The sequence below is a fragment of the Spermophilus citellus genome (assembly GCF_964194105.1).
Source record: "Spermophilus citellus genome assembly, chromosome: 1".
In the NCBI taxonomy this organism is placed as follows: Eukaryota; Metazoa; Chordata; class Mammalia; order Rodentia; family Sciuridae; genus Spermophilus; species Spermophilus citellus.
In genome coordinates, this window is record NC_138182.1 from 157,908,027 (window position 1) to 157,967,878 (window position 59,852).

General features: G+C 50.9%; 2 protein-coding genes across 2 annotated transcripts; one reads left to right on the forward strand and one right to left on the reverse strand.

Moving 5' to 3' along the window:
• Positions 1 to 9,783: 9,783 nt before the first annotated feature.
• CDHR2 (cadherin related family member 2) lies at positions 9,784 to 38,072 on the forward strand (the record flags this gene model as incomplete). The annotated part of the gene is made up of 31 exons (XM_081299430.1): positions 9,784 to 9,841; positions 10,100 to 10,171; positions 14,827 to 14,966; positions 15,107 to 15,157; positions 17,599 to 17,688; positions 19,502 to 19,591; positions 20,227 to 20,352; positions 20,429 to 20,575; positions 20,668 to 20,743; positions 20,851 to 20,969; positions 21,071 to 21,304; positions 22,270 to 22,425; positions 22,507 to 22,668; positions 22,855 to 22,916; positions 23,518 to 23,761; positions 26,238 to 26,477; positions 28,279 to 28,348; positions 28,698 to 29,303; positions 30,467 to 30,538; positions 30,895 to 30,944; positions 32,458 to 32,609; positions 32,761 to 32,869; positions 32,953 to 33,041; positions 33,485 to 33,553; positions 33,658 to 33,735; positions 33,829 to 33,889; positions 33,971 to 34,095; positions 34,593 to 34,706; positions 34,787 to 34,867; positions 35,132 to 35,189; positions 37,935 to 38,072. The coding sequence occupies exons 1-31, from the start codon at positions 9,790 to 9,792 to the stop codon at positions 38,070 to 38,072; spliced, it is 3,933 nt and encodes a 1,310-aa protein (XP_081155556.1). The 5' UTR covers positions 9,784 to 9,789.
• Positions 38,073 to 38,226: 154 nt separating this feature from the next.
• On the reverse strand, positions 38,227 to 51,494 carry GPRIN1 (G protein regulated inducer of neurite outgrowth 1). Its single transcript, XM_081302785.1, has 2 exons — positions 50,964 to 51,494; positions 38,227 to 42,236 (listed from the first exon to the last, which is right to left on the reverse strand). Exon 2 carries the CDS (start codon positions 42,192 to 42,194, stop codon positions 39,189 to 39,191), a length of 3,006 nt encoding a protein of 1,001 aa, XP_081158911.1. The 5' UTR covers positions 42,195 to 42,236; positions 50,964 to 51,494; the 3' UTR covers positions 38,227 to 39,188.
• Between the last annotated feature and the right edge of the window lie 8,358 nt (positions 51,495 to 59,852).

Here is a 59,852-nt window from a genome sequence, read left to right on the forward strand (position 1 = left end):
CATCTCCACCCACCACCATCATCTCCATCCCACAACTATTGCCTCCAAGAACTCTATCTGTACCTCCATTTCCAGTCCACCACCATCTCCACCCCGAAATCACCACCTCTACCAGCTCCATCTGGATCTCCCTCCTAACCATCATACACATTATCAGGGCACCATTGTCACTTCCATCCCCACTGCCATCCCTTCCGCCACGTGAACACTGCCTTATCTCTTTCAATCCCTCCAGGATCAGCTCCAGCAGCATCCCGGTCCCTGCCCTTGGCCCTAACTCCATCACACCCACACTCTGACAGCATGGTGTATGCACAGCATTCTCACCATCTCACTGAGGGCTGAGCATGGCTCAGCACTGCCAAGGATTGTGAGGACCGTGGATGATTATTAATTCCTCCTGAGCGGCTGGGTTCGTCTGCATTTCCCAACACAACTGAGCATGTGTTATGATCAAATGAGTATGTTTATGAAAAGTGGCCGTGACATTGACAAAGAGCTTTCCTTTGGATCATCCCTACACCCTGCTCACCCTCATAGGGTTTCCATTCCTGTTCTACAGAGGAGGAAACAGGCTTGGAGAAGAACACGTGTATCACCCAGAGGGATCTTTATTTCTCTGAACTTTAGTTAAAGTGGGTATAATAGTACCTACCTTAAAAGGTTTTTGTGGCTCTTAAATAGTGCCCATCTCAGTGTCTGGCACACAGTAGGTGTTCATTGTGTGGCAGCTATTGCTGCTCATCACCAGAGTGTTTAATGGCTGCCAAACATTCCACCCAGTACTTGGTCTCCTCTTCTTTACCCACTCCCTGTGAGCCATGTTTAGGTTACTTCCAACTGGCCAGGGTTGGAATCTTCACTTGTGATGGACAACATTCTGAAAAAAGAGCTTCCTTGTTTTAGGTTAGTTGGATGACTGGTTCCAAAAGGATAAACATTTGGAGGTTTGGGATCCACATTAAACTGTGCTTTTTTTTTTTTCTTTCCTGTTGGGTCCAAGGGAAAGGCCAGGGCTGTACCCTTCCTTCTGTGTCAAGCACAGAACAGGGTCTTGGGCTTGAGAAACTGGGAGTGAATCCCACTCACTTCCAATTCATTCATTCAGCACATCACTTAGTGCCTCAGTTTCCTCATCTGTAACAGGTTGCTGTTAAAAAAATTCTGTGAATTCTAAACATTCTGCTTCCAAACTACAGCTTTACTTTTGCCTCTTCTCTCCAACTCTACTGCCACAGTTCAGTTTGCCAACACACAAGAGCTAGAAAGGTCTTTTAGAAGAGCAAAATGCCTGCTACTCAAAATCCCTGCTTAAGACTCTAAAGTCTTATTCAATTTTTCTTAGAATAAAAAGCCATCTTTATTGTGCTTGTGGGCCCTTGCATGATCTGGCCCCTGCTTTGCCAGTCAACTTTCCACTACTATAACACATACCTGAGATAATCAACATAAAAAGAGAAAAGGTTTATTTTGGCCCATAATTTGGAGATTTCAGCCCATGATCAGTTGGCCCTGTTGCTTTTGGGCCTGTGGCAGGGCAGCAGCACATTGTGGAAGGAGCACTTGAGGGGTGGAGCAAAGCTATTCCCTCATGGCTGGGAAGTGGTGGGGGGAAAGGAGGAGAAGATTCCGAAGTTCCATAACCTCCTTTGAAGGCCCATAATCTCCTTCAGAGGCACCTTGTCAATGACCTAGGACCTCCTGCTCCTTAGACATTAAAGATTCCACCATCTCTCAACAGTGCCACGGGCTAGGACCAAGCCTTTAACTCCTGGGCCTTTGTGGATGCTCTAGATCCCAACTATAGCACTTGCCTACTCCCCCTCCCTCCCCTTTCACCCTTCTCCCCTTCTCCCCGTGTTCCAGCCACACAGACCCTCTTTCAATTCCTGGAATACACTGGGTTCTTACCTGACCCAAGGTCATCTCTTACAGTGTCCATGATATCTGAGAAACCCCTCATCCACATAACAATGCTCATCTGATCAAAGCCATGTGGGTATTTAACTTAAACCACTTTCTGCTTTAGTCTTTTTAGCTGTTTCTTCCATTTGTCAGCATGTTTCTAACTATGTTTATATGGTCATTTCTGAATTTTTTTTTCCCTTAGACATTTTCTGTTTCTTTCCTAAAGTGAAAGTTGAGGATTTTACTCTCTCCCCACTCTTCACTCCATCCCCCTCCCTCTCTCTCCTCATTATTATTATTTTCTTTAAGGTACTGAGAATTGAACCCAAGGGCCCCATGTGTGCAAGCACTTCACCACTGAGCTACAGGTCCAGCTGGAGGATTTTATTCTTTTGTACCTCAGTGCACTCCCCTAATGCTCACAATAAGTTTACAGCCCATTGACTATGGAAACATTCACATCCAAGCCCCTCAGTGTATTATGTTCCTTTGCCCTTTCCAGAAAAGATTTCCCACCCACCTCCTTTGCTGTTTTTGCTTAGTTTCCTGTGTAAGATCACTCTTCACTCTAGCCAGAGGTGTATCTGTTTCCATTTTCTTAGAGACAGTCCTCTGGAGACCCATTGCTCTCTCAGCTCCCTTTCTGTGTTGGCACCCTCTATTTCCTGGATTCCTTCCTTTCCTTTTTCTAACTTACTCCCTTGATAAATATAATGGATTATGTTCCTGACTAGCTTCCCCAGGGAAAAAAAAATGTATAAGAGGTAAACTTTTGGACTTTGTGTGTCTAAGAATGTTTTTATTTTGTTTGCACATGAAATTGATAGTTTTGGTAGGTATAAAATTCTAGGTTGAAAAGTAATTTGTCTTCAGCATTTTGCAGGCATAGCATTCGGTTATTTACTTCTACATAACAAAATACCACCAAACTCAGTTGCTTAAACAATGATTTGTTAGTATAATTTATGATTCTGTAGGTCATGAATTTGGATAGGGCATATAAGGAATTGCTTAATTCTGCTCCATAATATCTGGGATTTTAGAAGGGATTTTGTGAAAGGCTGAGGGCCAGAGCAGTGCGTGTTGCCTGGTATCCTGCTCTCTTTAGCCACACAGGTCTCTCAATGTGGTTAGCTTGAGCTTCCTTATAACATGGCTTCCTGATAGTAGAGTAGTTGGACTTCTCATAAGGCACCTTGGAGTTCCAAGAGCAAATGTCTCATGAGGCCTAGGTGTAAGTTGAAAACCTTCTTCCGAAGTCCCAGAATGTACTTCTGCCATACTCTGTTGGTAAAGAAAGTCATGAAGTCCAGCTCAGATTCAAGAGCATGGGATTAAATTTCACCTCTTTTTTTTTTCTTTTTTAATGTGGTGCTGGGGGTGGGGGAATCAAACCCAGTGCCTCACATGTATAAGGCAAGCACTGTACCATTGAGCCACAACCGCAGCCCAGATTTCACCTCTTGATGAAGACACCACTAATTAACTGCTTATTGTTCCATTGTCTTTTACTTCCTAGGATTGTTCTTGAAAAGTTCCATGGTCTTCTGATTCTATAACTTGTATTTTCTTTTCAAATTTCATGGTCTTTTGATCCCTAGTATTCCAAAAATCCTTTGTTATAGCCCCCTGCATTTTGTTGGGAAGCCTTTCAATTTGGAAATTTGTTATTCATTTATGAGAAACTATTTTTATACTTCTCTGATAGATTCCATTTTCTGACTTCTCTTTCAAGAACTTCAGTTAATCTGACATAGGACCCACTGGGTCCTCTAATTTTTTATGTTTTTTTTTCACATATTTTACATTTTCAACTTTATATTTTTATCTGTCTATTAAAATTTTATTCCTGTTATTATTTCTTAAATTTATGCCAGGCATGGTGGCACACACCTGTAATTCTAGCTTATTGGGACATGAAGGCAGGAGGATGGATGCAGAAGGATCACAAGTTTGAGGCTAGCCTGGGAAACTTGTGAGACCCTCTCACAAAGTTAAAATTAAAGAGCTTGGGATGTATTTTAGTGGTGGAGTGCTTGCTTAGCATATGTGAGGTCTTGAGCTCCATCCCCAGTACTAGAAATTTTTCTTTTTCTTTTTTTGTAACACTGGTTCTCCATGAGGGATGAATTTAGCCCCCAGAGTCTACCATTTTTGACTATCCTAACTTGGGAGTTACTAATGGCATTTAGTAGGTAGAAGCCAGAGTTCTTACATCTTACAATGCATACGGTAGCCTCCACAACAAAGAATTAACTGGCCTAAAATGTCAATAGTGCTAAGGTTGAGAAATCTTGATTTATAAGAACTCTTTTTGTTCTTTGTATTTAAAAATATCTATATTATCTTCCCTATTCGTGTTAATGAATCCAGTATTTTCTCTTATGGCTCTGAGAATTCTAATTATGATTTTCTTCAGTTTCTTCCATTGTCTTGTTCCTTCTGAAGTGCTTTTGAGTTGGTTTGGATTTCTCAGTGTCTATCCATTGGTGTGCAGGTTCATGGATGAGAGAAAAAATCCTCATTGTTTTTTCTTTCTTTCTTTCTTTCTTTCTTTTTTTTTTCTTTTTTTTTTTTTTTTTTGTGTGTGTGTGTGTTTGTGATGATGCTGGAGCCCAGGGCCTCATGCATACAGACAAGTGCTCTATCATTGACCATGGAGCCACATCCCCAGTCCCTGTGTTTGCCCAATTTCTCTAGTGTAAATACTTCCACTGTGGCTGATCTTGAGCTATCTACATGACGATATCAACCAGCATGCAGAATTCCTGAAAATTTGGCAAATGTGAGGAGCATCTGCAGCATCTATTTTCTCCACCTTACCTTCAATTTCCTGTCTGTGTGTTCATAAAAAATGAGGTTCTAGACCTGGGCATGTAGCTAGTGGTAGGGCACTTGTTTAGCAAGTGAGTCCCTGGGTTTAATTTCCAGCTATGGGGGAAGCAGAGACAGAGATGGATGCTCTAAAAACTGATTGTGGAGTTGTGGGTGGGACTTACCTCCTGGAGGCTTCTCCTTAAATGATCCAATGGAGGACACCCCACTACACACATTCCAAAAGCTGTTTTTGGGTTTTTTTTTTTTTTTTTAGACAGATTCATTTTCTTAATTTTTTATTTCTGGTTGTTGATGTTGTATCATCTGGCAGCCAATTCTCTTGGAATTAAGTGGGGAAGGGGGTTAAGAAGGGCACCATTTAGTGTGCAGTCTTTCACTTAATCCATTTGTTATGGTATTCCCATCTCCTCTATGCTAGTGTTCCCAAGTCCAGAGCTCTCTGATTCAACTTCCCCTGGAAATAATCTCTCCGTTCTCTGGTGCAGAGGGTGGGGTGGGGCAGCCACCTCATTGCATGTGAGGAAATGGTATCTGGATGTCTAATTGCTTCTCTTAGAAACTTCCAACCAGTTTGCCTTCTCTCAGGCCACCTCACATCTCTGCTTTCAGAAGGTTCTAGAACCTTTAATCCTTCAGTCTACCCGGGGCTTGGGGTCTGCTTCCTGTGTGTATACCCTACTCAATTATCATTAGCTTGGTAAGCTGTTAATCTCTCATTAGTTCTTTCCAGCTTCCTTACCATCATTTTAGTGGGGTTTCAAGAGGGAGGAGGTGAAGTTCAACATAGAATCATCCATGCATAATAGGAGGCTTCCTTCTCCACTCACGAGTTTCTCTTCTTATTCTTCAGATCTCTGCTGAAACTTTGCCTCCTCAGAGACCCCATCCTATCTATTCCTGTTATCAACTGCTGCATGAAAAACTACCCCCAGACTTACTGGCAAATAATTTCTGCCATCATTTATTATCTTTAGAAATCTACAATTTGGGCAATGCTCAGCATGGATGGTTCATCTGGAGGTAGAGGATTCATCTCAGGGTGATTTTCTCACATGAATGGCAAGTAGGTTTTGACTATCAAATAAAAGCTTGACTGGGCCAGGGCCTTGGTTCCTTTCCACATGAACCCCTTCAAGGGCCTGCTTGGGATTCCTTGCAGCATGGCTGCTGAGTTCCAAGGGTGAGTATTCCAAGAGACAGAAAGGGGAAGCTGCCAGTATCTGTGGCCTGGGCCCAGAAAGCCTCTCTGGTGCCATGTTCTATCAGTCAGTCACAGAGTTTTGCCAGATATGTTCATTGTACCCACAGGATGTTAAGTTCACAGAGGTCACTGAGTAACAACACAGAGGAGCTGATGGTATTGAAAGGAAATTGGAATACTCAAAGTCCCAAGTAGAGGGGACATGCTGTACTATACAGGACTATTTAGGGAAAGCCCAGAGTAGGTCAGGAGGCAGAAGGAGGGAGGAGGAAGCATGAGTCAGAGTCTTTATGGTGTATTCATGGGAAGGAAGGTAGGAAGGAACAGTTAAGCAGCTGAACAGGATTAGGATTGGCTGGATTCTCAATGGGCTCTGGGTTACAGTAGGTTACAGTCCCTGAGTTGTCCAGTACTTAGCCCTGGGGTGGGGAAATATTGATTGGGTGTGTGGGACCTAGATAAAGGGAGTGGTTGAGAATGTGGGCTTTGGGTTGGTTGGTTTATATATGAATGGCATCTCTGAAGGCAAGTGGTTAACCATCTCTAGGAATTAGCTAGCCCTGGAGGGATGGCCTTTCCCCAGACAGCAAGGCCCCAAAGATGTCAAAGCTTTATAAAACACAGAACATTTTTTTAAAGCATGATTAATACACCAGATTCAGGGGAGTGGACATAGTGCCCATCCTTTGCATGGAGAGATGGAAAAACAGTTGTAAACTTTTTTTTTTTTTGTCTTCTATACCACCAAAATAGTTTCTCTTTATACTCTTGTAATAACGTCTCTTCCTTCATAGCACTAATGCAGCTGACTATTATTTGTTGCTTTATTTACTTGTTTAGAGTCTGCTTGTCCCTTAAGTCATGTGCTCAGTGAGGGCAGCACCCAGACTGTTTTGCTCACAGTTGTATCTCCAGCTCTGGGAACAAGGGCTGGAGCACAGTGAATCATGGAGACCCATAGATATTTATTAAGGGAATGAATTAACAATCAGGGTACTCAGCACATAGTAGGCACTTGGGAAATATCAGCAGATATTTAAAATTACCAGTCCTCGTAATTCCCAAATGTTTCCAATAAGGCACGATAAATGTGAATTAAAAGTAAGAAGAAGCCTTTTTCTGGGCTTTGTGGCAGATGGGGCAACCTAGGATGTAGAAGGTCCGATAGAACCAAGGTCTGTCTGAGTGTCTAGGGGACACTGAGAGGGAGTCTGTGAAATGACCAAAGCTGGCCACAGCAGAATTTGGGGAAAAGAGAGACCAGGAATGAGACCCCAACAATGAGAAGGATGAGAGGTGGACCTTTCTTTTCCCATAATGGTAGTTGTTAACATGTAATATATACTCTCTGTGAGGTAGGCATTGCTAGAGCCTCACCATAAATCCCATGATTCTACTTTCCATTTTACAGTTGAGGAAACTGAGGGCCAGAGGAGTAAAATTACTTGCCCAAGATTACACTGGATTTGCACGCAGGGTTTCTTGTCCACATACTTAGTCATACTCTCTGGTCCACTCCCAGGTGTTCCATGTCAGCCCACTGGGGTGACAGTGATCCACTGACTCATTCATTCATCCATTTCAGAAATGATGGGGATTTCAGAAAGGATTGAAGGAGAAATAGGTTCCACCCATGGGCACGTTGATGGGGTATCTAGACAGAAGGAGATCCTGGAACGAGGATTTTAACATGAACAGGAGCGTATCGGGCAGCAAGGCAGGGAAGGACATTCCAGAAAAAGAGAACTTCGTGGGCAAAGGGTCAGCAGTGAGGAAAAAGCAGAGTGGTGTGGAGGAGAGAATCAGGGACTGGCTAGAGATGAATCTGGAGAGGGACATCACAGTCAGGTCACAGAGGGTCTTTGGAAAGCCCTTTTATAGACTTTGGACTCTGGCAATGGGGAGCCATTGAGGGTTTGAGCAAGGGAGGGAGGTCATGGGATTGGGTGAAGAAGGGTTTCTGTGGTGGAATGGAGGGCTAGAGAGGTTGGGGGAGGAGCCTTCCAGGAAGCTTGGTAACACAGAGCTGGGGAGAGGGGAAGGGGGCCCCTGGGTCCGCGGGAGGTGCAGACAGATTGGAGCAGAATGGAGAGGGACTCACACATGTGTGCATTCTGGAAAAGGGGCGTTAAGAATGACTTTGACAAATGGATGGATCTTTGAGGTGGAAACTCAGGAGGAGGGTTAGGTGGCTTGAAGGAGAGGAGTTCTGGTGTTTCAAGGTCAAGGTTCCCTTGGTCAAGGTTTTAACTCTGGAAGCCCCTCTACATCCCTCTCCTCTCTCTCCCACTGGCCTCCCTCTTGAAAGGTACTGAGTGCAGAAGCGCTGGGCAGGAGGGAGAGTGGATGGGGAGGTGCCCAGGATCAGGTGAGGGTGCTTGGCACAACTGTTCTTTTATTTGCTTTAAAGCTTTGATTTAATTTATATTTGGAAAAGTTAATTCATTCACTTAGCACAAAAAGCATACAGGCTAAGGTGCTATCTGATAGAATAATTACAGAGCAGCAGCATACAAAAAGTCTCTCTCTCTCTTTTTTTTTTTTTTTTTTTTTGATAATGGGAATTGAAATTGAATCCAGGTCACTTAAGCACTGAGCCACATTCTCAGACCCCCTTTTTTTTAAAAAAAAAAAAAAAGAAAGAAAAAAACATTTTCATTAGTTATTGATGGACATTTATTTACTTGTTTGTTTATATGTGGTGCTAAGACTCGAACCCAGTGCCTCACACATGCTAGGCAAGTGCTCTACCACTGAGCCACAACCTCAGCACCCCCCAGACCTTTTTGATATTTATTTAGAGATAGGGTCTTGCTGAATTGCTTAGGGCCTTGTTTAGTTGCTGAGGCTGGCTTTGAACTCAAGATCCTCCTGCCTCAGCCTCCTGAGCTGCTGGGATTCTAGGTGTGCACCATCACACTTGGCTCAAAAATTTTTTTTTTACAGAAAACAAAACATTTAAGGATTCTGTCCTGCTCGCTCCTTCTTTAGTGTAATAAGCCAATTTGTCCTTTGGCATGAAGGAGACTTGGAGTTTTAGATCTTTGAATAACAGGAAAACAATGTTCTCCTTTTCCTGGTTAAAGGACGGCTTGTAAATTCAGATGACCAAGAAGATTGAGTTTTCCAAGGGTGCTTGTGTAGCTGTCAATCAATAAGAGGAGTGCATATACACCCTTTACCAAAATGATGTGACTTGGGAACCCTTCTACTGCAAAGAATCTTACAGGGTTGGCTTCCACGGAATACACTTTGAGAAAAGCTGACAAGGCAGCTATTAAATGTATCAGCAAGTGGGACAAAGGACCCTGCCTACCCATAATGTTGCTGATGGGCTTGAACAATCAAGGCCCCTGAGTTTGAAGGATGCTATTAATGTGAACAAACAGGCAGGGTAGCATAGTGGTTAAGGTGTGCATTGTACCATCCAAAAGGCCTGTCTGTGTTCAGCGCATGGTCTTATCATTGACCCTCTGTGTGCCTTCAGGCTAACCCTTCTTCCCTCAGCCTTAAGTTCTTAACTGCCAAAGAATAATGTAATTTTCCACCTCAGATGCTTGGAGCAAAGTCTGGGATAGAGTGGGTGCTGACCTCTGGGGTCAAGTTCAGGTTCAGCCATCCTGCCCTGGCTGTCTGGCTCTCCCTGTGCTTACCCCCAACCTGGAGCATCTGGAAAGTAGACGGAGGGTGAGAGGTCCCTGAAGGAGAACCACTGAGTGAAGGTGGTGGGTGGGCTCAGGGTCAGAGCCAGGCAGATGGGCTTTGCTGGAGGGAGGGAGGGAGGGAGGGAGGCCTGGGTTGAGATGCCGTTCCCTGACACCTTTCCTCCTAGGTCCCTCGTGATGGCCCAGCCTTGGCTGCCCTGCTTCCTGCTTTCTGCCCTGACGGTGTCTGGTGGGTGCCTCCTTTCTCCAACAAGAACAGCAATAAGCGGGGGCCTTCAGCAGGACCTGTCGCAGTAGAGGGGCTATCCCTCATTAGCGAACCCCCAGGTCCCGTTGCCTGGCACTGTGCATGGCTGGCTGCCTGGGGAGCCTGGGGAGGAGGCCAGCCCTCTCTGGATGAATTGGGCTGGAGGTTGGCCATAGGACAGGGTGGGGGGTCAGGATCTTCAGGGGTGTCCAGGTGACCCAGTGCTCTGTGTCCCTCCAGTGGCAGCCAACTTGCCCCCAAAGTTTGGAGACAACATGACGCTTGTACAACTGCCTGAGGACTTGCCATTGGGTGAGTAACGGTCCCAAGCCTTTACCCACCAAAGTCCTAGGGGTGCAGGAGACCTGAAGGGAGTTTGTTTGATTTTAGAAGTTTGTTTTCTCTGCAGCTTTTGAGTGGAGAACAGTGTCCCCTTGGGTGTGATCTGCTCCTCCAGGGACCCTCACATGATGCCAGATAAACAGAACTCATTTCCATTTCCCATCTCTTTCAATCTTTCTGATCACTCCAAGGAGATGACTTCAGGCTCAGGGACTTTCCTAGACATGTTGTGCTGGAAGTCAATCAGTTTGCTTTGCTTTTATTGTCTTTCTTTGTAGAGTTACACTCTCTCTATGGCAAGAAGGGGGGAGGTTCCATTTATGGCAGTGATCTAAAGTTTGCTTTCAAAATACATGTATTTATATGAAATAGCAAGTTAGTGAAAAGGTTAATAAAGGTGGTGTGGTGGTGGCTGCAGTCCCAGCTACTCAGGAGGCTGAGGTGAGAGGATCATTTGAGCCCAGGAGTTTGAGAACAGCTTGGGGAACATAGTGAGACCCCATCTTAAAAAAACAAAAGAAGAAGTAGAAGAATTATAACTAATGATCCATGGATATGGAGAAGGTCATGGCAGTGAAACAGGAAGGAATAAGGGTTGGGAGACATCATTTTGTAAGAAGCCACGGGTGCCGCAGTCTGGCTGGGCACAATTCAGGAGCCACTTGTCAAAAGAAACTAACTTTATTTTTAGAACTACAAACGCCAAACAAAACAGCTCCTCAGGAAAAAACCCTCAGAGCCCAACTGCCACCACTGGCTTTCCCAAGCCTCTCACCCCCACACAAACCTCACCACCTCCCACAATCCTCCTGCTCTTGAGGCTGATTGGCTGGGTCGCGTGGGCGGAGCCAAAGAAGTCCCCTAATGAGCAGCTCCGTGGAGGAGCCAATCAGCTAGATGTTGCTGGGGCCCCTTTGGCTGTGGCTCTCAACACACGGGTACTGGACCAAATTCCCAGAAGGCAGGATGTGGATCAGGGAGGCAGACACAATAGTTGAGGGCATTCATTGGGACCCGGATGTATCATCAAGGTGGGGGCTTATTGTCTTCTCCCTTGGCCAGCCAGAGCTGTTGAGGAGGCCACTCCTTTGTCCTGTCTCTCCCTTCTGCCTCAATGCTCTGCCTTCCCTGGGGGTGGCCTCCCCCCATGTGGGAGAGATGGCTCATGCAATACCCCGTTCCAGCCAGTGGGAGGAGCAGGGGCCAAGAGGGCTTGTCCCTGACTCCTGGGGAATGGGTATTAGAGGGGGGAGGGGGAAAAATTAACAGTCTTTGTCATAGTGTCAGAATTGAGATCTAAAAATATCAGAAGTTACCAGATGATGCAAGAGACTACATCAAAGATAGTGAAAACCACAGTCAGCCCTGGGATTCCGAAACCTGTGTCTAAGTACAGGACAAAAGGATGGGGATGGGCTTTGCAGCCACAAAGGCCTTATCCATTTGGATATGATTGCTGGGACAGTTAGAATCTTATGGGTCATACCGGCAAAGGTTTAAGGCCCAGGATGAGGGAGGCGATAGTTACATCACATTCTGGGGTGGCCCACCCTTCCTTAGAGGACTGGGTAGAGACCATCTGAGATATCTCTGACAGTTCTTTGTAGAACAGAGAAATATTGTATACATAATAATGATATTTACATAGATGTTCATAACTGGTCTAGGAGAAAAATAAACACACACACATGCACGTTTCCAAACAAATGTCACAAATATGTGTAATGCACATGCTCTCAAGATCCCCATGGTTCTGGGCAGCCCTTTAATATCTAATAAGTCAACATGAGTCTCTGCCCTGGTATCCCAGGCTCTGCCTGTGTATGCTTTTGAGGGTTGTGGCTTTCCTCTTGCTCCTGTCTCCCGCTCTCTGGCCAGTCCCCAGTCCCCTGCAGCCAGCTCCTGCCTGCTCCGGAGGCTGTTGCTCCTTCCCACTTTGCTTTCTCCAGGCGTGGACCCAGGCTGCATCTCCCACTGCATGTCACAGTCTTTACTGAAGGTTTGGGAGTCAGGGGGAGAGGACAGCACTTGACAGCACTTGCTGCTGTTGTCCCCTGGCTTGTCTTTCTGAGTCTGGCTTATTTCACTTAACACAGTGCCCTCCAGTTCCATCCATTTCCTTGCAAATGACAATTTTTTTCTTCTTTAAGGCTGAATAATATTCCACTGTGTATATTTCTCATATTTTCTTTATCCATTCATCTGTGGATGGGCAGCTAGGATGATTCCGCATCTTAGCTATTGTGCACATTGGGGTGCAGGTGTCTGACTTCATTTCCTCCAGCTGTACACCCAGCAGTGGGATAGCTGGGTGGTTTGGTAGTTCTACTTTCACTGTTTTGAGGGACCTCTTTATTGTTTTCCATGGTGGCTATACTAATTTACATTCCCAACAATGGGTGCAAGGGTTCTTTTTCTCTTTGGGGGAGGGGAGTCCTGGGGATTGAACCCAGGGCCCCACATACGTTAGGCAAGTGCTCTAACATGGTTATATCACCAACCCCTTTTATTTAATTTTGAGACAGGGTCTTGCTAAGTTGCTCAGGCTGGCTTCAAACTTGTGATCCTCCTGCTTCGGCCTCTGGAGTCACTGGGATCATAGGCCGCACCACCACGCTCGGCCAAGGGTTTCTTTCCTGAGAACATTTTTTTTAGCAAAACACTGTCTTGAAGGTCCTCCCAGGGAGGGAGCCCTGGTGGGGAAAGACTGATGGATCTTCCAAGCTGGACATGTGGAGACTGTTTCACCAGAGAACAGCAGACTCGACTCCAGGGCATGTGACTATGACCATCCCTGAGGGGCTGATGGTTCTGTGAGACGCTCAGATGGGCGTTGGACCACATGGGGCATGAAGCTATCATGAGCAGTTTTGCTTTTATGGGACCCTTCAGAACAATATATTCAAATTATACATACATAGAGACGTTTGTTTATTTTTTTGTGGTACTGGAGACCAATCCCAGGAGCTTGAGCATGCTAAGCAGGTGAGCTACCACCTGGGTACATCTCCAGCTCTTTTTCTATTTTTTTTTATTTTGAGGCAGGGTCTCACTAAATTGCCCAGATTGGCCTTGAACTTGTGATCCTCCTGCCTCAGCCTCCCAAGTGGCTGGGATTACAGGAGTACACTATGGTGCCTGGTTATAAATTTTTAATTGACACATAAAATCGGGCATGTTTATGGAGCACAGCGCAGCCCTTCAATGAATGCATATACTGTGTGAAGATCAAATTAGTGTAATTAGCATATCTGTCACCTGCGTTTGTCATTTCTTTGTGTTGGGAACTTTCAAAATCCTCTCTATTAACTATTTTGAGATATGTAATTAATTATTGTCAACCATAGTTACCCTATTGTGCTAAAGGGCATTTGAAGTTATTCCTTCTGTCCAACTGTACCCCTGTACCCATTAACCATCTCTCTCCATCTGTCCCCCCGCCTCAAATTATATTTTATGGTTGCATTGGCATAAGGAAAAATATGCAAACTATATTAAAAATAATATTTTCTTTCTTTTTGGTACCAGGGATTGAGCCCAGAGGTGCTTAACCACTGAGCCACATCCCCAGCCCTTTTTTGTATTTTATTTAGAGAGAGGTTCTCGCTGAATTACTTAGGGCCCCACTAAGTTGCTGAGGCTGGCTTTGAACTCTCGATCCTCCTGCCTCCGCCTCCTGAGCTGCTGGGATTACAGGGGTGCCCCCTTGTGCCTAGCTCCTTCTCACTTTAAAAGACATTAAGTATCACTGTGTGCCCCTGAAAGTATCGTGGTTCCCAGGCTCCAAGCCTCCTGTGCCAATGGATGGGGCTTCCGAGGACCCATGGATGGCAGCTCTAGGGGGACACACGCTGATAAAATGGGAAAAGCCCTTGCTAATGAGCAGCTGTCCAGTGACAGGAGGGGAGGACTGAGGGGAGATGAGTTCCAGGCACCGAGGGTGGCCCAGCAGAGGCTGAACGTAGTCGACAGTCCACTGGGTGAGGCTGGGGGGACCAGGGGTCGGTCTGAAGAATCTGCAAAAAGTCCCTTCCAGGCTGAAGGGTCTCCGACCTCGGGGTTTTCCTGCTCCCATCTTCCCAGCCCCTGCTCTGCCCTGGGAGACAGTGAGAGAGGCGGGTTCTTGGGAGGCCAGCAGCAGATGCAGCTTTGGCTAACTGGAGCAGAAACAGTGTCCTGAAAAGCTCCAGGGAAACTCTCTAGATAAAGGGAGAGCTTAGAAGAGGCCAGGCCCAGGCACCTCCGGGTCATCAGCAGCCCCCACCCTAGCATGCACCCAGCTGCTGCAACTGGGACACGGTGACCTCCACAGGCTCGGCCATGGGAGAGGAAGGCACCTGGGTAATGCCTGCCCTGCTTCTTCCCATCCCGTGCACTTAGAGGAAACTGCCCCAGAAGAAATCAAGAAGCAGTTCTTGAGAGGCCTTTGAATGGGGGCTCAGTAACAACCACGTCTGATGTCCATGACCACAGGGCCGGATCCTGGGGCCTGGGGACATCCCAGAACTAAGGTGGAGCCTGTGTGCAGAGCAGCCAGACCCCCAGCCCAGCCTCATGGGCAGCTCAGCCAGACTAGTACTGAAAGAGGTGGGCACAGAGCCTGGGCAGCCCCGTTCCATCTCCAGGTGCCGTGGCCTTCTGGATGGTAGCAGAAGACACGGATGATGCCCGTCTGATTTATGGGATCAGTGGCCCCAATGCCTACTTCTTCAATGTCACCAGAGACACGGGGGAAGTGAGGCTGGCCTACCCTCTGGACTTTGAGGTAACAGGGCAGCAGCATGGGAAGGGTCCGGGAGGGGGAGGGAGGGGGGAGGCCTCTCCCAGGTGATGTCCAGGTGGCGCACACTGGACTATGTACCCACACTGAGCTCACCTGGGGTCCCTTCTCCCTGCCCACCACAGACGCTCCCGGTCTTCAGCGTCACCATCTCTGTGAGCGACGGTCTCAACACAGTGAGTTGGAAGGTGGACAGGGTGGAGAGTGACCCAGGGAGGGAAGAGCAGGGTTCCAGGGGCCCACTCTATTTTTTTCTTTTTATGGTGCTGGGGATTGAACCCAGGGCCTTGTGCACGTGAGGAAGCACTCTACCAACTGAGCTCTGTCCCCAGCCCCCAGGTGCCCACTCTAGACTGTGTTGTCCACCTCAAGCAAGTAGAGCACCCTAGTTAATACCAAATTTAATGTTTATTCTTATCATGACCAGAGTTGATATGTGTTATTAACTCAATTACATCATCAAATTTTGTTTATATGAAAGTATAACATTAATTAAATGTAATATTGATTAAAAATCAAGTGTCAAACACCTCTCGTAGATGGGCACAGTGGCACATGCCTGTAATCCCAGCAGCTTGGGAGGCTGAGGCAGGAGGATCGTGAGTTCAAAGCCGGCCTCCGCAACAGCGAGGCGCTAAGCAACTCAGTGAGACCCTACCTCTAAACAAAATATGAAAAAGGGGAAGGGGATGTGCCTTAGTGGTTAAGTGCCCCTAGGTTCAATCCCTGGTACCAAAACCAAAACAAAATACCTCCCTACCCGCGCAGGTGGGAGATCTCAGCTACTTTGTCTGAATGTGTTGGCATCTACATTCACATCTCTAAAATATGCTACTGTCTCTTGTATGGAAGTGGAGAGTTGGTCTCACATTTTATTAGTCCATTTTCCATGACTATAACAAAGTGCCTGAGGCTTGGCATAAAGAGGTTTGTTTAGCTCACAGTTCTGGAGGTTCAAGAGCACGGTGCTGGCATCGACCAGGCTCTGGCGAGGACCTCATGGCAGATGGCTCCACAGTGATGGGCATACATGCAAGAGGGAGATATCATATCACCAGACAGGAAGCTGTGGAGCCTAGGGAATGGCCCGACCTGCTCTTCTATAACAATCCCCTTGTGAGAACTAACCAGGAGCCACAGGGAAATTATCGTAATCCCTTCCAAGGGAGGCAACCCCAGGGACCTCCCACTCTGAAAGATTCCACGACCTCCACATTGACCCACTGTGGACGAAGCCTCCAACGCAGGAATCCTTGGGAGAAAACCCACATCCAAACCATAGCACCCACCCCTTAAAAAGATCACTTGAATTCTCATTAATAAATTCTCTATGTAAACATTTTAAAATTTGCAAAGAAAGCTAAATTCTCCTTAAAGAGCCCCCTGAGGCCACCCCCACTGAAATGTCTTCCCGAGCGCATGCTTACATCCCTGTATCCTTGGAGGAAAGGCTGCCTCTGTTGGTGTGTTTTCTTTTCTTTAAATATTTATTTTTTTAGCTTTAGGTGGACACAATATCTTTTTTTTTAATTATCAATTTTATGTGGTGCTGAGGATCGAACCCAGGGCCTCATGCATGCCAGGCAAGTGCGCTACCACTTAAGCCATATCCCCAGCCCCTGTTGGTATGTTTCCTGAAACCCACATGATGGCACCCTGCTGTACGTACTGTCTTGAAGCTGCCTCGTCTACTTGGTAGTTGAGCTTGAAGCTCTTTTTGCATTTGTGAACATAAACCCTTTCTTTCTTTTCCTTGTTTGAAAGTTCTTAAGGAAAGAGGTTTATTTGGGCTCACAGTTCTGGTCCAGTGTTGAGGGGCTCCACCTGGCGATGGACTTCTTGCTGGCGGAGTACCAGGGCTGTGCAGGGCAGCACGTGGAGAGAAACGGGGCGCTCCCCTGTTTCTTGTAATGTCTGTCTTCCATGTGGGAATATGTCATGGGGCTTTAGTTAGTCCTCTATGATGGGCCCTCAGGTTGTTCACAGCTTTAAACTGTGGCAAACAAAGCTTAGTTGCATGTTCCTGTTATAGGACAGGCACATTTTAAATTTAAAGAATACCTAAAGATATCTGCAATTTCACTTTCAAATGGTTCAGAAAATCTAGGGAGAGTAAGGGAAACTAAACGATGGGTTGATCCAGAAGAAAGGTATCAGGGTTCTGTGTGCTATCTTCACAAGTTTTCCTGGCATTTTATTTATATACTTTTTGGTACCAGAGATTGAACCCACAGGTGCATGACCACAGAGACACATCCCTAGCCTGTTTTTTTTTTTTAATATTTATTTTTTTTAGTTTTAGGTGGACACAATATCTTTATTTTATTTTTAGGTAGTGCTGAGTATTGAACCCAGTGCCTCGTGCATGCCAGGAGAGTGCGATACCACTTAAGCCACATCCCCAGCCCCCAGTCTGTTTTTATATTTTATTTAGAGACAGGGTCTCACTGAATTGCTTAGGGCCTCGCTAAGTTGCTGAGGCTGGCTTTGAACTTGCCACCCTCCTGCCTCAGCCTTTTGAGTCCCTGCGATTACAGGCATGCACCACTGTGCTTGGCCTTTTCTGGCGTTTTAAACCATATTTTCTGGGCTCACCTGGGCTTTCTTAAACCTGCAGGTGCAAAAAGAAATGCCCGTGATTGTGGAAGACAGAAATGACAATACCCCTGTTTTCCAGAACACTGGATTCTCCACCAGTATCAACGAGGTAACATCTCTCTTAATGGGGCAGAGCATGGGGAAGGGTATATCCCAAAGCGCTTCTCAGAGTGGGAAGGACCAAAGGCAGCCCCTGGGTAACCAGGATCAGGAAAAGTCTCTCCGAAAAGGACAGCTACCCTAACCAAATCCAGGGAGAGGCAACCCCACAAACAATACTTAGAGCAACATTTTTCAAGCAACTAGATTGGATTGGAATTTGTTCAGGGAAGGGAGTTGATTTTTTTTTTTTTTTTATGTATCCAAAAAATTTAGAGATACCACTGACTTCAGCCTTGGCTAGATCCAGGTACTCAAATTGTGTCCTCAGCAATTGTCTCTCTCCACCTCTTGGCCCTTCTTCTCTTGCTCTCTTCATCATGAGGCACAGGAAGCAGTTCCAAAATTAAAGTGGCAAGAAAAATGTCCCCCAGCAGCTCCAGGTTAGCATCCTAGCAGCTTTGCAGCTTCAACAGGAGAGCTCTCTCTTCCTTCCGATTCTGGGCTAAACCCACGACTGACTTTCACAGGCTCACTTGGGGTCATTGTTAACCTTGAACTAATGTAAACTCACAAGTGCTCTGATTGGCTAAGTCTGCCACATGGGCCTTCCCTCAATAAAAGGGCACAGTCCAGTTGAACTACTGAGTGGGGAAGAGGTTCCCCGATGGCTGTTGGGTAGCAAACACACCATCACTTGGGAATGTTCATGACCACTTGGGTGCAAAGACCTGTGTTGGGGGAGAAGGCGTGCTAGGCCCAACACAGGCTGGATAGTCATGGGACAGGCTCTGATGGAGCGCTATGTGCTAGGCGCTGTTTTAGGGGCCAGAGTTACTGGGTGAATGATGCTTCCCTGGTTGTCACCTACAGGGGCTCCTGGTCTAGTGAAGGGCATAGATGATAATCTACAAAAGTGGGGCTGAGGTATATGAAGACCACAAAACAGGGCAAGTGAAAGAAAGTGACTGGGAAGGGAGCTGCTTTGGGTGGAGTGGTCAGGGAAGGCCAGAAGGAGCCTGTCAGAGGGTGCTCTGGGGAGAGCATGTTCCAGGCAGGGGAACAGCAGCGCAAAGGCCCTGCAGTGGGAATGAGCTGGATTAGAGTGGCTGGAGAGTCGAGGGTGAGAGAGGGGTGAGATCACAGAGTGGGGCAGCAGCCTGACCTCAGAAGGCCCCAGAAGCTGTCTGGACCATGTTCTGGGTATAATGGGGGAACACCTGGAGGGTTTTAAGCACAAGAGTGATATGGTCTGATTCATGCTTTTAAGATGTGTTTGGCTGCTGTGTGGAAGTAGCAGTCCAGAGCAAAGGCCTCCCAAAAGAACCTTCCAGATGTTGAGGCAGGAGGATCACAAGTTCAAGGCCAGCCTCAGAGACTCTGTCTCAGAATAAAAAAATACAAGGGCTGGAAATGTAGCTCCGTGCTGAAGCACTCCTGGGTTCGATCCCACCACCAAGATACAAAAAGTAAAAAAAGAGGGAACCTTCCAGCTCTGCTGGGTGTCGTTTGAAATTCAGGGCTGTACGCTGTAGAGAGCCCATGGGATGTCTGAGCAGGGAAGTGGTATAGTCAGACTGGGTTCTAGAACGTTCCCTCACCTGGGTCCGGACAGGCTGCACAAGTCAGAAGCCAGTTCAGGTGGTGGCGATGCTGTTAGGGAAAGGAGGAGAGTGAGGTCTTGCCCACACCATCCCTGGATACCTCCAAAAGCCCAGCCCACTTGGGAAGGACGCGGTCACATTTGGGGACAGTTGAGGCAACTGAAGCTCAAGAGTGGTAGAGAAGATTTGAGCCCACAGGTGACAAGTCCCTCCCTGCAGACCCTGCCTGTTGGCTCCGTGGTGTTCTCGGTGCTGGCGGAGGACAAGGACACTGGGTCAGCAGGCGTGGTGAAGTACTACATAGAGAAGGTGAGTGTGGCAGTCCTAGGGGTGGCCCCGGGGAGCGCGTGTGTCCTGACTGCTTCTGTGGCCACCAGGGGGCAGCATATCCACAGCTAATCCACAGAGTCACAGCTCGGCTCTGGCCCCGCCCTGGTCCCCTGTCTTCCTCTCACCCCCTTGACCCAGCTGCCCAGGGAACCCCACTTTGTCCATTTGCCAAAGGAAGCCCCCTGCTTCCTGGTACCTCCCTCCCACCCTCCCGCACAGGGCACTGTCGGGTCCCTGGTAGAGCTGACGTCTTTCCACCCTGTAGGCAACATACTCCTGGCTTCCCAGGGGAAATAAGGGCTCAGAGACATTTGGGGTTTGGACCCAGGTCACACAGACGGCCCGGATGTGGGAGAAAACTCAAAGGCAAATTTGCTAGGGATCATGCCACTCTTTGGCGACAACTACGCCCTTGGACATCTGCTGTCTCATGGGACCCTCTTTTCAACCCTTGGAGGCAGTGTCTGGTCCAACTCCACTTTCCAGAGGCAGAAACTGGGAGTAGGCATCATGTGACTTGGTGAAGTTCGCCACTTGTCAATGGTAGAGCCCTCAGAGCTGGCTCCTGGGGGTTCCGCTGTCCTGAGGGTCAACCCGAATGTCCCCCACCCCAGGTCATCCCTACCACTCTGGACAGCGAACATCTCTTCGAAATCCTGGACAACGGCTCAATCATACTCAACGGCAGCCTCAGCTACAACAACAAGAGCGCCTTCTACCAGCTGCAGCTGAAAGCCTGTGTGAGTGGCCGGCAGGCGGGGGCCGGGGACAGGGCAACCCCCAGCCCTGGCTCACAGAAAGCCCGTCTCCCAACAGGACCTGGGCGGCCTACTCCACAACGACATTATCACCCAGTGCTCCCCTCCCGTCTTCCTGTCCATCACGGTGGTGGACCAGCCTGACCTGGACCCTCAGTTTGTCAGGGAGTTTTACTCGGCTTCGGTGGCCGAGGATGCAGCCATGGTAAGTGTCGGGGACTGGAGGGGACTGGAGGGCCCCGGAGGAGATGGCAGGCAGAGGAAAGGGCCAAGGGCACTGACCAGGCCTCCTTCCAGGGGACCTCGGTGCTGCAGGTGGAGGCTGTGGACGGAGACAAAGGCGTCAATGACCGTGTGACCTATAGCATCTCCAGTGAGAACCGGGGTGTCCTGCTGGGCTGGCCTGGGCTGGGGCAAGGCATGGGGTGGGGGCTCTGCCAGGGTCACTGGAAACAGCTGCTCCGTCTGCCTCCTGGTCAGACTCTACAAGGCCTGGCTGGTTCGCCATCAAGGCAGACGATGGGGTCATCACAGTGGAAGGCAGCCTGGACCGTGAGCAGCTGCTGGACGAGGATGAGCAAGTGCAGCTGCAGGTCACGGTGGGTGAGCCGCCCTCCTGCCTCCCCGACTCTGCCCTTTGTCACACCCTCTCTGAACCCTGTTCTCCGCCCTCTGTCATTGCTTCTGCTCTGTACCTCAGGCCACTGAGAGTAACCGCAACATCTACGGGCAAGAGGCCAAGGTGAGCCTGTGGGTCACTATAAGAGTGATGGACGTCAATGACCACAAACCTGAGTTTTACAACTGCAGCCTCCCCCGCTGCGCCTTCTCACCCCAAGAAGCCCAGACCAACTTCACCGGCTACGTGGATGAGCACGCCTCTGCCCGCATCCCCATCAGTGGGCTGACCATGGTGGCCTACGACCCAGACAAGGCAGGTGCACGGGCAGCAGGCAAGAGCAGGGAGTGACAGTGGGTGACGGCTAGGGAGGTAGGTGGTGAAGGAGTGGCAGAGAACATGGCAGGAAGGTGGGTGGTAGGCCCCAGGGCAAAGACGGCACTGATGGTGAACATGGGTGAAGGTGGAGAGGGTCAGGTGACTGTGGAGCGTGGGGGTCGCGGGCAATGCCTGGAGATGTTGAACGACGTTGATTTGGTGAGTTACGACTCGCTGGCGAGTTGTGCCCGGGGTGACTCCAGATGGTGTTGAACAGAAAGGCAGAGTTGAGTGGGGGTTGGGGTTGGGTGTGGGAACTCCTGAGTGTGGTGGAACTTCTGGTGGCGTTGGTGACAGTGGTCAGTGACTGGGGTATTACTGGGAATTGGGAGATGCTGGGCACTGTTGCAGCCACAGTGATCTGAGTGAGTGTGACATTGGAGGGGACTCTTACATGAAGATCCATATTGAGAGGTGGTCACTTGAGTGGTGCTGACCGGTACATAACCATGGGTGGCTTTGGGTGGTCCTGGGTGATATGGAGTTGGTGCAAAAGGTTGAGGGTGCTGGGTGCAGGGTGCTGGGTGTGTTGAGCTGGTGCGTGGTATTGACTGAAGGGTGGCATTAGTAATGGAGTGCTGCTGGGTTGGTGTGGCGATGGGGTTGTTAGCGAGACGGAGAGGAACGCTTCATGGGAGGGAGGGCAGTGTGACCAGGCTCGGTCTCCATCCCAGGTCTGGGACCCGCTGTGCCTAGGGAAGTCCTCATCTGATAAACTCCCGTTTGCAGATGCTAGTGACCAGCCCAGCCTCCTGGGCCCCACTGTTTCAGGACCCCTTGCATGTGGGACCTCCCTGGGCAGGGCTTCTGGAGACAGGAGCCCGAAGCTAGAGATGGGGGGAAGACACAGGTGGGGAGGTGGGAAGGGCCCGGGGTTCCTACTATACCACCCACCTCTACAGGGCGAAAACGGCACCTTCCTGCTGTCCCTGGAGGGCCCTGACGCAGGAGCCTTCAGTGTCTCTCCTGAGTTGGCCGCAGGCTCCATCAATGTGCAGGTCCTGGTGAAAGAATCGGAGATGGTGGACTACGAGAGAAAGACAGAGATGACGGTGCAGGTGAGGGGCGCCCCGGGTCGTGGGGGTCAGGGCCACCGGGCAGTCAGGCCCCAGCATTGCTGCCTTTTCTTCTGTCCTCAGGTTGTGGCCACTGACTCGGTCAGTAAGAACTCCTCTGTCGCCATGGTGACCATCCAGCTCCGAGACATCAATGACCACAGACCCACGTTCCCCCAGAACTTGTATGTGCTCAGTGTGCCAGAGAACAGCGCCACGGGCTCTGTGGTCACCAGCAGCATCCAGGTGATTGATGGGGAGTGTGGCTGGGCCAGGATGGGAGGGAGAGAAGGGCGGGCCTGGGGACCGTGCCCCTACTCTGAATCTCTGCATCATGTCAGGAAGCACGAGGGCCCTGTTTCTATAAATTGCATGCTAGGCAGAAAGTACCATTGGATCCAAACAATGTCTCACCATCTCTCTGCCTCATAGGCCACTGACCCAGACACGGGTGAATGGGGCCGCATCACCTACAGCCTGCTCCCAGGAAATGGGTAAGGTCTTAGGGAGGGCGGTGGGCAGGGGGGGCAAGTGGGGCTCAGGTCTACCTCTGTGCTTCACCATGGGACTAGGGTAGCCTGAGAAAATGTAGGGATCTCAGTTACATTTTAATTTCAGAAAAAAAGCAATAATTTTTTTTAAAAATGTGTATTAGTCTGTTTTCTATTATTATTACACAATAGTTGAGACTGGATTCTTTACAAAGACAAGAGGTCTCATTAGCTGACAGTTCTGGAGGTTTAAGAGCATGGTACCAGCATCTGTCGGGGACCTCACTGTGGTGAAAATGTGTATTGGAGGGAGAGATCAGAGGTGAGACAGGGAATGAGAGGGAGCGGAGGGGCCGGGAACACACCTCCCACCAGGCCTCATGTTTTAAAGGCCCTGTGGCTTCTTCACATGGCTATGCTGTTAACTGAGCTTCTAGCACAGGATGACTTGGGGACACACTCAAGTCACACCCAAACCTTAATAAGAATGGATGTTGGAAAGATTGACGGTGTGTATTAAAATATGTGTCACTGCTTATCTGAAACTCAAATTTCAGAGGGCATCTTGACATTTTATTGGCTACCTCTGGCCCCCCCTGAACAGGGACGACGTCTTTGCAGTGGATCCAGACTCAGGGACAGTGACTGTGAAAAACGGCACACTGCTGGACCGGGAGAGGCAGGCCGTGTACTACCTCACCCTGCAGGCCACAGACGGCGGCAGCCTGTCCACCTCCACCACGCTGCAGGTCAACTTGCTGGACGTCAATGACAATGCTCCGGTAGTCAGCGGCTCCTACAACATCTTCATCCAGGAGGAGACGGGCAACGTCTCTGTGACCATCCAGGTATGAATTGGCCTGGACCTGGTGGGTGGGACGGGGGAGGGACAGAGCCTGGCTCGGTGGTCCTGCTGGCCTGGATAGAGTCTGAGCTCTGCTGTGTGGCCCTAGAAAGTTGCTCAGCCTCTCTGAGCCTCTGTTGTTGTTTTTATTTTTATTTTTTTTAGTTGTAGATGGACCCAATATCTTTATTTTTTATTTATTTGTTCTTAAGTGGTGCTGAAGATTGAACCCAGGGCCTCATGCGTGCAAGGCAAATGTTCTACCACTGAGCCCCAGCCCCAGCCCTGAGCGTCTGTTTTCATAAAGTGAAGATAATCATAATATTTATTCTCAGGCCCACTAGGGGATAATGAGATAATGGACGTGAAGTGCTCAGCATAAGGCAAAGAGGTCTTCAAAAATAGGCTGCTCTTTCATGTGCATGGTGCTGACTTGAGAGGGATTACCTAAAAAGTAAGATGACAATGTAGAGGAAGCCGGGTGCGGTGGTGTACCCCGAAACCCCAGCAGCTCCGGAGGCTGAGGCAGGAGGATTCGCAAGTTCAAAACCAGCCTCAGCAATTTAGGGAGGCCCTAAGCAACTTAGTGAGACCCTGTCTCCCTATAAAACATGAAGAGGGCCGGGAGGTGGCTCAGTGGTTGAGTGCCCCTGGGCTCAATCCCCGGGATCTCCCCATGAAAGTAGAGGAAATAAAGGGGGTAAAAAAAAAGGATGGCATTATTAAAGGGCCCGGAGAGAGTAGGACTCAGAGCCCAAAGAGCAGAACCAGAAGTGGAGATGGAATGGTCGCTGACGGTGGGGGCAAAGTCAGGACGCGCAGGTTAAATGAGGACTGGGGACGTGGCTCAGTTGGTAGAGGGCCTCACGTGCACAGGGCCCTGGGCTCGGTCCCCAGCACCCCAAAAGCAACAACAACAACAACAACCAAGCACAACACTCGAGGCTCCAGAGAAGCACCGGGGAGAACGTTTTCCGTGTCCTGAGGATTTCAGAGGCTTCTCCTGGGCTTTCTGAAAGCAGGTCTGGTGAGAAGTGGGAAAGAAGGTCCCTAGGATGACAATCACTTGGCCACAGAGCCCTCCCATCTCAGTGGGGACCGGGTGGCTTCCTGAACACCTGCAAAGCATTGCCCTAGTGGTTCCCATTTCACAGAAGAAAACTGAGGCTCAGAAAGGTCAAGTGGGTTTCTAGGGTTGCACAGCCAGCAAATGGCAGCCCTAGGACTTCCGCCCAGACCTCTGGGAGCTGGAGCCCCCTTTTCAATGCTCCTCAATAATCCCCTCCTGGCTTCCGAGCTCCGTGGGGCAGAAGCTCCGTGGGGCAGAAGCACTTCAAATCTGCCCAGTGTGAGCCCTGACGAGTGCCTGGCAGATTAACTGGTCTGAGTTCAAGAAACGAACAGGGTCAGGCTTTGGGAAGAGCCATCTCTGGCTGCTTATGAAGGAAACTTCTAATGAACAAGATCTCAGCGGAACTGAAATGAAAGGGCTGGAGGTGGGAACTGGGCAGGGAGGAGGGGAAACATCGGCTCCAAGTTAGAATAACCTGGCATTTACCGAGCACCCACTCTGCCTAGCTCCTTTGCTGGACCTCAGGTCCTCAGAGATGAAGACACAATAATTCCAACCCATGGGTAGCTCTCAGCTTCAAGGAGGGCACAGGGTCATCTCTGCCATATTAAAGGTAACAAAACGATGGACCCAGAAGAAGCCTCAACTTGGCCTAGAGTCAGTCAGGGCAGAGGTAGAGGGCATTCAGGATGAGGAAACAGCATGTGCAAAGGACCCGTGGCATGGAAGAACTTGTATCCTATGAGCTTGTTTAGCCAGCATACAAACCAAACACGTTTGGGACCCTGGCAGGTCAGGAACACACCTGTACACACACTCACGCACATTGGGTGAAGAATTAGCTCTTTGGGAATATAGCTCTCGGGCTGGGGTTGTGGCTCAGGGGTAGAGCGCTCGCCTAGCTCATATGGGGCCCTGGGTTCGATCCTTAGTACCATATAAAAATAAATAAATAAAATGAAGGTATTGTGTCCAACTACAACTAAAAAATAAATATTTAAAAAAAAGAAAAGAAAATATAGCACTGTAGTAGTCATCATGGGAAAATCACAATCTTATATTTTCTGATATTTGAATGTCTGTAGTGCACTTCCCCGTGGCCTTTACCCAGAAGCATCTCGGATTCATAGGGAACTGCCTTGATCACTGCTCTACCCCCAACGCCACGGGCATGTAATAGATGCACAGTGAACGTTGCCAGGGGAATGCACAATGACGTTAGTGCCCAGACCTCAGAGCTCTCTCAGACTGTGGCTCTGAGCCTCGGAGGGAGACTGATGTTGGGGGTCTGTCCAGCGTCCCTGTCACTCCAGGCCCAGTTGCTGGTGGGGGAGGCCAGGCTGCAGGGGAGGGACGGGGTGCTCAGGGGCACCCCATGGCTGACGTCCAACTCCTGCTGTCTGCACAGGCCTATGACAATGACGAGCCAGACACCAATAACAGCCGTCTGCTCTTCAGCTTGCTTCCTGGCCCCTACAGCCACAACTTCTCCATAGACTCCAACACCGGGCTCCTCAGAAACCGGGGGCCCCTGGACCGAGAGGCCATCGACCCCACCCTAGAGGGCCGCATTGTGCTCACGGTGCGGGTGTTTGACTGCGGTGTGCCCAGCTTGAGCACGGACGTCAACGTCACCATCAATGTGGAGGTGAGGCCCCTGCTCAGTGAGCCGGGTTGGGGACCCCCCAGCAGGTGTCCACTAGGCTGCCTGGGAGAGCGCCCAGGCCCACAGGCTGGGAGTGTGGCCCTGGGCCACCCAACTCCCCTGGCCTGTGATTCCTCATCTGTGAAATGGGATGAAAACATCACGGAGATAAGTTGAGTCCATCAATGAAAAATGTTCCTAAGAGGCCCCGCCCAGAGAAGGAATTCAGTGGACATTAGTTTTTATCATCATTCCAAAGTCCTACCGGACCCTTCCTATCTTCCCTCCCCCACGATCCAAAGGCAAAGAGAAAGAGTGGCCCATCAGCATTGAGAGTGTCTACTGCACTTTGGGCTCTGCAAAGTTATTACCATTTTATTGATTAAGACAGACACAGAGAGGTTCAATAGCTTGCCTAGGGTTGCAGAATGGGATTTGAACATGATTGGTCTGGTTCGAAGGCTGTCACCTGCCCACAAAGCACCCTCCTCTGGGAAAGGGTTGTGACAAATGTGCACCTCTACAATGGCAATGATGTGGATGGTCCCCCGAGGCTTGTGCAGTGCATAGTCCTGAGTGCCACCGGGCTGGGAATCACCACTCTCCTACAAAGGTCAGAGAGTATGATTCCAGGGATATTGGGGAAACAGAAGATTTAGACTTGGCTCTCCTGGGGTTATGGAAGGCCACAAAGAAGGGAAAATGAAGAACTGCTCTTCCTAAGACAGTGGGTCCTTCACCCCTAGGAGCTAGTCCTGCCAGTAAGTGGATACCACTACCCCATTTTGCAGAGGACACTGAGGCCTAGGAAGGTCAAAGACACACAAGAGGCAGAGAAGGAGTGGGATTGGACTCAGGGCTTAGCTTTTGGCCGCTCCTGGGAGTTGGGCTGACCAACCTCCTCTGGGAAATCGCCTGGTGGACCGTGGCCTGAGCCCAGCCACTTGGCCACTCAGGAGGCTGAAGTTGCAGGACCACTTAAGCCTGGGCAACACAACTGGACCCAGCTAAAAATTAAAGAATTAAAGAAAATATCGAGTTGAAGATGAAAGTGCTTTGCTTTCCAAGTGTCCCCTCTGTGGTTATAGAAAACTGAATGTCAAAGCAAAGGCCCGTGATGTCACCCACCTGTGAACAGCCCCGGGGAAGGGCCCGAGCGTCCAGGGAGGCCCTAAGTGCGTGACACTGTGGGGGACGTCATGAAGGCTGAGACGGTTTCATGCTGAGACAACACTGTCAGGGCCCAGCGGTGCCTGACTGGAGAGGGCAAGTGACAAGTGGACAGCTAGTGTCCAAGGGCAGGACCAGTCCAGGCCCTCACAGGGGCCCAGACCCAGCTCCAACTGAACACAGAGCTAGTGTTCCCAGGTCAGATGAGTGCAGGAAACCCAGGAGGAGGGAGGGGACAAGGGCGAGCTTGGGCTGCAGAGCTCTCCCAGAAATGAGAAGTCACACTGAGCCAGACTGGGACACAGATGGGGACCTGGAACTGCCTTCTGGAAAACAGGGTCAAAACTGTCCTGAGCTGTGGTCAGAGAAACAAAAGGGAAATGGAGCTTCCTGGCCACGTATAAATAATTACAGAGGGCCTTGCACATGCCTCAGAGCCCCGGGGAGGTGACAGGGACACCGTCAAGGTTCACTCTCCTCGAAGAAGCCCGCTTTCTGTTTGCCCATCAGGAATTGGGCCGAGCTGTGCAAGGAGAGGCCATCCTCTGTCTGTGACTTCTCAGGTGGGACGTGTGGCGAGTGAACCCCGGGGTCCACCAGGGTCCCCGGAACTCACATTGCCCTCTACCTGCAGGACATCAATGATAACGTGCCCGTCTTCAGCCAGTCCAGCTACCAATTCTTTGTGAAGGAGAGGGAGTCGGGTAAGTCCTCTCCAGGGCAGGCTGGGGCACCAGGGATGTCCCCAGAGTTGGGCAGTGCGTTGGCTGGAAAGATTAAATGGATGTAAAGTGCTTGTCACATCCAGGGCTAAGCACACCACATACAGTAGGCATCTCATTAACTCTGCTGTTTTGTGAGGCAGCATAAAGGAAAGAGCACAATGTCGTTGGGTGTACATGGATATCCCACTCCTGACACCAAATAGCATAGTCACCGTCACAATGGCCGCGCCGTCCGAGAGAGCCTGCCGGGGAGAGCCGGAGACCTGGGGGCAGAGGAGGCCTCCCGTGGCCAGTCCAGGGTCCCTATGACCTCTTTCCCTGCCCACAGGAGTGCTGGTGGGGGTCGTGGAGGCCTGGGACGCCGACCAGACGGAGGTCAACAATCGCATCAGCTTCGGCCTGTCGGGGAGCGGTGCCAGCAACTTCATGATCCGGGGCTCCATGCTGGGGCCCGGGAGGGCAGAGGGCCAGATCTGGCTGCCCTCAGATGGGAGCGTGGACTATGAGACACAGGCCCTCTTCCTTCTGACAGTGACTGCTGAGAACCTGGACCCCCAGGGCCACGAGGCCACGGCGGGCGTCAACGTGACTGTGGTGGACGTGAACGACGAGCCGCCCACCCTGGATGAAGGGTCCCTCCGGGGTGTCTCTGTGGCTGAGAATGGGTCCCAGCATGGCCAGGTGGCTGAGGTCATGGCCCGGGATGTGGACACGGAGGCCCAGCTGGAGATTCAGTTGGTGAATGTCATCTGTACCAAGGCTGGGGTGGATGTGGGCGGCCTGTGCCACGGCTGGTTCTCTGTGGAGGCCAACGGCTCCGTGTACATCAATCAGAGCGAGGCCATCGACTACGAGGCCTGCGACCTGGTCACGCTGGTCGTGCGGGCCTATGACCGCACCACAGATCCCCGCTTCCAGGCCTACAGCAACAATGGTAAGGTGGTCTGGCCCGCAGGGCTGCCGCTCAGGACCACGGGGTGGACCTCTGGGCTGGGACCCCCATGACTTGGCTCCAAGTCCCGCCTCCAGCCCTACTTAGCGGTGTCCCAGGCAAAGTCCTTTCCAGGGTTTGTTTTCCATCTGTCCAATAGAGTTGGACAGCAGGTCAGCCGTGAACGTGAAATGACAGCATGTGTAAAAAGCATATAGTGCAGGACTCGGCATACAGCAGGTGCCTCATTAGTGTTGTTATTTTTAAATTATTTTTTTTGTGTGTGTGTGTGGGTGGTATTGGGGACTGACCTCGGGCTCTCATACACAGCAGGCAAGTGCTCTCCCGCTGAGCCGTGTCCCCTGCGTCCTATGCTGTTATTTTTCAGTCTGTACAATGGAAAGAGCATACATACCAAAACTATACCAGGCCCCTTGTAAGCAGATCCTCATTTGATTCCTGCCTAACCCATGAAGCAGATGTCTACCCAATTTGATAGATGGGGAAACTGAGGCATGGAATGGGTGTTTAAATAAGCAACTACATGAGTTAGAAAGTAATATATATTTATATATTACAAATATATATAAAGTCATACATAAACTAATAATATACATTTCTAGTGTATACTACTACTTTCTAAATAGTGTAGATTTTATCTACATATATGTATGTATCTCTATAGATAGATAAGGATATCTATATCTATCTATGGATATCTATATAGATATCCATAATCCATATCTATATAGAGAGATACATACATATATATGTATATATAATCTCACTTGCCCAGCAGAAGTGAGGCTCTGGGTTCCATCTCCAGTGCATCTCTCTCTCTCTCTCTATGATGGAACCCAGGGCCTCACTTCTGCTGCACAAGTGCCTACCACCATGCTCCAGCCCCAGCTCATATATATTTATAGCTACATATATCTAACTCTCTATTTTTTTGATGAGCTGCTTTTCCTCTCTGAGGTCCAGGAATGACACTCCCCGTCACTCAGGCCAGAGAAGGCTGCATGGGCATCCCAGCTCAGGAGCAGGGGAAGGGAGTGAATGGGGGTGATGCGTGGGAGGGAGGCTGAAGGGAACTTACTGAGGCCGGGGACCTTTGGGGCAGGTCTTTGCCCAGAGCCTGCAGCCGGGTGACCTTGTCTCCCCAGGAAGCCTCCTTATTACCATCGAGGACGTGAATGACAATGCACCCTATTTCCTACCTGATAATCAAACTTTTGGTAAGCAGCCCCCCTGCTCTTCACCAACACCCCCTTCCGCCCCCTGGGCCCCCTGGAATGACCTTCAGGCAGTCCCCGTAGACCCTCCTTGGGCCTCAAAGGGACCTTAGAAAGGGAAAAAGAACTCTAATCCTACTCACCCCACAATGGTCCCTGAGAGGACATCCGACGCCCTCCCTCTTTGGGCTTCAGTTTCCCCATCTGTACAGCGGGAGGTGGAGGAGCTGCCCATCCCTGGGCCCACTATAGCCGCAGAGGGGCCTCCCGCGGGCAGAGGTGCTGAGGGAGATCGGGCAAAGCATGGGGCCAGATGGGCCCCGTCTCAGCCCACTGACCCACTTCTGTTCACATCGCAGTGATCATCCCAGAACTTGTGATACCGAACCAGCAGGTGGCTTCTGTCCAGGTAAGTCCTTGGCCCCAGGGGACATGGGACACAGCCCTTCAGGCTTGTCAGCTGCCCCCAAAATGTTTGAACACTGGAAAGGAAATGTCTGGGTTTGAACAGATGAAAAAGCCAATCCCAGAATGGAAACCAACACCTGCCTCATTGATAGGATCAAATTTCGCTAATTGTTCAATTTAGTACTCATAAAAATTTCATGACTATCAATATCACGTTTCAGGCTAGACTTTTCTTTTTATTTCTGACTGTACCAGAATTCTTGAGTAGGAAAGAAAAATCATAGCCAATTATAAATTAAACGAGTTCCTTCTAGAGAAATTATGTCCAGAGCAAAATGATAAAAATGCTTTTAATTTGTTCTGTGTTGGCTGTGGGTGTGTTTATCAGAAGTGGCTAGGCCACGGGGACTGAGGCCACGGGGAGTGAGGCCCACGGGGGAGTGAGGCCCACGGGGCCTGGGCACGGACAGTTGCCATGCTCCTCTGGGCCTCAGTTTCTGGCAGGTGGAATCTGGGTGCCACCCCCTATGCTGTGGAAGGGACATGGTTTAGGGGGTGCCAGGCCTGGCCTTCCCCACTTGGAACCAAGGGGCCCTTAGGACAGTCTCTCTATTGGAGCCTCAGTTTTCATAAAATGGGGACCAGAGTTTTCCTCTCTAGGTTCTTTAAAGCCTTAAAACAGTTTCCCAGCCTTCAGCCTCTTAAAGCCCGATGCCTTGAGAAGAGTCAGGGTTTTTTTTTTTTTTTCTTAAATCAACTCCTGTTTGAAACTTGACCACCAGCTGTTCATCCTGAACAGAAAAGCCAGTGAACACACAGCCCTTGTGTGCCAGTTATATTTTTCTCCAAAAGGCACTAGAATGAATAAAAACGTCTGTGCCCTACTCCTCGAGCATTCATGGTTCACCAAGGAAATCTGTATTTGTAGTAGTAAGACTGAAATGAGAGAACAAGAGAAGGAAGGGTACGGTCAATGCTTAGGGAAGCTCAATATTTCTGTGCCCACAAATATGTGTGTGTGTGTGTGTGTGTGTGTGTGTGTGTGTGTGTGTATGTATAAGTTGCTGGGGGAGAAAGGCAGAACTTCTTTCTTTTCTTTTATACTGGGGCACTTAACCCCTGAGACACTCTCCAGCCCTTGTTATTTTGTATTTAGAGACACGGGGCCTTGCCCAGGTGCTGAGGCTGGCTTTGAATCTGCAATTCTCCTGCCTCAGCCTCCCACGTTGCTAGGATTACAAGTGTGCACCACTGTGCCTGGCTGAAAGGCAGAACTTCTACATGGGAGGGATTCTGGGGAGTGATATGTTAAATTAGGGCGCAGGAGCGGAAACTTATTCCAACTTGGATTTGCAGAGCTAGCTCACTCTCTTCAGAAAAGTGTTTGCTAGTTTGGAGTAGCCTCCGAAAGGCTGATGGAGCTTCCCTAGACAGACCTCCTGGGCTTCTGAGCCCTGCTGGGGATGGAGGGGTGCCTGACTTGGCCCTCAGATGTCACCCACTTTTGTTCCTAGGCCAGAGACAATGACTCAGGAAACAATGGGGCCATTGAGTTCTCCATCCTCCAAGTGAATTTCATCTCTAAGGATGGGGCCACCATCCCTTTCCAGGGCTTCTTCCGGATTGTCACCTCTGTGGAGGCCACTGTGTTTACTGGCAGCATTGAGTAACTGCAGGCAGCCCCTGGAGGGACAGGGGTGGGGGGAGCGAGGGAGGCTTCCGGTGAGCGAGTCCCCATACTGGGAGGTGTACAGGTGTGTTCCAGAGGACCCTAGCTTGGATTCCAAGACTGAGCTGTGTCCTCCCACCTTCCACAGGCTGGTGACCAACCTTGATTCCACTCTCCAAGGCACTTACCAAGTGACGGTCCAGGCCCAGGATAAACCTTCTGTGGGTCCTGCACAGGAAGCCCAAGTCACCCTGAATGTGAGTGCCTCCCCCACCTCAGCCCAGTGCCTTCTGCCAGTCCTCTGAGTGCCTCCTCACCCTCCCCGACCCTTGTCCCCTAGCTCTTCACTGTGGACCAGAGTTACCGTGTGAGGCTGCAGTTCTCCACACCAAAGGAGGAGGTGGGCGCCAACGTGGAGGAGATTAAAGCGTAGGTCTTGGGAGCACAGGAGGGGCTGCGGCTAAGAACAGGGCTAAGAAGCTGGTCCCTGGCAAGACTTGGATGCAATGTCTTTCAATTCTGTCCTGACCCACATTTGACTTGTCCCTATCTTTGATCCTGTCCCTGTCCCTGCACCACCTTTCTGCATGCCCCCAGAAGTGCATGCCCAGCCCAAAGCAGAAAGAGGCCTAAATAAGCTGCACGTGGAGACAGCTGTGAAGGCTGCGCACTGCACGGGAGCACCCTGCGCACCAAGCACTAGAGGAAGGGCTTCCCTTTCTGATTGGCACAGAGGTGCTATCTGCTTCACCAACAAGCCACTGTGCCTCCTTCTCGTTCACGTAATTCCTCAGTCCGCTGGAAGAGCCCTAGCCACAGGCCTTGGCTAAGGCCCCTCTCCTAAGCACTTGTGACACCTGCCTTCCTTGTAGGGCTCTTGCCCAGGCCACCAGGACTACAGTCTACATTGTGAACATTCAGGACGTGGAGTCTACTGCTCGGTGAGTGCTGGCGGGCCCATTACGGTTGGGCTGAGGAAAGAAATAGCCAGAGAGGCTTGCGGAAGGTTCTGGACTGCCAGTTCTTCTCCTCGGTCCCATTCCAGGGCTCGAGCCCAGTCTTATCTTGATGCCTACTTTGTCTTCTCCAATGGGTCCGCCCTCACACTGAGTGAGCTGAGCCTGTGAGTGGGGCTGTCCTTGGGGGTGGGCAGAGGGCGAGCAGGGGGCCCAGGGGGTGCGTGTGGCTCTTGGGTCTGAGAGGGCTCTCTGGCCAGGATGATCCGGAAGGACCAGGACACACTGACACAGCTGCTGCGGCTGGGGCTGGTGGTGCTGGTGAGTGGGGCAGGGCAGAGGGCACCCAGGGAGCAGGAGGGGGTGGACCCCACAGCCTCCGTCATCTCTCTTCTTCTGCAGGGCTCCCAGGAGAACCAGGAGGAAGACCAGGGCAAACTGCTCATCAGTGTCATCATAGGACTGGGAGTGGCTTTGCTGTTGGTCCTGGCGATCATGATCATGGCCCTTGTGTGTATGCGGAAGAGGTGCTGCTCCAATGCCCCTCCACGTCCCCAACCCTCCCCCTGCCCCACCTCCCAAGATGGTCAAGGGTGGGAATGGAAAGAGCTTGGGTCTGGGCGTCAGGTATGCGTGTGTTCAAGCCCCAGTGACCTGTGGGGAGATCTGGGGTGAGTCACTTCTGCCCGAGCCTCAGGCTTCTCCTCTGCAGAAGGAGCATGATGCTAGAGTTCTTGATGCACCCAAGGTTGTGAAGTGTGTCTCACACAAGGTGCCCGGCACCTCCGATGCGGTTAGTAAGTGCCACGGCCTTGCCCCTTCTAGTAGACACAACCGAGGCCGCATTCAGGCCCTGCCATGGGCAGGCCGTGTGCCCTTCAGCTTCTAGCTATTCTTTCTGCCCCCTATAAGATGGAGCCAAGGCTCTCTCCAGCCAGGATCATCGTGAGGCCACATCTCAGGGCCTCCGGGGGCACTCAGTGGGTGCGTGGCAAAGCCTGACTCCTCTCCTGGTTCCCTCCAGCTACCACCGGAAGCTTCGGGCCATGAAGGCTGCCAAGGAGGCCCGGAAGACAGCAGCAGGGGTGCTGCCCTCAGGGTCTGCCATCCCCGGGACCAACATGTACAACACTGAGCGGTGAGCAGGGGTACAGGGGTGAGCAAGGGACCCCGTGAGGTGGCCAAGGCCACGGCTACTTGACCTGACCTTCTCTCCAGGGCCAACCCCATGCTGAACCTGCCCACCAAAGACCTGGGCCTCGAGTACCTCACTTCCTCCAATGACTTGGACTATGTCAGGTGAGCAGCACCTCTCACGGCCAGAATGGTTATTGGTGATGGTGCTGATCATGGTGATGGGGCCAGTGATGGTGGCAATGGTGACTGTGGTGATGGTGGCGGTGACTGGTGGTGGAGATGATGGTGATCGCCATAACAGTGGTGGTGGTATAATAGAGGTGGGGATGGTGGTGGTGGTGGCAGTGGAGACAGTGGTGGCGGAGGCGACAGATAGGAAGGACTGGGTTTGCCAACAATCCTGAGCTCCATCCCCGTTCTCCCTAGCCTCAATTCCCTGGATGACAACTCTGTGGACCTGGATGGGAACAATCAGAAAATCAAGGCAAGATCTGGGATGAGCTGGGACCTGGGGCTTCTGACATGGGAGTCTTCTTTGAAGGGGTGGTTTTAGGAAAGGGGTGGGCAGAACCTGCTGCTGGCCTGGGCAGTCTAACTCCTCTGCACCAGGCCTTGGGAAGCCCCATGGCTTTGGAATGAGATCCAATCCCTGTCTAATCCCTGTCGTCATGTGACCCTGGATAGATGACTTCCTGGCTCCGGTTCTCACTTTCCTCATCTGTAAACAGGGAGCAAAACATCAACTGTCGTGAGGATTAAATAAGAGCAGCCATAAAAAATACCTGGTCCTGAAACAAGTGCTCGGAAGTCTAGTTCCATCCTGTTCTAGCCTTCACATGAAAGCTGATGGGGTGAGGAAGGATGTGAGATGAATAAACATGGTCTAACCAAGGAGAGGGAGGCCCAATACACAGCAGCACCATCACTTGTTAAGTGGATTAGTTGGTTAAGCATTTACAGCCTGGGTTTGCGGGGAGCTTTAAAATTATGGGTGCCAGGTCTCAAGGAGAGATCCTGATTTTGGTGGCCCAGGGTGGAGCCTGGGCATGGGTGTGTGTCAAAGCTTCCCCAGGGGATTCTAATGTACAGGCAGGATTGTGAACCCCAGGAGCCGGTCAGTAGGCTGGGGAGGAGGATCCAGAAACGAAAAGAACTACTCTGTCTCTCCCCCGGGAATAGAAATTCTCTGAGGCCCATTTGAGTTGTAATGGTGTGAGGTTGTGGATGCGGGTAGAGGTGTCCACTCACCATCTGCCCACTGCCAGGCCCCCTGAGATCCTGAGCTCAGCCTGGTTGCTGTCTGTAAGAGCGCCAGCCTGCCCTCACTCCTCAGTACCCGTGTTCCCTTGAGGACTCCTTGCTTGGAAACACTTGGTTAACCAAAGTGTCTTTTGGACTTTAAAATGCCAGAATGCTGCACAGGAACCCAGGCATGTCACACTGCAGAGAACCTGGCATAGAGACGTCCAGATAGTCCCTGAGGTGGGGGCATTGGTTGGCCATCCAGGCAACCTCTGGGCATAGCTCATCTCTGAAGACAGTTTGAGGCAAAAACTCCAGTGAACATGTCGGAGGGGACGAGAAACAAGGGAATGATCTTGCCTATTGGTGTTAGGCACCCATCTCTCCCCCAGAGGAGGCCAAGGCTGACCCCTGGAGGAGAGTGGAGTCAGGGGACCAGGAGGCGGGGCTGGGCCTATGGGAGAGTCTAGAGCAGGGAGGGGACAAGTTCACAGAGACTTCGAAGCAAAAGAGCTACAGGGAAGGCAGGAGCTTGCTAAGTTTCTGAGAAGCTGCCCAAGGCCTCATTCCCTGCCCTGAGGAATGGATGGCCTTGGGGGTCTCTGGCAGACCCAGGAGGCCACAGATGCTTCTTAGGAGCCATTGTTCTTTCGCTTCCTTGGCTGGGTGGGGATTCAGGCGGGGGTCTTTTCCATCAATCTTGTGACTGATGCATGACTTTTCCAAGAACTCCAAAAATGTGCAGATAGACAGTGTGTGTGACCTGAGAAGTCGTCCATCCTGTCTTTCCAGGTTACCAATACGGAAACTGACATTCAGAGGGGGCTGCTGACTCTCTCAAGGTCAGACAGCTTGCAGGGTAGGAGCACACTAGAACTCAGGTTTCTGATCTAAGGGGCTAGGTGACATTATCCTGGGTGGCACTGCTCCTCTGCTCAGGTTCTGTGGAACACCGGCAGAATGCTTAGCCCCTCTGGGGCCCCACAGATGTTCCACTGTTCACTAGAGACTGGAGCAGTTCCTAATTTGGGAAAAGCCCTTGGAGGGTCCTGGGTGGGGTACAGATGGCAGCAGAGGATTGAGCCTGGGGACCTGGTCCTCCCACAGTAGGGTGTATGTGTGAAGAGGCACATGTGACTGGCTGGATGTGCAAGTGTGCACTGTGTCACATGGGGAGGGGAAAGAGGAAGGGCAGGAGTGGAGTGTGTGTGCCATGATGAACTACAGGTGGGACCTGGGTATGATATGTCCCTGAGGGTGGCAGGAGATGCTTGATTCATCCAAGAACATGCTTTAGATCTACAAAGACCAATGATCCAAAGCTTTTTCTGTCACTTCCTGCCCAGGAGGGTCTGCTGAGCTTCAGTTCCCACATCATAATATGGGGGATATAAACCCTCCCTCAAGGGGTTTTCGTGGGCATTTCAGGTAGTGGGTGAACTTTGCTTAACATGGTGTCTGTTGTGGGGTGCAGGTGGCAGGAACCGAGATGGATTGACTCCTTGGCACAGGATGCATTTTTCAGGATTGGACATTTTTTAGGACTGGACATTTTTCAGGACTGGGCAGAACCCCAGAATGCTGCTCTGTCGGTGGGGCAAAGGGCAGAAAAGAACTCACCCTGGCTCACCACCCACTCCAGCCCATCTGCATGTACCACCCCTGGTCGCGGCCAACTCTGAAACATACCTAGGAGATTGAGGCCCCAAGAGGAGTTGGGGGTTTCCAGCCCCATTCTGTCCAAACACACAAATGAAATCCCCCTTTTGTTTTTAGCTCTCTCAGAAATAAAGGGATCTCTACTAAACACAGAGGTTATGCCAATAAAAAGGTATTTTACAAAGATTAGATGACATTAGATATCTTAACTACATCTTGTGGGGGCAACCTCAGCTGAGGAGCCATGTGGTCATGGGCATGAAGGCCATGTTCCTCCCGAGGGCCTGTGATCACTCTGTCATCTCACCTTCCCTTCCTCTTCCCTCAGAAGGAGCCTCAGCACAATCCACCGGAGAAGGATCCAGAGCCCCTGAGTGTGGTGCTGTCAGGAAGGCAGGTGGACACAAGTGGAGAGCAACAGGGAATGTCCTTCACCAACCCCGGCCTGGACACCACAGACCTGTGATGGAGGCCCTACTCCCCTGGCCCTCTTGGGAAGAGGCCCCATGACAGCCTAACAACACCTCCCCCACCTTGGATATAATAATATATGTTGTTGCTTTGCCTCTTATTTCAGTCAATCACAGCAGACAAGGGTTGGGGAGAGATTTTATTACCAAGGTATACTGTGACAGTTTGTAGCCAAAAACTGAGGCTGGAGGGGTGGGGACGAGGGCACTGAGTGGTCACAAGGGACTTGTGGGGGCTCACAGCACAGGGGGGACAAGGGACTGAAGAGGGTGGCCTTTAAAGGTGAACTGTGGTTATAGAATGAACTCTTCACCCTGTCCCCAATACCCAAGAACAGCTACCACCTAGGCAGCTGTGGCCCAAGACCTTTCATGAGCCTGACTGTGACCTTCTGTCCTGTTTGAGACCCTCTCACTTTTCTGCAACTCTTCCTCTCATCTGAGTCCCCAGTGCCCTTCCTGGCCTTTGGCCTCTCTGGGAATTGTGAACCAGTGACCTGGTGGGAAAGGAGCTAAAGGTTGGGCGATGGGGGAGACTGGAGATGGGGAGGGACCACCAACAGCATGCAAGAGATGCCCCAGCCTTGGGGGTCAGCACATGCCCACTCGTTCAGAAACCTCCAGGGTCTCACATTCAGAGTCCAGCACGCTTAGGGGTGGGGGGTCTCACACATCGATCCTTGCACACACGGAGGGCCACTTAAAAGATTTGCATGCAGTCTTTCCCAGTTCTGGGAATCTGGTCCCACTGGAGACCTCAACATACCTAATCTGGCCATCTCAGGAGCTTGCCTTAGCTCTCAGGGGGCCCGAGGTATGGGTGCTGAGCAGGTCCCCTTGCTAGCCCAGTGTGACCGGGAGGGAACGCAGCTGAGGGCACGATGGGAGGCAGGGATGGGTTTGTGGTCTCAAGGCCACGAGGGAACTAAGTAAAGGGGTTTCATTTGTGTGTTTGGGGCAGAATGGGACTGGGAAGAAGGGGATGAGAAGCCCCTAGAGGCTGCCCACCCCTCAGAGGGTTGTCGCACGCCGAGGGGACACCTTCTAAGGGTCTGGGGTCAAGAAAGTAGCCTGAGAAGGTTGAAAACCCGGGCGTACAAAACAGGGGCAGCTCACTCGGCCGTGGGTCCTGCCCGCGAGCAGCACCGCGGCCGGCGCACACTCTGCAGCAGCGCGCGGAAGAGGCCAGGCGGGCGTTTGGCGGCGCCATCAGCGGCTGCGGCGCGCACCGAGCCTGCTCGGCCCGGGCCTGCGCGCGCGGCGGGCGGCGGCGCAGGCGCCCCTTGGCGGCCGTGCTCCTCGATTTGTCGCTCCAAATGCTTCTGGATGGCCATGCCCAGCACCTCCACCTCCATAGCGGCGCCGTACACCTCCCACGTCATTCCCTTCTCGTCCCAGCTCACGTCGCGCACTGGTTCTGCCGCCTCTTGGGGAGCCATGGCGGCCGCCAGTGCCGAGCCGGGCCGTACTCGCACTTCGGGGAAGGCAGGGGGCGCGGCAGGGGGCGCGGCGGTCTGAGGCGTCATGGGTCCAGTGGCCACGGAGCGCGTCTCGGCGGCGCCCATCGACACCTGCAGGCCTGCGTCCCGGCGTGAGGGAGGCCTGGGCGTGGGGCTGGGCGCGCGAGGCGCTGCCTGGAAGCTGAAAGCCGGGCCGCCCGCGCCGTCCTGCGGAGACATGGGACTCACGGCCACCGAGACGCAGGCCTGCGCCCCTGCCTGTGTGCCTGCGTCCTCGCGCGGCGGCGGTGGCGGGGCGCTTGCGTCCCACGACGGCGCTTTGGTGAAGTTGTCGCGAGTCCGTGGTCCCGGCTGGGGCGCTGCGGCCTCCGCATGGGGGCTTTTTTCGGCCTCAGTGGCCACCAGGTCTTTCTGGCAGAGGCTGGGGGTCTTAGCGCTGGGGGCGGGCTCTGGCTCCACACTGCTCTCCAAGCTCCCGGGACCACCTCGGGGAGATGGGGCCGAACTGCAGGGTTTGCCATCTGATTGCCTGGAGGAGGAGGACTCGGTCTTCTTCGGAATGGAAAACCCCTTTCCAGAGGATGGGGACTCTGCTTTTCTTGGAGCTGCAGAGTCGACCTGGGACACAGGCTCCACGTTCCCAGACACAATGGGATCTGCTTTTCCTGAGGATCCCGGATCTACTTTCTCAGAGGTCTGTGGCTGCTCCTTTTGCAAAAACAACCCTTCTGCTTTTCCTGACGATGTGGCACACTCTTGCCCAGGGAGCTTTGCTTCTGCCTTGCCCCCAGACTTGGGCTCAACTTTCCCCAAGGCCTTGGTTTCCTTCTTTGTGGAGTTCACAGGATTCCCCTTCTCCAGGGACGGAGGATCCACCTTTCCCTCTGGGATGGCTTCTGCTTTACCGCAGTCCATGGGATCTGCCTTCCCAGGGGACACCAGACCTGTTTTGCTATAAGTCATGGGGGACTTTCCTAAAGACATGGAGTCCACTTCTCTAGAGGGGGCAGTTTCTGTCTTTCCCCTGCTCACAGGCTCCATATTGCCTAAAACCAGGGGATCAGCTTTCCTTGAGACTGTAGGACCTGCCTTCTCCAAGGACCATGAATCTCCTTTTTCCTCAGTCACGGCCTCAGCTTTTACTGCAGATGGAGGAACCCCTGTTTCCAAGGACCTGGGGTCCCCTGGACCTGAGGACTCAGGGTCTGTCTTGCCTGAAGATTCAGGATTCACTTTTCCAGAAGATGGTATTTTTGTGTTTCTCTCTGTTGTGGGATCCACCCCTCTGGAAGACACCAGGTCCTCTTTTCCTAAAGATACAGTTACTGTCTTTCCCATAGACACATGTTCTGCCTGCCCAGAAGACAAGGGCTCTGGCTTTCCTGAGGACATGGGATCCACCTTTTCCAAGGAAACTGGATCCATCTTGCCTAGAGACACAGGAACAGTACTTTCCACAGATGTGGGATCTATCTTTCCTGAAAACATGGGATCCACTGGGCCAGCAGACACTGTTTTTGTCATTCTCACAGACACAGGATGCCCTTCCTCTGAGGAGGCAGGGTCTGTCTTTGCCAGGAACTGAGGGTCCTCTTTTGCCAAGGACACCATTTCTGCATTTTCCATAGATGCAGGATCTGCCATCCCTGAGCATTTAGGATTCATCCTTCCTAAGGACCCAGGAGTCCCTATTCCAGAGAATACAGGCTCAGTCTTGCCTGATACCCCTGGAGTCAGCTTTCCCAAGAGCCCAGGATCTGATTTTTCTGTGGGTGTGGGATCCGTGCTTCTCAAGGATACAGGATTCACCTTGCCTGAGGGCCCAGGATCTATCTTTTCTGTGGATGCAGAGCCCACCTTTTCTGAGGACACAAGGTGCTCTTTTCTATGACACTCAGGCTCCTCCTTTTTGGGGAACATGGGATCCACTTTGCCTGAGGAAACAGGATCCACCTTTCTCAAAGACCCAGGATCCTCCTTTGGGGACACTGTGTCAACCTTGCTGGAGCACACAGGATCTACTTTTCCCAAGGATTCAAGATCCTCCTTTCTTGGAGTCGTGTAATCCATCTTTCCAGGAGGCACAGGATCCCCCTTTCCAGAGGCTGCAGATTCTGCCTTTCCTGTCAACACAGGCTCTGCCTTTCTTGTGGAACCAGCATCTTTCTTTCCTATGGATCCCAAATCTGCCTGCTTTGAAGAATTGAAATCTCTCTTCTCCGGGAACACAGGATTTCTGTTCTCTGAGGACGTGGGATCAGTTTTCAGTGAGGACACAATGTCTGGCTTCCTAGACAAAGTGGTTTCTGGTGTCCCTGAGATCAAGGCTCCATGTATCCCCAATGTCTCCTTGGTGGCTTCCTCTTGGGAAGGGAGGCAGGTGGCAGAGGGGCAGGCTAAGTTCCCAGTGGGGTCCTCAGAGCAGGAGGCCCCTTCCCCAGCTCCACTGGGGCTGCTGTGTCTGGAGTCCATGCCTGGGGTTTGGTCAGGGGTGTGCCTGAGGCATGCAGGACTGGCCTTTTGCTGGGAGGGGCAGCAGTCCCTCATGGCCGGGCCCCCAGCACCCAGGCTCCCATCCTGTGGGCAGCAGAAGGGACTGTGGGGGCTGGAGTCTGTTGGAAGCAGCTGGAACCAGGCTGGGTCTTCAGCACTGCCCATCTGCCCTCATAGCCATGCTTGAATGCAGGCTGCTCTCTGGTTCTGAAACAGAGAGAGAGCAGACTCAGACTTAGGGGACAGCATCCATCCAAGCCCCTCCTGCTCACCTTCTTCCTAGCAGCCCAGCTCTTCACAGGGTTCTTTGTCCCTGTCTGGCCCTCTCCTCTTCACAGGGCCTGGGCTAAAAGCATAGGCCCAACCATGTCACTCTCCTGCTTCATCACACCCAGTGGTCCTCTGGATAGGACTTCTTAAAATGGCATTCAAGGCCCTTCACAACTTGGCCACAGCCTGACCTTTCAGTTTCTCCTAATGTCTTCCCACCGTGGTCATGCCCACCTCATGCAACCCAGAGGCTATACATTTGTTCTGTAGGCCACAGCTACAAACTCTGAGGCCATAGAGGTCATTTGAGTGAGGGAAGCAAATTGGGTATAAAACAAGAGGGAGGGCTGGGGATGTGGCTCAAGCGGTAGCGCGCTCGCCTGGCATGCGTGCGGCCCGGGTTCGATCCTCAGCACCACATATAAACAAAGATGTTGTGTCCGCCGAAAACTAAAAAATAAATATTAAAATTCTCTCTCTCTCTCCCTCTCTCTTTAAAAAACAAAAAACAAGAGGGAGTGGTGGGGACTGTGGCCAAGAGATCATGCCCTGTCTGAAAGCCACTACTCCCTGAACCAAGTGCTGTCCTGGAGAAATGAAACCGTAGCACTAGTTTTTCCAGTGTCTTAAGAGAGGTGGGAAAAACCAGACTTTTATGTAAAATATGCTAATTAATTCAGGATTTAAATAAAAACCCAAAACACTATGTGGGCCAAAGAAAACATGTCTGTAGGCCACCGGTTTATGTCTATGTAGGCCCTGCGGAGCTGTGAATGGTTTATAGTCAAGGAAGGGACAGTCAGATGTGTATGTTTTCAAAGATTCCTCTGGAATGGCGTGGAGGCTTCACTGAAGTAGGAGAGGGACTCGACAGTATCTGTGAGGAGGTCCGTCCGCCCTCATTCCGTCTTTCACTTGAGTAACCCTTAGTTCATTTGTGCCGTCCCTTCTCAGCAATAGACCCTGAGCAGCTGCAATTGTTTTTTGTTGTTTGTTTTTTTCTTGGTACTAGGGATTGAACCCAGAGCTCTTTACCACTGAGCCACCTCCCCAGCCCTATAGCGGGTGGTGGCCAGGGTGGCCCACAGGACATTTGTTAGCATGGTGCTGGGCAATGGCGCTGGGTAGGAGATCTAGGGAAAGAGGGAACTCCGTCTGGATGGGCTGTTTGTGATAGTTGGGGGACATTCAAGAAGAGGGTTTGGCAGGCAACTGGAGCTATGACCGACTTTGTCCCATTACACACTAGCAGCTAGAGTGAGCAGGGCTCATGATTCCCCACAAAACCTGCTCCAAAACTATCTCCCTAGTGCTGAGGCCAGAATCCTTGACGTTCATACCCCATGTCCTATTTTATTTATTTATTTTTGGTACTGGGGATTGAACTCAGGGGTACTCAACCACTGAGCCATATCCCCAACCCTTTTTATCTTTTATTTTGAGACAGGGTCTTACTAAGTTGCTTATTTAGGGTCTTGCTAAGTTGCTGAGACTGGCTTTGAACTAGTGATCCTCCTGCCTCAGCCTCCCAAGTGGCTGGGATTACGGGCATGCACATGGCACCTGGCCCCCATGTCCTGTTCATTCAGTTTGATCTACTTTCAGATACATACAGAATCCCAACACTGCCCTGGGCTAAACCCTCACCATCTCTCATCTGGACCACCCTGGCTTTCCTCCTTCTCCCCTCCAGTTTATTCTCAACACAGCTGCCAGAGAAGTCAGTAAAGCCCAAGGAAGATCATGTCCTTCTGTTCAGAACCAAGCAGTATCTACTTCTCGTGCCAAATAGAAGCAAACTCTCAATAGCTCTTAAGACCTGACATTTTCTGGCTCCATTAACTCTTTTGGCCATTTCTCCTACCACTCTCCCTTTTTCATAGTGCTGTTTCAAGCCCACTGGCTCCCTCACTGCCCCCTGAACACTCTGAACACCCTCCTCCCCAGCCTCAGGGCCCTTGCACTGAAGGTCCTTTGTCTAATGGTCCACTCCCTGAGGCCTTTCCTGGCCCATACTGTATAACACAGCCTCCTCCCCAACCCTGGCTGGCGTTCTCCATCTACCTAGTGCCACTGAGTTTTTCTCCATGGTACGTGTCATATATTATTTATTGTTTATGGTGTGTTCCTCTTATTAGAATGCCAGCCCCAGGAGGGTGGAGACTTTGCTGTGCTCAGTGATAGATCCCAGAGTCAAGAGCAATGAGTGGCAAGCTCCTAATAAAAGTTACATGAATGACTGAATGATTTTGCTGAGATTTAGATCTAACCGTGCTATTTCTGGCTCAAAATGCTTCCTTTTTTTTTTTTTTTTTTTGGGTACGGGGAATTGAACTCAGGGGTGTTTAACCACCGAGCCACATCCCCAGCCCTTTTTATATTTTATTTTGAGACAGGGTCTTGATTAATTGCTGAGGCTGGCTTTGAACTCAGATCCTCCTGCCTCAGCCTCCCAGGCCACTGAGATGACAGGTGTGTGCCACCACATCCTGCTTCTTCTGGTTCTTGTTGGGAAGTTAAGTTGGTTATCATCTTTTTTGAAGGACATTTGTCAACTTCTGTCAAAGTTTACAATGTACATAGCATTTGAGCCATCAACCCACCTGAAGGGATGGTCCTGAAGATAGGGGGACCATAGATAGACTAACGTGCACCGGGGGCCTGAGAATATGGCTGGCGGTGGAGGAAAACCAGGAAGCAGTTCTATGACATGTGGGACAAACTCAGGGAACACCATGCAGCTACCAGAATATACGTGGGGTGTTGAGGAAAGATGTCACGATAGTGTAAAAGAATAAAGACCTAGGGGACAGCATAGTTTCTAGACTCTCAGGTGTTTAGCCAAGGAAAAGGGCAAACACGATTCTGGAAGGAATTCCATAAAGCTTTTTAGTGGTGATGGCCTCTTGGAAATGAGAACGGGATGCAACCTCCTGCTGGGGTCCCCTCTTGCCTCTCCAAGAGTTCTGTTTTTGTTCTTCAGGTGCAAACAAATCCTATTCCATTTACTATTGGGAAAAAAAAAAGACGGTGAATCTGAGTGTAGGAGATGACCTTTGTTGTGTTGTACACCCCTTTGAGATTGAATCTGGATCACGTGTGCTCACAGTACAGGCACACATTGCTAAACAACAGGGATGTGTTCTGAGAAATGCATTGTTGATGATTTGGTTATTGTGTGAATATTACAGAGTATACTACACACGGCCCCTTGATGCAATTAAGAGACACAGTACACTCTAGGTGTATGAAGCCACTGCTGGTGAAGCATGGCCTACTGTTTCACAGCCAACTTTTGTTTTTTATAAGCAGAAGGAGCATACTCTAATGATAAAAAATATAGTACAGTAAATACATAAACCAATACCATAGTTGTTTATTATCATAATCAAATATGCACTGTACATGATTATATGTGCTATAATTTTATCCAACTGTCAGTGCAGGTTTATTTACACCAACATCACCACAAATGTGTGCTAAGATGTGATGTCGGACACAATGTCACTAGGCAAAAGGAATTTTCCAGCTTCATCATAATCTTATGGGACAACTGCTGTGTATGTGGTCTATTGTTGACCAGAATGCCGTTATGTGGTGAATGACTGTACCATTTTTAAAAACAAGGGAAAAAAGAAAACTTTAATGCTTCCCTGTTGTCTTTAGGGCCAAGCCTATCTTTAAAGTGTGGTTCTAATCCCCTAGTACCCTCTTACCTGCTAGGATTTATCTTTCATTACCTACTCCCACCCCCCAAAACACACATACACACGCACACTCACACCACACAGACACGCACCACACAGACACACACCACACACACTCACACCACACACACATTCACACAAACAGTCACACCACACAGACACACACAAGGTGGCCTCTTTGGGTTCACCCACTGCGTCACATCCTGAGCCAGCTCAGCCTCTATACACCTCGGTTGGGGGACTCTTTTGCTCCCTCCTTTCCTTGTTATTTCTTATTAAACCTTCAGGTCTCAGTTTAAATCCTTCACCCTCTAGTGGGCCTTCTCCCCCCCCCCCCACCCCCAGATGGATTTCCTGACCTCTTCTTCTTCCTCTGACCAGGCAGGTCACTCTGCATATATTCATTTACACCTCTGGGTCCCTGACTTGACCTCAGGTTCTTGATGGGGATTCAGTCAGTACTGGTTACCACTGGGTGCCCCAGGCTTTGAGCTTGAGACTTGGCGGGGTGGGAGACATGAACTTAAGATGGGGATCCAGGAGAAAGAACAGGTTTTCAGAGGGGACTGGGCTTTAAAGAGTTGGGGCACCTATGGGACTTATGGGGGGGTCATGGAGGAGTTAGATGGGAGTCAGGTCTGAAGCACAGGAGAGGTCTGGCCGGACTCCTTTGAATGTGTTTTTCATCAGCATAAAAATGAGTTAGAATATCATCGATCCACAGGGATTGATCAGATTTGAGCTGAATAGATGGGGTCCGTCTGCATGGTTTACCTTTTGATAGTGATATGGGTGGAAATAAAAATTTAAGAAAAACAATAGAACAAGGGAGATGATGACAGATTCCCAACATCCTTAGAGTGAGGGAGACGAGGGTGTGGTGGGGACTGTGGCCAATGGAAGGCATCGGTCCCTTCTGAAGGGGCCACTGAACTCAGTTCTGCCAGCTGTGGTCAGATCCATCCCTGAGCTTGACATTTACTGGGCACATCTGCAACGTCCTAGGCCCCGTTCTTAGTGCTGGAACATAACTGTGGGCGAGGGATGTACAGTCCCTGGTTCCAATGCAGGTAGACCAGGAAGGGGCAGCAAACAAGGAGCAAGCAAGTGATATCATTTCAAATACTAGATGCTGTGGAGACAAAGGAGTGGGCAGTCGGTTTGGACAATAAAGTCAATAAAGGCCTCTCTGAGGTTAACATCTGAGCCATTGGGGAAGAAGCCAGAGTGGCGGGTGTAGAGCTGGAAGCAGGGGAAGCGGCAGCAGCCAGCCTTGCAGGGCTTGGGGGAGGAGTGGGGGTTCTCCTAAGGGTACTGGGAACCTCCTGGAGCATTTTAGGCAGGGAAATGAAAGTGGCTTCTAGGTGGCCAGGTCTCCTAATTTATTGAGCACAGTCATAATCTGGATTTTCTACATTTTTAACATTGTCTCCTTTTTTTAACTATCACACAGGCCAAAACACTTCTGTAGGTCAACTCTGACCCCAAAGTCACTAGCTTGTGACAGCCACTCTATCTGATCCTGGCAGCTGTGGAGAAGGAGGTTATAAGCCAGAGTGACTGGATGGGCAAGAGAAAGGGCCCAGGTTCTGGAGAGGGCCAAGATGGCTTGCCATACCCGCCTCACCATACCCGCCTCGGCTTCCTCCTTTGGAAAGCAGGAATTCAGAAGCTACCTGCAAGTGTATGGGAAACTCAAGCTACAGCTCCAAGTAGTCAGGAAAGGCTATAAGGGGGTGTTCTGGGTCACTGCCTCATTTCAGCCCAATATCTCGGCCCTGGGGTCTGCACACACTAGCCCAGCCAACAAGTTCCTCCTGGGTGAGCCCTGGGCAAAAAGTCTGGACATCTCACCACTTACCAGCTGTGTGGCCTCAAGCAAGACCCTCTTCCTCCCTGGGGACCCTGAAGAAGCCACCCCTTGCTCTCCCAGGGATGTTACGAGAATTAAAGAAGATGAGGGGTGTGTGGGACTCTGCTCCCTTCAGGGCTGGGCTGTGTACATGAAAGGCCTGTTTTTATCTACTCAGCGTGTCAGAGCCCAGCTGTGCTCCCAGGAGGGGGCGGGGGCTGCAGCAGAGATGCAAATCAGCAAAATCTGGTCTTCCCACATGCTTGTTTGACCCACGGGGCTTGAAGAAAAAAAAAAAAAAGTTAAAAAGTTAATTTTAAATAAAGGAGCAAGGTGATCAACATTTAAAAATTAGAAGATTCCATGTGAGAATTAGATTTCCAGAATCTCCTGGAAAATTAAATTTTGACAATCTGAGTATGCTTCCTGCATAGCAACAGGGGAGGCACTCTCCAATTAGCTGCAATCCTCACCTCTCCCTAGGGTGTCCTGGACACTGAGACTGACTGTTGCTACTGATCACTAAATTCATGCTGTTGTTATTTTATAGCTCACCCTTCATGTAGATTACCCTCCTGACCTATGGCCATCAAAGTTTTGACCCCTGCACTGGATGCCAGTAAAGGCAGGAAGGGACCTTGCACAAGTCAGGCAGACCTTGCATACCTGTCAGGTAAGTGCTATCGTCCTGTTTTTCAGAGAAGTAAGCTGAGGTTCTGAGAAGTAGGTATGGCCCAGCTGGTATGATGTCCCTTTGGCAAGCCTTCCTGGAAAAGGCTGGATTCCCAGTTCCCTGCTCAAAGTTTTGTCTCTAAAATAGGATGGGGGGTGGGGCTTCCAGGGTAGAGACAGAGAGCCTGGCCAGGGTGAGAGACCCAGCTTAGCCATTAACTTGCTCTATGACTTTGAGTGAGTTTTTGTACTCTCAGGGCCTCTATTTCCCAGTCTGAATGGGGCTCAAAGATCAATGCAAGAAGCTCTGCTGCTCCCAGTTCTTCTGGGCCCCTCCTGGCTCTGAAGGAATCTTCAGTATTCTCCAGTCACTAATTCAAGAGGCAGCCTAGGCCTGGGGATCCACCTCCTCCCCACTCCCTCCCTCTAGAACCCAATACCACCACTTTCCTACTTTATGCTCAGCCTTGGGTCCAGAACTCTCAGGCCCAGTTCATCATCTGGACCCCACAACAATTGCATGGGGGGCATTATCACCCCATTCCACAGATGAGGACACTGAAGTCAGAAGGAGAAGTGACTCGACTGAGGGCACACATTGGGGGGAAGGAGGCTGTCATTCAAAGCCAGTTCTGTCTGAGGCCAAAGCCTGGGTTCTTCCCAATCATATCAGACAGGATCGGGGACACTAATGCTTGGCTCTTAAAACCCCTTTGTGTTCCTTGGGACCAGGCCAAGGCTCCTCTGGATCCTGTGGATCTCACAGCAACTGTACAATGGAGCATGCAGTAGAGGAAGCAAGAATGTCCCTGCATACATACACCCACCTGCGGGAACATGCACACCCGATGAACAGATGATCTGCACACTTGGGCATAAACAGGTGAGTGTGACCCAATTGAGGTAGAAGGCTGAAATGACTGTGTAGGAGTATAGGCTGGCTCACCTGGTGTGCAAAGGAGTGAGCAGACTGCCTGTGGAGATTTGTACAAGCTTAGGCCAATCTGGAGCTAGGACTTGGCTCCTGAGGTATGCTGAAGAAAAGCTTGGTGTGCGTACATATAACCCATATGTGCAGAATGGCCTGTGTGTTTGCACATCATGGGGGCCTGTTGGACTCTGTGGGTATGCACATATGGCCACATGGTCTCACTCACGGGAGACTGGTCTGGGTTTGTGCACAGGCACTTGTGTTCCACTCAAAGGCATAGCAGCCCCATTGAATGCCCAGAGACTTGGCTAGCCTGTTCCTTTCTCTCTAGGATTTCTTTGCAGTCTGGAGCCATCCCTACACCCCCAATCAGGACCAGAGCTGCCAGGTACCTGCAAACATCTCCTCCCATAGTAACAAGACCGACAAAAGCTTGTGTACCTGTGAGTATGGTCTGCAGCCCCTTGTCCACTAGTCCCTTTAGAACAGCAAAGCCTCCTGCCTGGGGCTCTCGGGGAGAAGGAGTCTACCAAAGGGACTTTCCCCCCTAGAAACAGCCTCCATGCATCCATCCATCCACAGGAGAGCAAGAATGGGCATTTAGGGGCATGCTAGTTTGGGTGGGGTAAGCAACAAGCTAAGACACAGCAAGCCTGTGTGTGGAATGATAGGGAGTGTGCTCACAAGGGTGACCGTCTATTCCAGGTTCTGGGGGTACAGGAGGGACACCATGAGCAGGTGTGAATAGGCACAATCAGACCAAGGTAGGGAGACTGGGAGTGTGTTGTGATCAGGGCATTATCGAGTTGAGTATGCTGTGATCTGTGATGGCTAATGTGAGTGCTTTACTGTGCCTGAGTGTATACTCAAAGCTCCCACTCGGTGAATTGGGTGGGTACACAGGTGGCTGTGTGTATGAGTCTGATGGAATGACCAAGGGCCACAGCGGGTGTGTGTGTGGACCTGTGGCCTGGCCTAGGGATGAGGTGATCTCCAACGCAGTGTGTGACTGTGTCCCAGAGTGTGTGCCACACTGGGTGTGCAACGGCGAGTGTGCTCAGTGGTGCCAGTGGAGCCACTCAAGCACCGCGGAGCTCACTCTGGGGAGGAGATGAATCAACGCGGGCGGACCCCCTCCCCCCGGTGGCGGGAAGCGCCCCCTCCCGCACTGCCGTGCGGAACAAAGCAGCCAGCAGCGTCCAGGCCGGACTCGGGGCTCCAGTCCTACACGCACCGCGGCCAGGCCCGCAGGGCCCCTCGGGGGTTCGGGCCGAGGATGCCGGACCCGCCCCCGCCCCGCCCCAGCGAGGAGCCTGGAAACAGACACCTGCCGCCCCCAGCCGCGCAAACACACAACCCGTCCCTCGCCTTGCGCGGTGCCAGAGCCCCCAGCGGAGGGGCTTTGAGGACCCTGGACAGCGGCTGCAGAGCTGCCGCCAGCGAACCAGAGGGGTCAAAGCCGCGCTCTTGGAGGGAACCGCAGGTGCGGGCGCGGCGCTTACCCCGCGGGGCCGATGCTCCGGCTCTTCAGCGCGCCACGTTCTGGCTCCCGCCGCTGCCGCCGCCCAAACGGCCTCGGCTGCCTCGGGCCGGGCTGGCGGGTGGACCCGCGGACTCCTTGCTGCCGTCCCCCGAGCCGGTCCGCGCTCCCGCCCCGCGCCCCGCCCCGGGCATGCGCGCTGGCCGACTCGCGGCCTCGGAACCCGGGAGGGGGCGGTGCCGGCGGGGAAACGGGAGCTGGGTGGAGGGAGGGGCGCCCCTCGCCTGCCGCCCCTCACCATCGGCCCGGTCTTCCAGAGTGCCCCGCCCTTCTCCTCCGGGTTCCCATTTCACAGACCCGGAGACTGAGGGGCGGAGAGGCTGCCCATTTGCTGCGCGCCAGCAGAAGGCGGGGCGTGTTGCTTCTCAAATCTCAATAAACGCATCCCCGCGAACGCTCTGTAGTTTCACCGAGGAGGGAATTGCTGCTCCGAGAGCGGCAGCCACTGGTCCGAGGACCTGCGGCGCCTGCATGGGGACCCAGGTCGTCGGGATCTCCAAGCTCCCTCGGAGAGGAAATTTCCCGCCTCCCCCTCGGCCGCACATCCGGCCTTCTCTGCCCCCGCCCCCGCCCCGCCCCCGGTCCTTTGTCTCGCCGCTGCCCACGCTCCTGTGGGTGGAGGGGACGCCAGCGGTGGTGGTGCTGGAGAGGAGCCTTTCATTCTCCTTCTGCCGTCCTCCCCAAACAGGGTGTCCGCCCACTCTCCGGTCTGTGTAAGCTGGGTTTTTCTCCTCCTGGATACTCCTGAGCAAGTCATTTCACCCCCTTTGAGCCTCAGTCTCCTGATCTGGAAAATGGGGCTAACATTAGTCACCTCAGGAGTTTTGGAAGGCCGAAGGCGCCCGAAGTAGGAGTTCAGGGACTTCAAGTTGAATCTGAATTGCCAAAGACATGAGGATTCGCTGCTCTCCTCCTCCATGTTTCCTGGCAGAGAAGTGGTCCCCTGCTCTTTCAATTTCCCCAAAGAGAAAATAACTGTAATTGTCCTGGAGGTGATAAAACCCTCTCTTGCCTGTACTATGAAACCATCTACTAAAAATAGTAACAATTAATGTAAATGAAACTCTTAGTTAGGCACAAACACAAACACTGTACTAAGATTTTGTTTACAGGTTTCATCTAATTTCCATTTCCAATCATTCAGGAGAAAGATTAATGTATTATATCCCCATTTTCAGATAAGAATACAGATACAGATAAGTGCCTTGTTTGTGGTCACACAATTAATAGTGGAACTGGCATTACAAATGTATGCAATTTAACTCCAGCAACTTCACGTTTCACTGTTTTAGCCTTCTCCCTTATCCGGTGAACCATAAGTAACTGTGACCTTAAAAGAATTTTTTATTTTTAAAATCCGATGGCAAATGAAGAAAATCCATTAAACTGGCATCTTCAGCCTGGATCCCAGGAAAGGGAGAAAGCGAAGTGCCAGACCAATTTTCAGCACCATGGACAGCACACACACAGCCGGGATGCTTCCTTGTATTCCCAGTCCTAAAAATTATTCACTCACTGCTACAAGGGCACCCTTCTGCATCCGTCATTTCATTCCCTCCAGTCCTTCAAGGCAAATATTATCGACTCCATGGTGAAGATAAACACATCTTGGGGAGGTTCACAAGACATGAAAGGTGGCAGGAACTAAACTGATCTAAAAAGTTCCCCCTCCGGCAGAACGAGAGTGGACAGGAGCAGATCTCACACACAGATGAAGAAGCCATGGCAGGTGAGGTTCGCTGATACGTGAATCGTGGTGACATTTCTTGGTATGGAGAAGAGGTTGGCATGGAGGAGAGAGGGTTCTGCTGCCCCTCTGAAGTTTTGCCTTAGAAATCCAGGCGGATGGAAGATCTGTATCTGATGAGTCCAGGGGAAAGGAGGGGCTCATGTTCTAACCACAATGAGACATAAGAGCCCAGAGCTGGACTCTGAAGTGGCCACTGCTGAAAACGGACTAGGAAGCCCACCCCCTGAGACTGTTAATGGAGGCCAGGAGAGACATGTCAGCCTGTGGAGGGAAAGTATCCACCAAACAGGGAGACGTGCAGGGCCTGGGTCAGCCGGAGGAAGGAGCACGGAGGGAACCGCTGAGAAGAGGAGACTGCAAAGGATGAGAAACACAAAGCCTGAGAAGCCAGTAGAAACTCAAGAGAGTGTGATGTTTCAGAAGACAAGGGGAGAGAATGTTCCAGAAGGAGGGCAGTGTCAATCACATGGGAAGACAAAATGCAGCCTGCAAGGTGCCCTCTGAATTTGAAAAGAAGGTTAACTGAAAACTCGATGAGAGCCCAGTCAGTGGAGGGGTGGAGAGGAGGGGGTGGAAGGCCAAGATGGTGTAGGGGAGTTTGATGATCAAATGGGAGTAGGGAGGTGGAGTTAGGCTGGGGACATAGCTTAGTGGTAGAGTCCCTGCCTAGCATGAACCCTAGGTATGATACCAGGCACTGGGCAGGGGGCAGGGAGGAGGAAGTGGAGAGAACAATTAGATGCCTTGCTCAAGAAATTTGGGCTCTGAGAGAGAGAAAAGAGGGATGCTGATCTCAATGGCAATACAAGGTTAAAATGGAGGAGACTTAAAGGCATTGAAATCCTGGTGAGAAAGGCCTGGGGCAGGGGGAAAAGGGAGGAGGCCAGCAAGGCAGAGCATGAGGGCTGGGCCAGATACTCAGGATGGAGGGACAGGTGGGATCCAGATCCCTGGGGTGGCTTGCAGAACTGACATGAACACCGAAGGCATGTGGTTTATTTGTGTGGTGCAAGGACACTGGTAGGGGAGTGTAAAGGTGACCCAGGAAAGGAAGGCAGCCAATGAGAGGTTGTTATTAAGCCAGCCACCACAGTGGGTGAGTGAAACTTAATTCTGCAGGGAAGTCTTGGAAAATGAGGCAAATGTTCATTTCAGAATTCCTCTGGCCAAGGAAAGAGATCTGGGGAATGCATATCCCCACATCTGGCAGATGTTGCTTAAGTGCCATCCCCAGAGTTTGTGGCATGGGGCTGTGCGTTAATTCCTGGGCAGTTCTGGTCCACAGTGCATGGGGGTGATATATGTTCAGCAGCAGCCTGAGAGTGTCTTGGACAAAGATGATCATACTGACTGTTGGGAGTCCTGCTGGGGGCACAGAAAAGGTCAGGGCATTCAAGGTGATGTGCAGAGCTCTGTCCGTGACTGCTGCATAGGCATAGCATCTGTGTCCTTTTCCATGCTCTCTGACCCCTCTTGTTCCAAAGGGACTTGTTGATAAAAACCATTTTTAATGGAAATCTTCAGACAACAAAATAAATCATTTATTAAGACAGGAATGGAGCTCAAATGGGCAGGGAGGCAGTCTGGGTTCAATCTTGGCTTTGTCAGTTACTAAATGTGCGGCCTTGACTGAGGTCTCTGTGAACTTCATTTTACCACATATAACACTAGCGATCTGAGAAAAATACACTAAGTGCCTGACATAAGGTAGCCACTGTAGAGGATGCTTCTGTTCGGGTGACCCCAGTTCATACACCCTTTTCTGACCACAGCACCTCCATTTTCCTGGGGAACTCCCCACCCTAGTTTGTGTTGTGGACTCCATTGCCAGCTCTGGAGGTGGGTAGTGACCCAGGCCTGGTCAACTGATGTCCAAGGATTTATTCTGAGGGTGGGGGTAGAGCAGGGGACCAAACTCAGAGCAAATTACTCTCTTTCCTGGAACTTTGGGGATAGCTGAATTGTTGATGTGTCCACATGCTGGAGGGGCATCTTTGTTCTCATGGGGACAGATTCTGCCTAGGCCTGGGGCTTGGGACCCCCCTTTGACAACCCACATGGCCACCCGCACCCATATGAGTGTGTGTGCGCGTATAGCTCAGGTTGATCTGCTGCTGGGGTGCCGTACACACGCGTGCGCACAAGAAGATAAACAAGGGCCTGCAGCTCCTTGGCTGGCGCCCAGGCCGGGGGTGGAATAAACAATCCTGGTGACTTTCTGAAAAGCAAGCGTGTGTGGCAACAGGCACCATGGAGACAAGCAGACTGTACCAGAGCAGACAGCCGACAGCCCCCAATGCCACCCCTGTGCATGCGTCTCTGTGCACGCGCACGCACACACACACGCTGTCCTTTCCTCTTTCATGTCTCTATCATGTTCATATCCATTCCATCAAACACAATTCTTCTTTCACACCAGGACCACCCACTCCTGCGGTCTAGCCAGCCACCCCCATTCCAGCTTTGTTTGATGCTAAAGGCTTTGGAGAAGATCTGAGATTCCCCATACCACAGCAGCCATGATTCCTGACCCCTTCACCTGTACACTGGTCCTTGTCTAGGGTGGAAAGGTGTGTGCTCTGTGTGTATGTGTGTGTGTATAGGTAGGGGTTATCATAATGGGCAGTGACAGATAATCCTAACTTTCTGTAAAGTTCTTGCATAACGTTTTTGTGCTTCAGGGATACACGCACAACACACATTGACTCCTTCAAGAAACACCCAGACCCCACACTACCTGAGAGTTGTCCAGATACTCAGATGCATAACTCTACATGCTTGCGATGATGATAGTGACGGTAGTATGCCTTACTGACTCCCTAAGTATAGTCATCATCTCATTTAACTTAATCCTTAAGGAAAATCACCTGGATGATACAATTATTATTCCCATTGAATAAGTGAAGAAACGGATATTCAGTGAAGTTCAGTAAATTGCCAGGGTCACACAGCTAGAAGGGGACCAATCTGGGAATTACTGCAGCCACACTATTAGCCCCACCCAGATGTACATGCAACACCGCATGCCTGGGTGCATACGTGCAAGCACACACACACTGCCTCCTGTCAACCCAGATAACTGATGCCCATGGAGCCATCTTCCCATCCCTGGCCTTCTCACTCCCAGGCTCTCACTTGGCTGCCCTCTGATTCATGAGACTCCTTGGCTTGGGACTTTATGAGAACAGCCTGATGCCCACACAGACCCCTTCCCTCCCCTGCTGCAACCCCCTCACCCTCCCCAAAGCTGCAGGCCCTGGCCCAGCTGGGGGCGGCCCCAGGATTTGGATGGGTGACTCAGGCTGAATCATGGCCCAGCTGCTCCTTGGCAGCCCCCTCCCCCATTCTGCCCAGAAAGCCTATTTGGAAGGCAAAGGTGGGCCTTGGAGTGGGGGCAGGGAGCAGGGGATGGGGCACTTGAGAAGAAGGACAAAGCACAAGAGGGCCTTTCAGGAAGCCCTCACCCTGACCCTCATTCTGCCAGGAAAAGGTGTCCTTTGTTTGAACTGAGACCAGGGACTCCCTCTCCAATACCAGGGCCCATTTTGGCTTGCCTCCTCAATGTCTGGGTTCTAATAATAACAGCAACAATAACACTGTTCACTACTCTAGTTGATCACTCACATTTCACAGTAGTGCAGTTTATAAAGCTCTTTCTCATCAGCATCACATTTAATTCTCCTACTGGTCTTAGGGGGTGGAAATTAGCATCTTTGCTTTGGAGCGGAGGAAACTGAGGCTCAGAGAAGTATATGAAATTACCAGTGTCACATCGTTAGTGAGATGACTGAGCCAGGATGAAAGCCCAGCCCTCTGGTCCATTCTGTGGGAAGTAAGCCCTGGAGCTTCGATTCGGGCAAAGTTAGGGCACGATTGGGGGGCATGCAGGGTAATATGGCGATTGCTAGGAGGAAGACATGGTGGGGGTACTACAGGGGCATGACAGGGACATGGTTGGGCATCAAAGGTGCATAGTAGTGTGGCATGGTTGAGCCATGGCAGGGCCATGGTAAGGGCATTGGGAGTATGTGAGAAGGGATGGCAGAGGTATGTCTGGCAGCAGGGTTTGTGGCAGAGATGTAGAAACATTTTTTCCTTTACGTTCTTGCAATTCATGAATTCTGGAATTATTTATGCTTTCAAACCTTTCATGTTTCAGACTAATATATCAAGACTATCAAATTTAGAGCCTGGAGTTTCTTCTGAGAAAGCATTGGTTGTGGGGACCTTTGCTTCCTGAAGCCTCAGTTTCCCCATCTGAAAACAATGGGTCCAGTCCTGTGGTAGGATAGAGGCTATTAAGAGGCACGAGTGGAGCCACTCTCATCAGGAGCTTGAGAAGCTATGAACGACTCCACAAAAGACTGCTGGTTCTCACATTTTGTTTCATCCTTTTAAGAAACACTTGTGGGTGCTGGGCAGAGGGCTGAGTGGGCTTCTGGGAGCCAGGGGGCGGTGCTGCGGGGGGAGTGGGTGACATCTCTTCCTTTCTCCCTGCCTGGGCTCCGTCTGGCCTTCCCCCACCCTCAGCCCAGAGCCCGTTTCTAGGCAACAGAATGGATGCAGGGATGTTTCGGAGGGGAGAGAGCTATAAATAGGGAAGGGAGAAAACAAAAATAAAGTTCCAGAGAAAGCTGGGAAGCCGCATTACTGGAGGATGGGGGTGGGGAGACAAGGGAAGACAGACAATGGCAGGGATGCAGGGATGACCCCCAGCCCGCCATCATTTTCTGCTTAGTTGCCCAGCAAGGGTCCAGAGAGGGCTGACGTGGGTGGGAAGGGGGACTCTGTGTGCACAACTGAGCAGAATGTACTTCTGGTCAGAGGAGTGGGAAAGCTCAGAAGAGGGAAGCATTTCATCAGGCACAGTTCAGGGCAGCTTGTCTGGATGCGGGAAAGAGCCCAGGCAAAGGAGGAGACAGCACAGGCCAGGAGGGGTGGGGCTGGTGCAGGATCTCAGATATCGGGAGGCCTGGTGGGGTGAGCCTTGCTGACCACACTCCCTCTATGCACATGCCCAGGCACAGGGGTGGGCACTTTCTCTGGTGTGCAATTCTGGCTGTGCCCAAACCACCTCTTTTCATTCAGGTTTTAATTCCACCTCACCTCCTCAGACACCTGACCCAGCCACCTTGTTTTAGTGTTGCCATCGCCCCCTCCCTGTGACTTTCTATCACATGGCTCCCTTTTATGTGCTTCATAAAACTAGAAATTATCTTGTTGATTGTTTTGTGATCTCTTGGAGGTGAATTGTCAGAGCACTGACCTGCAGGGCTATTCCCCGAAGTCCCTCACTTCTAAGAGGAGAACAAGTGTGTAAACACACTATTGGAAGACTAAATGAACTCAGCACACACGGGCAACATCCGTGTACACACAGGAACACAGATACAGACACAGTGCAAATGCATGTCCATATCTCAGTTGTAAGTGTGAACACCCCACTAACTCACACAGTGTTGCTCCTGGGTTCCATGACATTGCACAAGTGTCTGTAATCTCCACATTGCTGCTTCTCTGCATTTTCCTATTGGTTTTCGTTTGTTTGTTTCTCCACAAAGCCACAGAAAGCCCATTTTGGAAAGGTGTTAGGCTTTGGATTCAGGTTTGGGGCTCAATATTTCTTTTGCCACTTCCCAGCAAGATGAACAGGACATGTAGTTTTACCTCTCTGAGCTCCATTTCCTCATTTACAAATTGGGGCAAATAACAAAGAAGCCTTGAAGCTGGCTTCAAGTGAAATTAATAGAGTTAAGGACCACATGCCTGGGCCCTTGGGAAATGACTTTGTGCCTGTCACATGAGAGGAGACCATGATCTGTGTGGGCTCACACACACACATACACATACAGCCAGCACTGCCTTCTGACAGGGGCCTGGCATCCTCTGCTGATGCTTCTGGACCTGTGCCTGGAATGCATGTAAAGTAACCCTGGCAGAAGAGAACATTGGTCTCTGAGCAGAACCATTCTCAGTAGGACCAGGTGTAGGTAGGGGTTGGCACCCGGGAATGAGGAATAAATTTTCCCACAGACCAGATGGTGAATACAGTTTTGTCATCTAAAAATGGGGATCAGGTGCTGGTTGCTGGATCAGAGGTTGCAAACTTCTTTAGAGGCCAAGCTGTTCATGAAAATAGAGGATAGGAGTAATACAATAAGAAAGGGCTATGGCAAAATGGAAAAGGTGTGCTCAACCCAAAGATATTTATTTATTTATTTATTTTGGTACTGAGGATTGACCAGGGGCGCTTAACCAATGATCTACATCCCCAGTTCTTTTCATTTTTTGAGATGGGGCCTCACTAAGTTGCTTAGGGTCTTGCTAAATTGCTGAAGCTGGCCTAGAACTTTCAATCCTCCTGCCTCAGCCTCTCTAGTCCCTGACATTACAGGCACACCACGGTGCCCAGCAGATACTCAAATTTCTAAAGTTTAAAACCTTGTGGTAGCAAATTAAACATAGCTAGAGGCCAAATTCAACCAAGGGCCACAAGTTTGCAATCCCCTAGGACTGTGGGTTGTAAGTAATGTCTTAATTCAGCCCAAAGGGATTTGAGCTCCTTGTACCCTCACGAGAATCACAAAATCCAAGGCCACCAGTTTGTTCTACACAAACACACACACACACACACACACACACACACACACACACACACCCTCTGTCAGATGCCTCCTGCCTCAGGGCATAAAGGCCCCTACATTGCAGACCAAGGTGACCGGAGCAGACTGATCTCCAACTTCATGACCTTCCCAGGTTTGACGTCGCCTCTCGCCTGCAATAACTCAGGTAGGAAGAGACGCTAATACTTCGGACTTATTAAATAAATCAAGCTTGCAGTTTTGCAGCTGGAGGGTAAGGCTTGGGCTTCCGCTAGAAACAGGGATCTACCGATGCTTAAAAATGGGCGGGGTCTTGTGCAGTCCAGGTTGCGGGCCTCTGCTGCAAAGCCGAGTCGGCTCCCGCACGCTGGGGGTGGAGCCTCTGCAGGACGCGGTGGGGCCTGTACAGCAAAAGAGGGCAGGGATGGGGGCGAGGCCTAGGAACGCGAGTTTTTGCGCCAATAAAGGCTGGGCTTTCGTGCTGGCGGGGGCGGAGCCT

Coding starts and splice junctions, on each gene's coding strand:
- GPRIN1 (XM_081302785.1), bottom strand. CDS start 42,194: ATGGGCAGTGCTGAAGACCCAGCCTGGTTCCAGCTGCTTCCAACAGAC.